Source organism: Lytechinus variegatus, chromosome 4, assembly GCF_018143015.1.
Source record: "Lytechinus variegatus isolate NC3 chromosome 4, Lvar_3.0, whole genome shotgun sequence".
Lineage (NCBI taxonomy): Eukaryota > Metazoa > Echinodermata > Echinoidea > Temnopleuroida > Toxopneustidae > Lytechinus > Lytechinus variegatus.
The window spans coordinates 37,156,987-37,229,075 of NC_054743.1; the positions used below are offsets into that span (position 1 = coordinate 37,156,987).

At 37.1% G+C, this 72,089-nt stretch overlaps 1 protein-coding gene across 1 annotated transcript; it reads right to left on the reverse strand.

Moving 5' to 3' along the window:
* Window positions 1-16,918: 16,918 nt before the first annotated feature.
* Window positions 16,919-49,917, reverse strand: LOC121413970 (glutamate receptor ionotropic, kainate 2-like). The gene is given in 14 exon segments (XM_041606998.1): window positions 16,919-18,642; window positions 19,264-19,334; window positions 19,337-19,519; window positions 20,331-20,559; window positions 23,940-24,500; window positions 25,214-25,423; window positions 26,029-26,139; window positions 27,267-27,368; window positions 29,039-29,194; window positions 29,794-29,955; window positions 32,650-32,703; window positions 34,548-34,723; window positions 35,592-35,855; window positions 49,751-49,917. Coding segments are annotated over 14 exon segments (2,586 nt in total). The 5' UTR covers window positions 49,899-49,917; the 3' UTR covers window positions 16,919-18,483.
* Between the last annotated feature and the right edge of the window lie 22,172 nt (window positions 49,918-72,089).

The following is a 72,089-nucleotide window of genomic DNA, read 5'->3' on the forward strand; positions in this document are numbered from 1 at the left end:
GACTCAGAAAATATTTTGTATTCTTTTCGCCCTTTTCTAGCTATTTTATCCTAGCTCGTACGCTTGCTCTTTTACAATCTCCTTTATACAGTCTGTCTAAATCACTTTTAATACAGAGATGCTCTTTTCTAATCACATCATCAATGTTACCTCGCTCATCAATTTTCCTAGTTATCTTAGCAAATCTTTCTTCTAAGCTTGTCTTTGATTCTGTTGATTTATGCTTCTTTCCAATACAGTATGTTTGTGTAAATTCACGACCTCTAATCTTTGTAGGTTTCCATCTTTAAGAGAACCCAAGATTCATATTTTCAATGTTTTCTATTTTTTTTCTTACTTTACTTTTATACACATCATCTTTCAGAATATGCGTATTTAATTTCCAGAATCCTGGACCTTTCTCCAGTTTACATGTACCTATCAGCACCTTTAAAAAGATAGCGTTGTGGTAACAACGTACAGATGAACGTATATCACTCATCATTATTTTTGCTTTCAGATTCTTATTTACCAGTCAATAATCAAGGCGTGATGCCAAATCTAAAGATACATTTCTCCAAGAAAACTGTCGTTTGTTTGGATTAAAACGTCTCCATATATCACATGAATCAAAATGTTTGATAATAGCTTTAGGATTTTGTGGTGTCTTATAAGTATTCGGATTCCTTCCACGTCTTCAGTTGGGGGAGAGGATGGAATTAGAGTCTCCACCTATTACTAACTCGCTATCTCGAGGTCTGTTCGACTCGATCCACCTGTAAACCTTTTTGAAGAATCGGTCTCTGTATTTCTTTTCTGTGAGTGCATAAATATTTACTATACATAGATTACAATTACAATCATACTATTTAACATAATCATCCGTCCCTCTTGACCATAAATTATGTTATAGAAAGTTATTGGTAAATCTTTTGAAATTAGAATGGTGACTCCTCTGACATGATAAGATCACTTTGAACAGAAAACTTGCCCTTTCCATTCATTTAGAATGATTTTCAAACTATTATCTGTCCAATAAGTTTCTTGATAACAATATGTCTGTTTTCTGATGCTTGCTCCAAGGATTGCGTCTCGTTTTTCTTTACTTCTGATACCTCTAACATTCAAACTATTCAAGCAAGTTGCAGTATTTAATTTCTATTCCTGGCATAGGTGATTTATTTACACTATTTACACTCTGCTATGGTCAGAAATCGGCAGCGGCAGCTTCCTATTTCTCTTTAGCTGGTTTACTCCTGCTTTTTTTTTTATTTCCGCTTACCCTTGGCGAACTTTTTCCCATTCTCCGGTAGTTTGGGGGAACCTGCTGACATATCGGGAGTACTCTTACTCCACGCGTATCAGCATCTTCAAACTCTTCGTCACTCTCTGAATCTCCTTGTGAATCATTTGTGCTTTGAATCCACCCATATTCATGGCTCGCGACAGAGGCGTCGTCGGGGGTGCGATGAACAGCATTCGATCACCTGTGTAGCAGTCAATCAGAAGACCATTTTACTCTTAATTTCATCCAGTTTGCACTCTACTTAGCACTTTGCATTTCTGTTTTTCGATTTAGTTAGCAATTACTTCGTCTTTCGCAGACAAAGGGATATCCTTTACGATGACTTTCAAAGATGAAGTAGGGTCATGGCGATTCAGGAAGGGGTTTGTGTCGTAGATGGGGCACACTCCTCTTATGTTGAGTTCCTGAATATGTCAGGGCAATTCTATCGACTTTATCTACAAAGTAGATCCTCCAGAGTCCTCCAATTTTCTGCAACTCTTTCAGGTTTTTGTTGAGCCAAGATGTCTGTGTATGGCTAGATATATTTCTTCATGGTGAAGCGGCTTTCCTTCGGGCACGTCCCTGTTCTTTAGAAAGACAGGCTTGACCCCGTTCTCCACAACCGTTCCACTCATATCACGTGCCATTGCTTTGGTTGCATCTGTATACTTGGCATCCGACATAGCACCATACTCAACAGGCCGGGTTGAATCGTCACTTTCATACATGATATTCTTTCCACTTTTTTATCAATTTGCCTTTCACTAGTCCTGTTCGAAGCTATTGTTCTAATGTTCTCAAATTTTCGGTCTTTACCAGTCTGCAAAAGGCAAAAATGACTATAAAATTCTCCAATTCCAGGGAAGACGTGTCCATATCTTGATAATGACGAGCGCCCTCTCCATGCCGTTTATGCCGTTTTATATTTGATCATCAGAAAAAAAGTTCTTTTCTCCCCATTCTGACAAGATTTATCTGGGAAGCATTTCATCATTTGTGTTTTGACAAGTTGTCAGATGTGACAACTTGACTTGCTTTTAATGGATGAGAAGCATTGTTATACTATGTATCAACTGTCGGGAAAAAAAAGTCCGAGAAGTCTTTTCATGAAACGCTTCCCATGTGAATCCACCATACTGAGTGCAGGATAAATGTATCTGCCTCTTTACAATTTGGAAAAATTAATTGATTTCTATATATCTCGTAAAATTGCCCGCACTGCTCGGGAGGGAAAGGGAATGTTGCTGAGAGAACAAGAGAGGATCCCTCGGAAAACCTTCTTAAAATCGTTGTGTTTGAAGGCATACACGAAAGGGTTGATTGCGGAGCTGCCCACAATCAGGAAAACACTCAATACGTAGCAGATGTTATTTGAGCTGTAATAGAAAACGGGAAGGGGGATATAAGCCATTAAAAAGATGGCGGTTACAGTGGCAACGTTTTTCGTGATTTTGAGTTCACGCTGCATAACTCGGTTCGCCGCCTGCGCGTCGGGTCTCTCCTGATTCATCCTCCTTATTGGCCTTTCTTGGTTCTGGAAAGCAAGATTCGGTGGATTCACATGGTCCTGTTCCTGATTCGGCGGTCTAACTTGTGGGCCAGCATTCTCTGGGCGACCTGGTCCTACGGCAACAGCCATTCTCCTCATATGAGCTCGCACATGAAGAGTAATCTTGATATAACAGCTCAACAACACCAACATGCATGCTCCATTATAGATCAAGTCCGCGGTATATTCTACGGTTTTGACAGACCCGTTCCTGAAGGTAGGTCTGTAAAGTTTTATACGTGTGTCGTAATAAAAAAGCCTTTGAATGTGTTGTGAAGAAGCCAAGACATAAACATCATACGCAACAATGATGGCCCATTTTGTGATCACCATGGCTGTTATTTTCAGCTTTGAAAAATATCTGTTATAAATTGTTATAGATTTTGTAGTCTTCACACATCTGATAATTGCAATTAAAGTCAGGGTCATCATGCTTGCATAAAAGAAAGATATGCTAATAATTCCTAGCAATACGGGTACACTGGCTGGTATCTTAGGTTCGCTTTCGGACAGCAGAAGTACAGTGTTGAAAGTACCATACATGCAGCACGTGATGAAATCGTAGCACGCCAGGCTGACAATCAAAACATTCGTTTTTGTCTGAAGTTTAGTTGACAGGAATACGGAGACGATGGTTAAACTGTTCCCAAGTATACCGATAATTGTTATCAGGATGAGAACAGCTGCAATGATGTATCGAGACGAATAACCAAGTATCGCATCACCGAATCCTCCCCCCGATGAAGTATTATTCAGATGATCCATTCCTTAAAATTTGGTGGAACAGAGATATTGGGTGGGTTTCAAAAAAAATCAGAATTGGGTATATAGCGAGTGTCTTTTACCTTTCTCCCCTGATCTCGTTTGTCAGGGACGTATGGGAAGTGTTCTAGTGGCAAATATACGAGAAGATGTCGACCCTGCGTACGTTCCAGATTAGGAACAAGAACGTATGCCAGATATGAAAATGGTATAGATGGCAGGGACAGATGGTGTCGTCCAGAAGCTGAAACATGAAATAACAAAAGTGATTGTTGTTACAAATTTCGATTATGCAAAGTCTGATTTTTTTAAAAAGAAATGTAATAAAATTACACCGTGACGCTGAAAAACCCCGTCGAAACATAAATCGAAGTCTGTCTGAATGTAACGTGTACGTATGTACCCACAGGCTAACGAAAGGGAAATATAGTCAAAGTCTAGATTTACGAAATAGCTCTTTTCTGTGCTACGAATCTATGGAGGCTTAAATGCTTAGGCCTGAATGTAGTTGTACCAAAGTATGAATTTCCTGAATATGTGGCGTTCAGCGGGCGAAAACTTTGTAAGGAACAACGGTAGGAATGTCCCTATCTTCAGGAGCGATGCAAGTTAAGTGAAGAGAATAAAGTTATTAAGTGATCTGGAGTTTGGACCATGCTCGACCAAGATTTCCGATGATGGAGTGTTTGCAGCTTGCAGCTTGTTGGTATGACAACGGGGTGGTTACCATTATTGGAGAGTCGGGTAAACCATATCTTCCGGTCCATACGTCACTGACTCCTGGTGTTCAAGCCCACTAAAACGTGCACTAAGTCACATATTATTAATTGTCCATTTAGATTGTAGTAGTATAAGGTTCGAATAAAAAAAAATCTTAAATAATGATCAGATAATTCTCATGAAAAAAAATTCAGGGACAAATTTGTTTTCAGTCAATCAGATAAGGAATCCGAGTAGCTTGTAGCATCTGTCAGAAAAAAAAACATTGACAAACACGAGCGTTAATTATCTTAGCCTGCGTCTTGAAACCAGATATTTAGAAATACTGAGATAATCGTGTCCGGAGTTTAAAAGTAATTATCGTTAAAAAAGGGGAAAATTGCCCTCTTGATATACGTAGACCTGGTGTACTCATGGACAATGGAAAGGGATGGAAATAAAAAATAACGAAGGAAATTAAATCCCTCTTATAGTCCAGCAGACATCCCTCACACTATTCTGTACTATTCTGTAAAGGTAAAGGTCGTAATAATCAATTTATTTTTTCTTTTGATTTTGGATTGAATTCGATGGCGTATGTGGGTGTTTTTATCCAGGGGCGGATCCAGCCTCCGTTAATAGGGGGGGAGTTTTATGATGATTGTTTTATTCTTTGAAGAGGTAGTCCCAATAGTCATTTCTAAGCTTTATTTTAATAAATCAACATAATTATATACTAATCTCATAAGAATTATGTAAATAGTGCGAGCGCGAGCTATTGCCATTATAAGTTAACAATTGCGGGAAAAAAATCAAGATTTACATCCAACAATGGGACACTATATTTGTGTTTCGTAAATCACGAAAAGGATCAGTAACAAGAAATCTTCCTACATTAATAATGCGAGCGCATTTTTTTTTTACCGTGTTTAAAGGTAAATGCTAGTTTTGGTAACGATATCAAAATGAGTTCGTACAGAATCCAATAAAATGACCACTAAAGTGTCTGTTTGTATAAATAAAACGCATGTGCCAAAGGATTCTGGAAGAAATCGTGTAATTGCTGAGAAATCAGCAAATAAGCACGGGATTCGGGTAGGGCGTCGGGCCCGACGCCCTAAGCAATAATTATACATTATCCCACGTGCGCTTATCTGTGTTGGGATTTTCGGTGTGAACATTTTTCAGCGTAGATTTCAAGATTTCACAAAGTCCAGTTAATGTAACTGTACCAGATCTAGATCCTCGATGATATACTGGCAATTAACAAACTTTCTCATGAAATCAGTGTTAACTGCAACTACTGGAATTTCTCTTTAAACGCTGCATCGACTCGCCATTGAGAACCGCGAGCTGATGCAGAATCGTTTTTTTTTGTGTGTGTGTGTAAGCATGATTAATTTGTATCGGCTCTCGGTGCAGAATCGGCAATTTGCACCACGAAAGTAGTTGGTTTAGAACTGCGAGCCGATGCAGAATCGGCTTTTTTCGATGTGTAAACAAAAAGCCGATTCTGCATCGGCAATAATTGGCGCGCATTTCATTTACTTTACCATTGTGACGTACTTCAAAGCGCACGGATCCAGCGTTATCTTTATTATATCGTATACTAGTATTGTCGATGCGTGGATCATTTTTGCCACTCGAGTCGATTCTGCACCGCGAGCTGTGACAGCGTGTAAACGCGGTGCAAGATATACCAAAAGCCGATACACGTACAAACACAGTGAAACTGGATAATTATTTAATGGAGAAGAGGCTGCATATCTAAACAAACATGAGCGCGTGTGTTCCAGATTTCGACCTAGAATCTGGGCATTCTAAATACCTTTCTTTATCATGAAAATCATATAATAAGCTAAAAAAAAATGAATGACAATGGCAGTTCGTATTACGCAATTTTATTGAGAATCAGTATTTACAAATCAAAATGAGAAAGAAAAGAGGAACCATTTGCAAACCCCCGTGCAAACCTCGTGATCCATTTGAAAAGTAGGCCTACACAATGCGCACCCATCCATCCACCCTATCACCCAACACACATTCACCCACAATCACAATCAATCACAATCAGTCAACCCCACCCAGATCAATTCATAAACTATCAAGCAATCACGGTAGACAGATCACCTTGCAACGACACATGAATAAAAACAATCCACACACGACTCGTTCTCGTATGTACAAGGATAACTATTGTAAAATGGAAACGAAGCTTGCAACGTCCAGGCCCCCACTCAATACAAATGATTGCACAAAAGGTTTAAAAGAGACTAAAAATAAATGCAGCTGGACGTCTGCATTAGTAAAAATACATATAAGGCAACACTTAGTTTAAAAAATGCTTTCTTATACAAATGCTTAAAAGATAGTACAGATGTTGAATTTTTTGTAGCGTATGGCAAGGTGTTCCAAATCTTACCTCCCGCATACATAAAACCATGTTTGAAACATTCTAGATTAGGTGTTGGCAAGATTACATTAAGATAATCGGCAGATCTTGTATTAAAACCATGTCTATCAAAGGTCATTCCAATATTATTGCACATTCTTGTGGGAGCAAATCCATGAATACATTTATACATCAGCAATGCTAAGAGATAATCCCTTCTTTGTTAAAAGTTTGCCATTTCAATGACTAAATTAAATCTAGGCCATTTGTATTTTCATAATCATTTTTTTATACGATCCTTGCAGCTTTTTTTTGTATTAAACCGACTAAGTATCTGTTTATTTTTTGCTGAGCAATTACCCCATACCGAGCATGAATATTCAAAATTGGGTTGAATAATTGTTTTATATATTAGATTCAAGGCATTTAAATCCAGATAAAAGCTCATTTTTCGCAGAGCAAAAAGTTTTTTGACAAGTTACTTGGCAAGATTTTGAACATGAAAATTCCAATTTAAACTACTATTGATCGTTACTCCAAGATATCGAATATTATTCGCCTGTTCTTTTTTCTAATTATCTATGAATATATTAGTATGAAAAGAAGATCTTGGACTTAACGACATTACTTTGGTCTTATCAATATTTATACATAATTTGTTATTATGGTACCAAGAGGTAAGTGAGATTAAATCATTTTGTAGTGTATCTATGGCTTTGTCAACACTATTGTGAGAGAAGTATGTCCATCGTCAGCAAAAATATTACATGAACAATATTTCAAACAATCTGTAATATCATTAATAAATAATAAAAATAAAATGGGGCCAAGGACACTACCTTGGGGCACACCTGTAATTACATCCCCTGGTTCAGAGAACTGATCATGACAATAAACGATTTGCGTTCGTTGGTATAAGTAACTTTTAAACCATTATATTTCTGACCCATTAATCCCATAGCATTTCAGTTTTTTAATAATAATTCATGATTAATAGAATCAAAGCACTTTGAAATATCAAGAAAGCAAGCTGTGACAACTTCATTATTATTAAAAGATTCCAAACAGGAATCAACTACTTTATGTAGGCAAGAAGTTTTTGAGTGATTGGGTAAAAAGAGCATTGTAGAATAAAATGCCCTGCTCACGGGCGTAGCTGCCGGGACGGGATCGAACCTCGGACTTTTTTCAGGTATAGCTAGGCGCCTTAGACCACTCGGCCACGGCACCTCCACTTGCTTTTCACTGAAGTGTGTTGCTGCTTTCCACATTTGTTGATTCAGAGCACTTTTAAAAAATCAATTTGTAAATTAAGTTCGATTTCCGAGCTAAAATATTTGTATATTGACTCCAAAAATTGAGCATATTGGCTCCATATAATTATGTAAATCACCTAACAGGCAATGCGAGCGCGTAGTGCGAGCAAAAATTTTATATAGTGACATGAGAGATTTTTCAATAATTATTTTCAAACTCTTCCCCTCATCTTTTTTTATTCACGCGTCTTACTCCTCTCATGTTTCCCCTTCCTATTTCTTTTATCTTTTCCCTTCTTTCTTTCCCCCTTTTTTTGCTCCACCAATAGGGGGGGGGGGCGGCCCCCTGCATCCTCCTATGTTTATATAGTCTTGCTAAATTTCATGCACTATCGGCTTCCATCAGGATACAGAATTTCTGTGAGAACTTCGGGAGGATCTGGAAGTACCACCAATACCCCCTTAAGGAGCATTGCATGTGTACATGTACATATCCAAGGTTTAGACATGCGCCTTTTAATGGTATATGCCTCATCTTCGTAATAAAGCTTTTTGCTAGCACGAGTTACCTTCAGTTGGCAATCCTGTTAAAGTTTACTGTGGCTAATTTCCAAAGCTACTGGGTATTCTGTCCAGTCTCCCGTGTATTAGGAGCCCTTCATCTGTAACTTTCAAACAGCTCTATTACCGGGCCCTATATGGACCCTTCGTGCAATTAACTTTACGTTCAAGCACTGGCGTACAGGAGTTGGCTTTTTTTCCTGAGCCAAGAAGAAAATGAAAATTAAAGACCCAGACCGAAACCTGTAATAAAAAGCTCAAATTATCAGGCTTCGAAAATAGGCTTTCTTGTGCTTTTCATCGGCCTCAAAACTGTGACATGTTGTGTCAGAAGTGACATGATTCCACATTAGGTTTGTCCACCTCTGCCATTTTGGCCTCCGCATTTTTTTTGTGCCTATGCCACTTTTACCCCTGCCATTTTTATGGGTTTATCTCACTACATAGAATATTTTTCTCATTTTTCTCATTAGTTGTCACATGTATGCTTTGCCGAATGGGTCACTTGTCTAACTCACTCTTCCTCTATCTGTTCCCCAATTACTTATGATAAGAAAAATAAATGTTGCTTCTCCATTAATCTTTACATCCACGTATCGATGTATAATTTCCTTTTTTATATTTACAAAAATATAAACACTTTCTCCCGCGTTTTATCTCCTGTCTACTTTTTACAGAGAGCGACAATGCGAAGCAGCTTACTTCGCGATCGGAGCCTCTTCAACGTGACTCAAGCGGTAATCTAGTCACGCCTCGTCCCGTCTCCCTGAGGGGCGAAGCTATAGCGGCGTCCAACCCAGTGCCACGCAAGTAGTTAGATCATGACTAAGATGGGATAAATGACAGGTCAGATAGATCTCGATATAATGCCTATGCAGCAGTCACACCAGCAACACCAATCACAAACCGACCTAGTGTATGCCATTCGAAATACTTGATAAATTTCATTGGTCTGGAGTCGGTTTCGTTGTTGTGACTGGGGAAAAGACGATTGAAGACGCACCTCCCAGTCTCGGGGCAAGGCGTTTATCTATTACCCGCGCAGATAAGTCTCTAGAGAGATAGACTGCCCTCATTAGTATCTACCACGTATTGTCGAAGAAATGGGTGGGGGGGGGTCCCTGCGCAGCATTGCCAATCTCCATGAACAAGAAAGGCAAAATAATCTGTATAAATGAAATGGGGTGTTGTGGCTCGTTTGATGAGTCTCCGGACTTTGAACCACAAGGTCTGGGGTTCGAACCCAACTGCAGCACTCGTTTCATTTGGCAAGGCGTTATCAACATTTGCTATTCTCCACTCAGGTGCAGTGATGGGTACCCGGTAGGAAGAAATTCATTGAATTAGCCCTAAAAAGACTGGGGGGCTCATTCATCCCCCTCGACATTTTTCGCGATAAATCCGCCGCTTGATTTTTTTTACCGCGTCGCTCGCTGACTTTTTACTTTCAAGTCTCACACTACTTTTGAGACCAAAATTGTAACCCCGAGTACGTTGTTTTGAAATTATGCAACATTTCGTAAGTGTATGCAAACCCAAAATAACTAAAAAACGTGAATTTGTGTACAAATCCAAAGCATATTGTGTTTTTAGTCAAAATTCATAAATGTCTCATTATTTTTCCTTTTACTGCTTAAAATCAATCATTTTTATCTTTTATAGTCAAAATTAAGTCCCCGACAATTTCCATTCAAAAAAACAATAAAAAACAAAAAGTCGAAAAACAAGGAAATACATAAGAATATAAATGTGATGTTGAAATTTTTTTAAAATAAATTTGATCAGATGCCTATCTAGAGTATGTAAAACAAAAATTAGCATTCTGGGGCATTGTTTTATTAATTAGAGCAAAATTATGATTTTACGCATAAATTAGCATAATTAATAAGCAAGGAGAATTTTCGCAGAATTTTATATTATAGTTTTGTAGATAATGTCATGGGTAACGTGTGTGCCAATTTTCGTCGCGATCGCGCGATCGACGGCCGAGATCATAAGGGGACTGAATCAGCCCCCCCCCCGTCTTTTTAGGCGTCGAAATAGCCCAGTCTAGCCAAGCTAAAGCTGGGGTAATATTATTCAGCGCTTATAGAAACATTGTATTAGGCCCCATTTTAAATGTTGCGTATTATTTCATTATTATTATTACTATAGTTATTATCATTATTGTTATTGATAAATGAAATATAGAAAGTTTACACGAGAGTATTATATATATAATGAGCTCTGCATGCGTTCCCGACCACTCCTCCTTACCTAATGAACCAGCCCCCCCCCCCCCCCACCGTCCCCTTGATAATTTCCGATCATGTCTTTATGCAACTTCATGGATGACTTCCTGTATCATAGTTCAAAAATTAAACAGTTAAAGGAGGTATAGAGCTATGAATAATAATAATAATATGCAAGAGGTGGTTTTTGTAATCATACTTCATCTATACCGCCATCATTCCCAAGGTAAAACAGGAAATGGTTCTATAGATCCCTAAAGTTCATACGAACCAGCAGCATAAATGGCTCTCCCTGAAGTCTTGAACTATTCATATCTGGCCAGGTTTATCACCCACAATGCAATGTGCGAGCAGTGGAGTCTTATACAGACCCACCTGAATGACAACACACTAATTCAATATTCAATACGTTCGTATCGCAACTATGTTACCAAGTAGCAAAACAGTTACCTTTAAAAACAGTTTTTATACACAAATAAAATTATGGCTAATTTTTATCGTCAACATGAAGATCACTTAGTTATCTAAAAATAAAAAAGCCTCGAAAGGTATAGGCTGTTCTGAGGCAAGCCAATTATAATGCACAGTTAATGAGAAACACAGCTTTCGTCAGTTCGCCCCCCCCCCCTTTAACTGACTGGGTGTCTATCAAGAGGTAGGACCCCCCCCCCCTTCGTGGGTTTGACGCCATCTTTTTAGCATACTGTGTCATAATGTAGGCGGGGGCGGACTCGGAGTGACGCCACACCCGCTTAACGACGACAGTACTGACCTAAAGTGTAAGAATCACAATTAAATGATGTCAGAAACAGCAGTGAACATTTCAAATGGATTCATAAATTCATAACGAAATGGGTAAACTCGATAATCACGACGTTCAGCACAAAGTGTGAATTCGACGTTTATTTATTATACATTGTAGGCATGCCAAAATGCCGCACTGTTGTTACGGGTCGCTAGTGCATTGTTTTCATCGGCAGGTCAGTTGCTAGGGCTCGAGATTAGAAGTGCCCGGATGTTCACCCCGGCATCTTAGTCTCCTTTCCAGTCATCTTTCACAAAATAATGAAGAGACCTCCCGAGTTTTCAATTTCCAAATTTCACCATCCCCGATTCCATACCCCCTTCTAAATATTCCGTGATTTAAAACCGCTACGTAAATTCGAAGTCCTCCGGTTATTGGCAGTAAAAAGATAAATAATTATGGAAAGAACACAGTATGCCACAGTGGGTGACACAGTGTGGAATACACTGAGCATGCATTTTAACAGTGTGGATCACAGTCGTTTCACATAGTCGACCAGGTGAACACGCTGTGAACAGTCACACAGTGTGAACATGGTGTTCACAGTGTGGAAATATCTTCACACTGCTGAATTTCAGCATTTTAACAGTGTGGATAATATTTTGTAAACACAATGTGATCGCGCTGTGTGACATCGTGTTCTTTCCAGAAGGAATGTGATCACACAGAAGTGTGGCAATCAGACATTATTTTATACGTCTGAGACCGTCCGGGTGATCGCGACCGTTCAAGACCAGTTACGTTCCCAAAACTCACGAGCAGAGCATACAACGCACCCATCAAAATCAGAAGCAAGATAAGAAATCTAAGAAAAAAAAAGATTAAAAAAAGTTTGCTTATTTTCACGACACAGTTTTATGCATAATGTTCCCAATGAAATGATGTTTCCCACCATTTTTCTTTTAATATTTAATTATATGAATTACCTTCAAGGATTTGATGAATAAGAGATTCTCCAGTGCATAACAGTTAACCATAATAATGATATCTTGACTGTTGCGTGAGAAATCAAAACTATATTTTGCCTTATTCGAGAAAACATATAATATATAAATGAATTGTATTTAAACCGAGGCAATATCTACAACTACTCGAAATTCATTTGAATATTACTAACAGAATAAAGAAAATGAGAAGTTCATATTTTATACAAATTAGCAATTTTATTGAATGAGAATAATATTTGTTTTGAAAGAAAAAATACGGAAATACAATAAAAATATTCATGATAACTATAAATACCCATAAGCTACGTTAGAGAAATTATCTAGCCATAACTAAATTTTAAAGAGAAAAAAAAACATGGACTGAAGATAATGTTTCTACTTAATCTAACAACCAATGAGTAAGGTGGTTTGTCAATATGTTTGAATTTCAATAACAGCTGTCTATTTACAAAGTACGTCACGGGTCATGACCCGGACACGATTTTGTTGCCAAAGATGAATGCGCCCATTTGTGTTACTGGCACAACCACTGATAACAATATTGCTATCCAGATAAAGGAAACTGTTGCAATCATCAATATCGTGAAAACCATATCCCCATTGAAGAATGATAATACCGAATACAAAATAAATGTTTGCAAGTCTTTTTTTTCAGCAACATAAATGTTATGCACTAGAACATTATACAAAATGTAACATCTAAAAGCTATCTAAAAATGTGGTTATCATCGTCTGGACCCAGTTACACGAACCTTAGCGAGTTGTGCTGATTTTTTTTACGATTGATCATGCACAACCATTGCAATCAATCGTAGAAACCAGTCCCATGATCAATCCACGTGGCAGCTGGAAGTATACTGAACCTGTCAGTATAATCATGTGCCCATTGCAAAAAAAGTTGGAAATCAAAAGCAGCTAAAAAAAAAATCGATCCAAAACCCAAAGGCGTCTCTGCTTGAATTTGATACATTGAAACGTACCATGTTTACTGAAAAAAGAAAACAAAAGATTCTCGACAATAGAACACTAATGTGAAAAGTGCTACAAATGTATATAATGCACAAGTCATTTTAGGATTATATTTCAAATCAATTTTGTTTTACTCTGAAGGAGTTCAGAGATAAATGTATTGGAAAAAAATCGGTCTCTAAAAAGAACAAGGTGAACGATGCACTATTAAACCTGCTACTGAGATACAATATTCAATATTTTCAATACTGAGTTATTCAATATTTTCATCGTGTAAATTTAATAACATATATAGCTCTTCCCTTTAATCATAGAATTTCATATGCCTAACCTGCCCCGACAATTATCAATAAACCATTTTTTAGGCTAAATGCAAATAAGGTTAATAAAAATTGTAACACGTTATACAAACCATTTAAAAGAACTTGAACCAAAACAAAGAAAACAAATGTTCTGAAGAAGATGATATAACCTGTATATAATACCGCACACAACCAAAGTGCTTTTACAAAACGTTACACTTACCATTTACATATATTTATTTTGGGAGGTAAATGACAAAACGCATACAACAATATTTGCTCCCGCACAGCAAAAACTGTGGTGTTAACCGGTATAAATAGAGGATCGCAGTTATTTTACACCGGTGTTAAAGTGACTGTGTTAGTTTAACGCTTATATGTGTTATTACAACACCTTTTGTTGTTACATTAAATTTTGTACTCTTTGGTGTTATGTTTAATCTGTAGGGTGTACTTTTAACACCTCAGGGTGTGGTCCTCTGTTAACACCAACTGGTGTCAGTTTTAACACCACAGTTTTTACAGTGTAATTTGCAATTAACCAAACAATTTGAGAGTGGCAGTATCGAAATGTCACTGTATATTGCTTATCGAACATAATTATTGCTTACACACTCTTAAAAGAAATCAGTCAAATTGACTACACCAGTAGTCAGCTTGGTGCAACTGATATGCCTTGTCACATTTCTGACAGAAACTATATATGTTCTAGTAAAATACGACCAGAAAATAGTCAAATATGACTAGAGTAACAGTTGCACCCAGCTGACCCTATTATCTAGTCATTTTTACTGATTAGTTTTTAGAGTGCAGTGCCAACTTCTGAAAACCTCTTTAGAAAAATTAACAAGAATTTTGTGCAGGCATTCTTAATAAAAAAAAAGCATGCGTCTTTCTTACATAAATGACGTTATTTTGAGAATAATTATTTAGTTTAACTATAACACATATTTACTCATCAAGTCCCATATCAAAGGGATTACTGTCAAAATTTGTGTTGTGATAGGATTCGGAAACCATTACAATATCATGTTAAACATTCACATAGTTATCATTGAAAAAATAAATAAATCGCAGTCATAATCAGATACATGTGATAAATGTTTATTTGTAATAAAGCATTTCAGAGCATTCAAATGTAAATATTGTTCCAAATGTACGGATTGCTTAATCTAAAAAAAAAGAACAACTAAGGGTCAATAAAAAAGATTTTGACAAAATAGCTTATTCAATTAAAATAGATTAATAGATTCATCTAAACTTTTACTTTAACAGCTGCATGTAAAACTAATAACATTAATTTAACAATCTCCCTCAAGATACATTTCTGTGCACGATTTCTTTTTTGTTCGTGTCTGTTCACTGTCAGAATTTTGTGAAATCTACCCAAATGCTCGTTCCAAAAATTCTCAATTAGTTTTAGATAATACCATTAGTACTTATAACCTTTGTACTTCAACCAATTTATAGGTTGGTTAAACAAAAACTGAGGATGAAACTGCGTGACGTGTAGATTATGCTATCAGTTCACTATATTAAATCGACAAAAAACAATTCACATGATATAGTACGCATATGACTTAAATAAATCAGAGATTTAGTAAGACAATGTAATGTCAATAAACTGCTATGGATCAGATGTTAAATAATAGTCCGTACATTATTATCTGTGTAAATGAGTGTCAAATTGGAAGTATCAAGTAACTATTGATCTGGAATGAATATAATGTACTACCACAATATCAAGTTAAATAGAATCATGTGTATTATTCGTATATCGTTCGTTGTAAATTCAAAGGTACGTCCATTTAGACCAGCGTGATTTTTTTATATATAAGGTTAAAAATCAAAGCATTTTATAACATTTTTCATTTTTGCAGTCTCCCTTTCCTTCGTTCATTTTAATTTAGATATTTTCAACACTTCAGAACAGATATCCAGCACGAGATGTCTATTATGCAGTAAAGGGTATAAATTTCATGTGAATTCAAACGGAATTTGCGTTACAGTTCATTTGAATTATTTTTTTTAAACACGTTACCTTGGTTGGAGAATATAAGTGAATGTGATTGACAAGAGACTGTGTACACGTATTGCAAGAACTTAACGCCAAAATAGACCTTTTAGATATATATAAAAGAAAGTACATCATCTCATGAAACATTGAGGACCTATTCATTTGTTAAAAAAAAATCAGCAATACTTACACTTAGGACTTACGTCAATCTTTTAAACAACTGATGTCTTTCCCATACAATGATTTTACCAGTAAAAACCGCGATATCTGAATTGGTCGCCAGTTACAGAGATAACAAGTTCGCATCAAGCTATATTTAAAACATCCTAGATGCAAGATAGATTTTGAACAATGGAGCGCAATCCATAAAATTACATTAAATCAGCAGTCACTCGCTATTGGTACATGAAAACTGGGCCTACATTATTGATATTTCTTTTTGTTGCAAACACTTCGCGATATCTCATGATGTAATACCTTAAATTTTTCCCTTTGAAATGCTACACATATTAACCTTGGGCGTTTGAAAAAAAATAAGAGGTTAGGTGCTTTATAAAGCAGGGTAATAACTCTCATACCAAGAAAAGAAACAAGTTTTCCGTAATTTGACGAGGTTACTAGCTTTATTTTTGGTTTGACTTTGTTTAATCATGAAGAAAAAAATAAATGTGATATGAGATGATAGGAGATTTAATTATTTTTGAAATGATACCATTTTTTTTAGAATAAAACAAATAATACAGGTATCATAAAATAATGGTATCTAAGGGCGAACTATGATTAGCTGCACGGGTCGAATTGACGAATTCTATTTGACGTAAATAATACATCAACATGATAAAGTTTGTGTCTTGTTTGTTTATTTCTTTCTTTGAAGCCACCTTCAAAGTGCATTGCACATATTTTGCGAAATTACGAGTCAAAATTATTGATTTTAAAACATAAACATTTACCCGTTACGAGGAAGTATTATTCAAGAAACAATTTACAAACTCACTTGATGAAATACACGATATGTACAAGACTTAATAACCAAGCAAACAATGAATAGGAAACAAATAACACTGCATTTTGACCCTGAATGACACACACCTATCAGTCAGTCTAAAGTTTCTAGCAGGCGTTATTCAACTACGTATCAAATATTGTGATTTCAAGATCCATAGACCTTACACACTGGCGTCACCGCACCGCCATCCTAGAGGCTACAGCCATTGCCTTGCATCCAATGGTGATCTGCGGCGGGCGCATCTCTGCCAACTCCGTTTACGCATGTTCCTATATCCTCTGAGGGAAGGCGCTATGATAGTATGACGTCATAATTATGCATAACATCAATTAGGTATGTATCACGATATTTGACAAATAGATAAAACATGCCTGAAAGAGTAGGGACCCTACGAATTAGGACGGTACCTTTGGTGACAGAAGCATATATAGATCACTGCAATTCCTTTTGAAAAATCATTTCCGCACGCGGTGATGTCAAAAGTACACTGCCAGTGGTTATAGGGCCATAGGCCATTGCAAAATTCGGGACGTTCAACAATATTGGTGATGATATACCAAATTTTGTTGTCATTATACACACTAAAAAGGACGTGTTAATTCAGCACTGTAATGCATAGATTGTATAGTGACTGCACTTCGGAGTTATTGTTTTCTATTTCAAATTCGAAATCGAAATCGGCATTCCGAAGTGAGGTTACTATACAAGTGCTGAATTAGCACTTTATTTTCTACAGTGTAACAATATTTGGTGTATGCTCAAACCACGATATGCATTATGTATTTTTAACACCTGAGAGTGCGGCATTCACATAAACTGTTATTGCCCTTGAAACGACACTGTACTCTTTACCGTGCACGGGCTTATACGTTACGAGTGTTGACTGGCTTGTAAAATCTATTTAGGTGTTAACTCTGCTCTGACGTACCGTCATCAAACCTCCCGTCGTGAATCGTAAGCTTCCTACTCGCGTAGTCACATCAGTACAGTTGATTCATTATTACGTCACATCACCAGGATGCTATTAGAATTTAAACTGTTGCATAGCATGGCCACTACTATGATGTCATAATGGAAGACCTAAAACAAAGGACCATTTGTCCACAATGAATAGTCACAAAAACCCACATATTCATACCAATACACAATTTTCTATGTAATACAACATCGTTTTATTGTTTTATAAATAAATGAATTTGGCTTTGTTTCATGATTATTATAATAGTGATGAATATACAAGGTTCCTTGAGCTTAAGAATAAAATGTGCTGTGACTCCACCAAAACATCTTATAACACATGAAGATATGTTTTCATCTTCTCGTTTGAAGCATGTATAAATATAAAACTTATCTCCCTTCTTTATTAGATCTTTAGATCGCAATGAGATGTATTCAGCGGCGAAGATAGTTTAGGGCGCCAATTCTACACTCCTTCAACTATGTTCATAGATGACATGTTTCTTTTACGCCGAGATGCCACGAACCACGCCCTCTGTTGCTAAGCAACGAATAAAAAAAGATCACGGATAGAGATACCACAGATGGCAGATGTATTCCCATACCATCTATTGACGTTTCCTTCGCTTTTCCTCCCTCTCGTCAGTTCAGAAAGAATTATTTTGACAAACAGCCTAAAAAGAAGGAATACCGTGACATTCGCCGACATCAATCGACGTCGTGTTGGTTCAAAACCCATATGTTTCATAAAATTACTCAGTTACGCAACTGTCTCAGTCATTGGTATCATTTGTCCATTTATGCCAGTAGGATACGGCGAAGGGATGTATTTATGTTCCATTGACGGTGGTGCTTTCTTTTTACCATTACATCTAAAAGCGAAGCGGATTCCAGCCATCATTTCTGCACATAGCGATTTCTATGGGAGAGAAAATAAAAGAATCCATAATTTTGTTATTTTTACATTTTGTTTATTTATTTATTTATATATTTATTCGTTCATTCATTTGTAATTATAATTTTTTTGGGTAATCATATCAGCATATCAATATGAAAAGCTAAAGGCTAAAAATATATCCAAGATTTTTTAAATGTAGGAAGGTATTATACTCGACAAACATCCATGCCATTTTGGTTCAAATTATCCTCTAACGTAATTATGTATAACAATTCCATGTGCAATAAGATAAGTTCAGTTCAGCTCAGTATATGTGGACACAAGCCCCGTATTCTGAAGTCGGGTTTAACTCAAACTCAGGTTTAAAGTTGTAGTTTAAGTATGGATAGCCAGTTGTTACATAAATCACTTACAGTACAGATATCATATAGTCATTCATACTTCAGCTCATTCGGCTATCAAATCTTTCACAATAAATTGTCTAGGAAGTATAAATCGATGATTGTCTTCACTATCGATGAATCAAGAAAGAACACAGTAAACACAAAAAATATACAACTTTATAAAAAAATTGATACTTTTGGCTTCCCATACTTAAGCCCAAACTTTAAACCCGACTTCAGAATACGGGCCAAAAACTACCTTGTCAATTTCTGCATTTTGCTTTGACTTCCAGATGAACTCTGCGATGACGGTGATGATTCCGAGGATGACCCAGCGACGAGCACGAGGAAGATGCCCCCTATGTTCTTGAGACCCAGCTCGCTGGCGTCGTCTTTACTGTTATCATCCCTCACACACTGGCCCGATTTCCACCACTTATTCTTGAGCTCCAAGAGGACATCCTCTTCCTGGAGTTTGAGGATAGCCTTGGTGATCTCGTCTCGATATCTCGAACCTAATTTTAGATGGAGGTAAGAGAACATTACAATCCAGGGGGCCGTTTCATAAAGCTGTTCGTAAGTTAAGAGCGACTTTAAGAACGACTTGTGATCCTTTCTCACGCGATAAACCTTCGCCTATGGTGTATACCATTTACCAAAAGAAAGGATCGCCAGTCGTTCTTTTTGAGTCGTTCTTATCTTACGAACAGCTTTATGAAAAACACACCGGCTCCGATAAACAATTGACAAAGCTGGGTACGAATCACAGCAAGCCTTTCGCTCTAGACATTTATCTTTGTATATGATTGTTATTCAATTTATTACTAAAAGTACGTTATTGAAGCTGGTTTTGTATTCTTCAAAGTCCCTAGTAAGATGTTTAAAGAAATAACTTAATGTTAAAAATATTAATGATATCAATGACTATATCGCATGTAATATAAAAAGACAAGTCATCTTACGAGGTCATCCCAGGGTATGCCACGAAAAAAAATCACTCAAACACAAAGTTGCGGAAAATATTTGTCATAACATTATTTTGGCAGGTCACTTATTTATAATACTGATTGACCCCAAAATCGGATTTGTTTTATTGAAAAATTCGGAATTCGGAATCGAGGTAAAAAAATCCGAATTATTCCGCCAAAATCGGAATGGTTCGAAGTGAATAAAACCCTCACATTTCGAACTTCCATGACACTTGCGATTGAAACTGATAATTTCTTGATATCAAGTCGAGCGATGGGTAAAAGAGACTGCTCCCTGAGTAACTGTTGGTCAATATCTGAACTTAAAATCTGGAGGGATTCCCCAGGTGTCACCTACCTAACGGTGTACCCACACCGTATCCCCTCGAGTTCATGAGCCCACCGATCATGGTGAGGTTTTTACAGTGCTGTGACACCTCGTACTCGGCCATGGTGGATTCCATGAGGAAAGCGTAGTTCTTGTTGTTCAGGACCCTGTCGATGCCTTCCCTGTACGTCTGCACAAACACGTGTTGCCTCGAACTCATGAACTCCCACATCGTCTTATATGTGTGGATTTTAGATCGCTGGAAAAGCAAAGAAAGGATGAAGGAATCATCCATAAATGAAGGTATCACACGATCTACATTATAATCAGGATGAAACAAATAATCCGGTTCCCCGGGGAAAATCGTTGGTGGAAACAGATAGGAATATCTGAATCATTTTATCTGTCTTTTTATTTCGAATTATAGCCATTAATGTTATAATCTTGTACTTCTGATGCTTATTTCATATCATAAAAAGATTGAATTGCTATTATTTTTTATGATTTGAATACATATAAGTGTAAGTCCAATTCATTGTTATTAGCCGAGTATGATAAGCAAGCGGTGATCAGGCCCAACAACTGGTCTATTGCATGTGGTTTTTCTTCATTATCTTTCATATAGACTACACATCATGCTGTTAAGAAAATGACATTTCATGCTGGTTAAACAAACAGTAGCTTCACGCCAGAATGACATTAACATTCAAAACACATTGCCCGATGTGATCCTCTTTAACATGTCTTTATCGTAGGTATTGTCATGGCGGGATGTCTGCCATTAGCAATGTTTAGCAGCGTAACCATGATCTGCGAATGCGTGATGGTGGATATAAGAGCCTGGCGGGATGGCGTTGGAAGTCGACACCTAGAGTATGTAGTGTGGTGCTGGGTTTGAAGCAGCAACTGTTGCGACATGGAGGGGTGTCTATTACCCCAATACCTTTAGCGCCATGCTTCATGCTGAGTGTGGTGAAATGAGATAACGGCTGGACTTCTCAAAGCATCACCGATGTAAGACACCAGCACAGGTATGTTTGCATGATTGAATCTGATTGTACAGAGTATTTGTCCCTCATAAAGTCTGTTATGACCCAGATTTCTGAGACATTTTTTTATGAATGGTCAGTCTATTTAAAAAAAAATGCATATTCCTGATGAAAATTGAAAGGCTGCCAGTAGAGTTAAAGGGGAAGTTCACCCTGAAGAAAACTTTGTTGCAAAAATAGCAGAAAAAATAGTAAAAATATTGGTGAAGGTTTGAGGAAAATCCGTTAAAGAGTAAGAAAGTTATTAGAGTTCAAAGTTTTGCATTTGTGACGTCATAAACGAGCAGCTGCCCCATGTGTTATGTAATATAAAATGCATGAATTTCAAATTTTGCATGGTTCCTGATGACTTAATTTTATTTTCTATCCATGATCGGGTGTGAAATAATTTGTCTTTTGATGTACAAAAGGTACAGCGAAAACCATTATCAATTTTCTGAGAAAATGACATTTCATTGATTTTTTACCATTTGCTATGTAGGAATGCTGCTCGCATATGACGTCACAAATCAAATAATTGAAATTCTAATAACTTTTTAATTATTTGATGATTTTTTCTCAAACCTTCGACAATATTTTTTATTACTTTTTCTGCTATTTTTACAATAAATTTTTTTTCAGGGTGAACTTCCCCTTTAAGGAGACGAGTTTATATCTCAACGATTGTTAATTATTCTAAAATGGATTTAGGAGAAGCCCAATATTCCCCAAATCAACGAGTGTTTTATCCGTAAAACACTTTTGAGAGTGCAAGTACCAACGTTTGCGTAATGGAAATATTGAATTGAACATATTCACTTGGCTATGTTAAATTGCAGTCTTTTCACATAAATTATAGTGAATATGTGTTGATACTGTCATATTGTGTTCTACCCATTAGATATTTCATATCATGCCTATATTGGAATCATTCTTATAAAATAGCCTTAAAACGGACATACTGAAGCTTTTCGACGTGCACTCGTCGGAGTAAAATCGCATGAAATCGCCTTGCATTATTTTAGTTGCTTCGCTTCAATATACGGCTGGTACCAAGCCTAAATTGTGTATTTGACAGCCAATCATAGCTCGCCATTTAGCGTCCATTGTGTAGTTTCTGTTCTATTATACATGTATATATCTTCTTTTTTTGCTCTAGCGTTTAAGTCATTCATGAGATTTTACTCCGACGAGTGCCTGTCGAAAATCTTCAGTATGTCAGTTTTTAAGGCTATTTTACGATTTTGCGGTAACAAACACTTACTTATTAATCATTCTTATCATTCATTAAGACAAAAATAGATCTTTTGATCCCCTTCTAACTTGTAGGCTCTGAAGTGGTATGACAATTGTATATCTGCACTAACAATGAACTTACATATCAATTTCGAATACTACAGTGAATAACACACTTTTAATTAACGTGCGATCCCATGCCACATTTTAAATTTTGGTACATAAGAATCAGAATACATTGTGGAAGAGGAGCAGGAGAAAGGTTAATTGTAGTACATGTACATGCAGAAGTAGTAATAGGAGGACAGGAGTAGTAGTAGTAGTAGTAGTAGAAGAAAAGTAGTAGTAGTAGTAGTAGTAGAAGAGGTAGAAGTAGGAGTAGCAGTAGTAGTGGTAGTAGTAGTAGTAGTAGTAGTAGTAGTAGTAAGAGTAGTACATAGAAGTGAGAGTAGTAGTAGTAAGAGTAGTAGTAGTAGAAGAAGAATAAGATGATGAAGTAGTAGTAGTAGTAGTAGTAGTAGTAGTAGTAGAAGAGGTAGAAGTAGGAGTAGTAGTAGTAGTAGTGGTGGTAGTAGTAGTAGTAGTAGTAGTAGTAGTAGTAGTAGTAGTAGTAAGAGTAGTACATAGAAGTGAGAGTAGAAGTAGTAGTAGTAGTAGTAGTAATAGTAGTAGTAGATGAAGACGAAGAAGAAGATGTAGTAGTAGAAGAGGTAGAAGTAGGAGGAGTAGTAGTGGTGGTAGTAGTAGTAGTAGTAGTAGTAGTAAGAGTAGTACATGGAAGTGAGAGTAGTAGAAGTAGAAGTAGTAGCAGTAGTAGTAAGAGCATAGGCGGCGGAAGCGGGGGGACGTGTCCCCCCCCCTAAATTTTAGGTGGGGGGACGGTCCCCCCCTAAATTTAATTTTGTTTTGATAACCTTTTTTTTTTTTTTTTTGCTTGTCAATTTTTTTTCCTGCGTCCCCCCCTAAATTCACGTGGACCCCCTTGACACGTGTTTTGTCCCCCCCTAAAATTTAGGCTTCTCAAAAATTTTTGGGGCGCTTGTCCTATTTTTTACATGTGTCCATCCCAAAATTTCAGGTGGACACCCCCTAAATTTATTGGCTTCCGCCGCCAATGAGTAAGAGTAGTAGTAGTTAACCTTATTTGTAGATCATGAATAGGTAGAATATGCTAAGTGGTCCAACAAACATAAAAAAACTGCATTACAGTGTTATACATGTTCTTACAAGAATGAAAATATATAATACCGTCGTTACAGACTAACGCTTTGCGCTACCCTTAATTACTCGAAAATGTAGTCCATTGAAAGTAAATTTCACATCAAAATGATATATTGGACTGAAAAATATCAATTCTGATGAAAAGTAAACTTACACTGAAAAATGTATTCGTGGCTCCACTCGTCCTCGTGCCGTATTCTATAGTCGTCTGTTTGGCAAGGTCGTCTGCGTTGGTGATAGGTGAGACCATCCTTTCGACTGTCAGGAAAGCAGCTAGATTAGCAGTGTAAGACGAGACCAAGATGAGCGAGAAGAACCACCAGAAGCCACTGAGAACCCTGGTGGAGAAGGCCTTGGGGTTCAGCTCGGATCCCTGCTGCATGAGACCACCAAAGGAGAACCAGAGACAGCTGAGCAGGGTGAACTGGTTCTCGACCGCGTCGTATTCTGGGTTGATCGGATGGGAGTTGTACCACTCGTACGGACTGAACCGGGCCAGCATGAAGAAGGAGAGACTGACGGTTAGATAGGCCATGATGATGTACATCCATATATCAAAGGACAGTGGGTTGAGGAAGGAGAAGACACCGGGGTTCTGAGGTTCAGGAACGCGGTACAAGATGGTCACTCCTAGATACATGAAGGGCTTGGAGAAGTCGATGACTTGCTCTCGTACGTAGGAGATGGTGAGTGGCGCCACGGCTAGATCAGCTTTCTAAGATGTAATGAAATGTCCGTTTATTAAGCGATTAGTGATAATTACAATATTTTGAGAAAAAAGTGAACACCATAAAGTATGAAAAATAACCTGCCTGAATTAAGTCATATAAGTTACAGACTGGAATCCAAATTGCTAATAATAATTGTTTATATGCTATGTTGACTGTTATTGTATAGGCTTTTTTCACAGAAGTCCAGTGAAAGTGTGCCGCAAATCTATCTTTTAATCATAAATGAAAATAAAAATCCTTCTAAATATGTTCTCAAACACCTTTTTGTGAGATCCCCTCCCCCTTTCATGGGATTTTTTTTAGTACAGCCTTATGATAAGTTAAGACTTATACAACACGGACATGGGGCGTGGTCCTATCGGCACAGACCGAGGTTGATAACATGAATGAGACCCAAGTGCATTATCTCCTCGGTCATTTCGCTATCATCGAGTTTCATAGTTTGTTGTTTTCCTTCTTTTGGTCTTTTGTTTTTTCCATAAAGTTATGTTGCTCCGCTATGCGAGGTATGAATAAAATGATGCAAATTCCACGAGCAAATTGATGAAAAATCCTAAACTTTTCCTTAAACATTTTTCCATCACTTTAAAGCTTGTTATATTAGATTTTTAAAAACGTATTATGTTGTTGCCAACAAAACCAGTTATTCATTTGTTGTTGAAGGATTAATGATTTAGGACAACTGGGCATGACGTACCCTTTCCATAAGCTCGGCCACCATTCCATCAAAAGATCCATTTTCCAGTTGACCTCCGTAGTTACCGTCTTCTACTAGTTTGATCCTGTAATCAAAGCCAACCTTCTCTGAAATGAACTGTAGTAGGTCGATGCAGAACCCTTCAAACCTTGCATTACCTTCTAGAGTACGACCATCCTCTGTCTGCTTGAACATCACAAACGGCTTCTCCTGTTCGGGGACAAAGAGAGCATGCTTGTCATAAAGCGAATGATCTATTTTCAACGTGTTTTACACTGCTACAATCAGTTTTACTCCCCCACCTCCTCTTCTTGCATTCACACACCCTACACACAAAAATAAACAATAATGCGGTCAACTTATATCATTTTAAATTTACACCGCTATCAGAAGTTCAAACACTGGATAGTTGATTCAATAGCTTATATTTTAGGGGGGAATTGAAAGTAAACTATTAATAATAAGCAGGGTGTCATAATTATCAAATATTACAGCTACTCTCCATACCTCTGGCCAGGGGAATAATATTGATATCGGTAACAGCCAAGTAAATAAAATAAAAGTGCACAGAGGTTACTACTTTGGCAACTTTGTCATCTATTGGTGACTATCCAGAAATCCTTGATTTTTTAATGGATGTTGTACATTGTTACATTGGTTGTTACCATGGTAGTTACCAATGGATACCAGGGTCGTTGCTGGAATCAATGGTCAGACACATCCCACTGGACTGATAGATGCATTAAAGTACAACGTATTCATCTTTTCAATAATAACAACAACATCACAAAAAGGATAGAACCTTAACTTCATACCAGTACAGTTGTCACCACCAGTGTCCTATTGATTCCAGATCTAGAACCTGCTGAAGATTGGTACTGGATAGGATACATCTCGATTCCATCTTGTTCAGACCAGTTTCCTATCTGAAAACACATGATATTTTGTTTAAAGAGAAATACCAGTAGTTGCAGTAAACACTGATTTCATGTGAAAGTCTGTAAAACCAGGCTTATCTGTCACTATATCATCGAGGATCTAGATCTGGTACAGTTACATAAACTGAACTTTGTGAAATCTTGAAATTTACGCTGAAAAACGTTCACACTGAAGATCACCAACACAGATAGGCACACGTGGGAAAGTGTATAATTTTTGCTGAAATAAAGACCCGACGGAAGTGACCGAATCCGTGCTTATTTTGCTTATTTCTCAGCAATTACACAATTTCTTCCAGAATCCTTTGGCATATATTTTTTATTCATACAAACAAACACTTGGGTGGTAATTATATTAGATTCTGTGAAAAGTCATTTTGAGATCGTTACCAAAACTGGAATTTATCTTTAAAGAATAGTCTCCAAAGCGAATTCGTCGTCATATCTAGCAACCCACTTCTGCAAGTAATAGACAGAAGACATTCTATGGATTTGTACCGGTGTTAATTATTGGATGTTTTTCCCATTTACTGGGGAAGGTGGTCCTTGATAAATTACTTATATTAGTATTAAGACATAGGAATCTGATCTCTCTTGACCATTTCAAATGGCGTTGGACTTCTTTCAAATGGAGATGAACAGGTGTTCAGTAAATTTGAAACACGGAGAATGATCCGTGGGACGGGTGGATAAGCCCCCATTAAAACTTCTTAACTTTGTAAAACAACGAATACCGACCAAGTCGTGCTCAAACTTGAAATAATTCGGCCTTCTTTCAGGCGTTCGTCTGATTTAAAAAACGAAAAAGGTTAATTGTCGAGGGCCCAGTGAAATTATAGCTGGTGATTAATCTGGTCGAAAAAGGGTTAACGTTACTATCCCACTTTTGCTATTTAATTATGACTTTTACAATCCTTTTTCGTATCCTTTTTAATTCGTGTTCGTGATCTTGAGTTTACCTTCTTTTTGTATTATGTTTGTCATTCAATGCTAACTTTATCATCATGTTCGATCTTCTTATCATATTAGATGATTTTCTAGAAGCCTACATGTAGGTAGGATCTCTGCCCCCAAACTGCCGAGTGTTAGCATTGTGAAACCAAACCCTTTCTTACCTGTATCATACCATCTTCGTGTAGGGATGTAATGTGTAAGACGGTATTTGATCTCTCTCCCTCCTGGAATTCAACCTCCCCCGTTAGTCCTGACACCATCGTCTAAATTAAGAATAAAACAAAAATCAAGATTAATCCTAAAGTATCAAAATCCAAGGTCAATATTCAAATATTATGCTCCAATATAAGCTACACCGATGCCTTTTTAATTTTCAATATCTCAAGTTCAATTTTGAAAATAAAATTGAATTTCAAATTTCAATTGTTTCAAGTTTCGAACTTTAAATGTCAAGTGTCAAACGTAAATTTCATATTTCAAAATAATTTTTTTTCATTTTCAAATTTCAAATTCATATTTCCGAATTCCAATTATAAATCTACATTTGGCTGTCACTGGCATAAATTCGGCCTACATCTATATGATACGATCATACATGTACTTTCAGCACACGAGTATTGACCCCTTAACCTTCCATTTTCATCACTGCTTCTCTGCTCTTAGAAGACACCATTAACTTGACAGACTAAACACCGCAGAATGCTTTGACATACTTCTATCAGTAACACCATGGACCTATAATACACGAGGGGTCGAAACCAAAGAAGGTCATGTTCGACGCCTCAGTTTTTTGGAATACAGTTTATTGGAGTAGCGTCACACCCCGCTTCGCAAGGTCAGTTGTCCGGGACGCTGTTCTCGTTGAGGGGAGGCGCCTCGGTGAGGCCGACACAGTAGGAATGTACATAACTCGTATTTGTGATGCTACAGTCCCAACTACGAAATAGATTCCATTCCGGTCAAAGTCATTACTTATTTCGAATGGGATAACATCGGCCGGTTTGGAGTCGGGTTGTTGGTGTGACCGAACCAAGTGCCTGCTGACGCATCCTTATCTTTTTTAAACGTATTGTGACTAGTGATTACATCATGAGTTATCTTGTTATGGTCATGTGTAGTATATAGACGCTGACATAACATGGGTGTCTTCTTTCAGCTTCTACTCGACATTGGTATAGGCTTATCAGTGGGTAGGTTCGGGTGCATTTCTTGGGTGTGTGGGCTAGGATCCCACATAGAAAATTGCTTTATCGATAGATCTTCCTGAGATTCAGAGGCCTACAGTTTCATCTGACTAGGTCATATCATTCGATTAAATGATAATCATGGCTAGGCCAATCTGATTGTTGTTTTTCCAAGATGAAAAAGGGAATGTATGCCTAAATATAAAATGTATCGGCCTGGAAAGGAAGTGTTTTATAAAAACAGGCGAAGACCAATGTGATATATTTTGTTTTTGCTTGTAAATTTTCTGCCAAACATAAAAGATCAAAAATCAAACAGGCTTGTTTGAAATGGCCCGGGGTACTTATTTTACTATAAATGTTAAAAAGAATGAGTTCGCTTTCACGGGACTATTAATGATTAACCATAAAATGTGTATTTTTTTCTTTCTTAGTTGTATGTTTGCGTACGCACAAAATTTGTTAATATTAGTAAGATTGGCATAAAGCAATCCGGGGCCCGTCTTACAAACTGTTGCGACCGATCACCTCTACGGAAATCCAACAAAACCAACTCCTAACATGCATGTGTCTGGTCTAAAAACGTGCACCAATGTCTTGAAAATTCAGCGTACTCCATCTAATCTATTTCCAAAGGGACATTGTGCAAATTTCCTGTCTAAAAATATGACATTGATGGATTTCCATGGATGAGTTTGACCGAATTCATCACAACTCTTTGTGATATAGGATCCTAATTTCCTCCTTACCGATTCGATATCGTTGTACAGTGTAAGACCCGTTTCCCACGCTTGACTGGTTTCACACGAGAGCGCCTTGACTGCTAAATCGGTCGTCTGACGGTTAGCACGGTGCAAAGCCTTGGATACTAGGTTCACGCCGTCGTATGTTAACACACCCTCAGCCTGTACAACCAAATCAAGAAATGAACATGGAAGAAAAGATTATAATATCAGATACTGGTATCCAGGGACGATTCACAAATTATTTTGAAAGTACTGAAAAAAGAGTAAGAAACAAATTGAAAGGAAAGTACATACTGTAAATAGAAATGCCCTTATTCGTATATATCTCTATTTTGTCCTGTTACTCAATTGGAAGAAGAAATGACTTCACTGTTATGGCATCTAGCCCACCCCCCCCCCCCCACACACACACACACACAACACACCCTTAAAAGAAACAAATTGGTCTTCCTTTGTCGACCGAAACAGCAGGAACGAAGAAAGATGAATATTTTTAAAGATGCCCGAATCGTGATGCTGTAAGCCCCTATAATCCGATTTAAAAAATGGCGTTACGTTTCAGTTTTCACGCCCCCCCCCTCATGTTCAAATGTCATCTAGATCTGTTGTGATATACTGACCAGTAAGAGACTGGATCTAACCGTAAAATATATGAATTCTAATAAGTCAAAATTTAAAGAAAAATCTTAAGGATTTATATTGATTCCAGATTTTAGCTGAGCTAAATGTATTATTCAAATTCAGAGTCACCATCTTACCGTCATGCCTGCATCTTCCGGTCCTACTCCATTCTGCAACGCATAATCCTTATACTCCTGCAAGATCTGTTTATTCTCGGGACTTTGGTTGTCTACCAGCTGTAGTGCTGTAATATTGACCATGTCGCCGATGTACCGGGTTAAGTCCAACGAGAACGTATCCTAAATGAAAATATAATGGAAATTCTTATCATAATGATGATGATGATATTGATGATGAAAAGACAGATAGCTGCATAAATTCGTAAATGATAATCATCATAATGTCAGTATAAGTAATATAATAATTTTATCAAATTTGACATAGATAAAAGTATGTCTGGCTTATAATTAAACTGATGTGAAGATGATACAGACTGATACGTGGAGTTTATTATGCAAACACATGAACTTGGGGATTTCTTATGATATATACATTATTGAAATTATGATGTTTGCTTTTTAATCCGAATAATGTAAGGAAATTGACGTTCTTTATGTAGAGCACATCGATTTACTGGGCCCTACTTCTAGAACTTAGAATTTATAGCACAGATCACGCTAACCACGTGGAATAGCGCCATCTTGTGCTAAATCTGGAAAAGAGGGAGCCATGACCTGTACCCATAATTCATCAATTCTTCAGTGAGAATTTCCGATGCATCTCCTTAAATATCTCTTTGGAAAGGGCAAAGATAAACAACGAGTGCACAATTAGTATGCTCAATCAGAATTAAGCACTGATCTCCACGCCATTCACTTTAAAGAAGAGTGATATTGAAGCGAACTCTTAAGCGAATTAGTCGTCTCAAATTGGCGCTATTCAATGTAGGCCAACTTTCCGTTTGCCAGGTTGTAGAGTCTTTAAATGCGTTTGCGTGATCATTCACAAAGAAGAAAGAGACAGACTTTTTAATTTTCATCCGTTGGCGTCTTTAACACACCGTTTAGATGCAGTTTGTACCCCATAATTCAACAGAATACAAAACATCGATAGTAATTTTTGATAATGTCGGGAGAATGTGAAATTGCATTGATTATAGCATAGATAATTATTTAGTGGTTCAACATGCAAATGACGATGGCGATATGGAATGTGATGCATATGAATAGTCATGACGTATAATAACATGATGAGAAGTGACAATACTATACGAGAAAGATAATACGAAAGAGGATGCGGAGAATGATGACGGTGGTAAAAAGGAGTTTCTTCTTTATCTAAAGAAAATTATTCAATCATGAAAATGGTAATATTCATTTTTTTCTTTTTTCGTTTGAAGGTTTTTCTGTAAGCCTATCCTGCGCAATAAAGAATTGAATGTATCTCAAATTTTATGGAACATTAAAGCAGACCATTCCCTGCATTTGTATTATGTAGAGAGTTGGATTACCCCCTTTGAAATACTAGTTTTATCATTGAGAAGAAAAAAAAGACTTTCTTACAAGCGTTACTAATTTCCCGCCTTATCATATACATTATATTTGAAAGTGAACATTCATTGAACAAAAAGTATGAATTCCACATGCCGCCCCCCCCCCACACACACTTCTCATTAAGGCATGAGAAATAGACCTATTGATAGTTAAACTGCTGTAATTGATACTTGCAACACATGCTGTAATAAAAAGTGAGCAATTATGGTTATGATGAACAGGCAGTGTCTCTATTTCTAGAGATAGTCGTCATAATCATCTAGCAATGATATGAAAATATCCATGCACAAATCAGATAGAGTAGAATATCAATAAACCGAAAAAAAATAAATGAGTGCTTCTCTTAATTCATTAAACGATACCCGTTATTAAATTTTACACGAACTGAGACACTTTTCAGCGAAGCAGACCTAACAAAGAGCGTAATTAGTAACCTTTTGAGTGCAAAGTGCGTATACGCCATTTTAAGAAATACCCTGTCTTAGGTTTGGCTAAAGATTTCATAATTTTTTAAGCACATAGCTATCATTCAAAAATTAACATTTCACAAAAGTTGTAATGACGGTAGGCCTACATTATTTTGTGGTGACTGATTCTATATTAAATTTGAATTTGCCCATTTATAAAAAAATTGCAATAATTATCTCCGTATTTATTTTTTGTCCCCTATTGCCTACTAAAATAGGATGGTTCTTGTGAAAGCCTGTAATGAATGGCAGAATGCAGCTCTCATGTGGTTAACAAATGCCCTTGAAGTATAATCTTCTAAATTAAGTATTTTTGATACATCAGTCCACACCAGCGAAATCGACCCAGACCGACCAAACTCTCTTGTATTATGTCCAACATACTGTCGGTCGATTTGGAATTGATTTCGCCGATATTACTGTGACATAAATAACAACGCTTAATTTACAAAGAATTGTTATGGGTCTTAAGAGAGTCGTCCAGGCCAGGTAGTTTGGATTTGTTTTCATCGCGACGGCAAATGGATTCAAGAACACAGCAAATGTATTTCAAAAATTCCTCAAATCACAAACCACTGCTGGAGGTCTTTGTCGCAAATTCATGAACCGAAACAGCAGTTTCCTCCTAAGTTTGAGAGCTGACGAGAAAATTGCAGATAATGTCGCTTGTCCAGAGTCCGGGACGAAACTGCTGTTTTTGATTCACCAATTTCCGACAGATACCTCTTTGATGTATTTTGTCATGACGGGCGTTGACAATACATTTCCTCTGTTCTTGAGTCCTCCGTATGTCCCGGATAAAATATTTCCTACCGAGACTATTTAATACGTCATAGGCGGGACGGGGAAATGAACTAGCTAGCAGGCACTAAGAGCTTTGGTACAGATTGAGAAAGACATTCGGAAAAATGGTTGAGAAGCGTGAGATAAGTATCAGCATAGGTAACTATGATCGTCATCACAATATACTAACCAATGCCGTGAGGATGTAGCTATAACCTTGTAATAACATCTGAGCTTCCAGCATCTATGTATGACAAATGATACACATGAATGAATGAATAGATTCTTGATGGGGAGATGGGAACATGATACTCACCAATGGTGTAATAATGTAGTGGTAATAATCAATCAGCATTTGAAGCTGTAACATCTGTTATCCGGGAGAAGAAGAAATAAGATACACATGATGGATAGTTGCGATGCCAAAGATAAGCAAACAAAGATCGTTATTGTAAAAAAAAAAGAAAAGGAAACCCACATACTTTAATGAGAGATTAAGTTGTTAACAAGCTCCAAATATGGAGTATGACCATTAATCCTTAGCGTCCCCATATCAACTAAAATCAATTACAACCACAATTTGGAGCTATGTTAGGCAAATCATTTCATTATCACAATTAATAAAATAGCGTAAATTTTTTTCAAGGGTGAATATTTCACATTATACATGTACAGCATATATATTTACATTATATTTCATTAAATAAATCCTGTGTTTCAAATCGAGAAAATTTATCAAATTAATAGGAAAAACACTTGTCAGAACAACCTTCTTATTCTTAACGAATTTCTTTGAAGGTGGACCTTGGTCCGCGACACGAAGATTAGCGACCAATCGCTAAATGAACTGATCAATCAATATGAATTTTACACGCGCATTAGGTTTAAAATACTGGCCAGGGACCAATCAGTGCGGTTCTTTCATATTTGCAATTCATCGCAAACCTTCGTGTTACGGAGCCCCGGTTTCACTTCATCATGCTTCAAACAAGTTGGCAAGTACAAACTAAGCTTCTGAATGAGTTATACGTGTGCTCGCAATGCTTTCTTGAAACCGCGTCCAGGTTATTTCGTATTCCGTGATGGATTTGCTGTCTACTAAAAAAACAGGCTGATGAAAGCTTATCACCTATATTCCTCACAGGGGATTACCGCAGATGAATGAACTAAGGAATACCATCACAGCTCTACTACCTAAGCTAATGCAGTGACATAGTCAGGCGATATAGGTAATATAGTAGGGAAGCATAACCTTTCTTACTAAAATTTCAATTAGATTTCAAAATCAATCCTGAAGATTTTATGTCAAGAGAAAGAGAGATAAAGGGAAAGCAATTATGGCTTAGACAGAGAGGACGGAGAACGAATGACATAGGTAAAGTAAACAAGAGAGAGAGAGAATGAAACACAAATAAGTCATTCCAAACTTGTACGAAGAACCATCCTATATATGAAAATCTGTTTACTAATTGCATAAATTCTAATATAGATCATCACTGAGCATTACGATACCATTGTCCCTCTATCTCTTTTATACGCTGATTCAATTTCTAATATATAGTGTTTGCGACGAAACTGAGTTGAGAGTGACAATATTTATGTATATAGCATGGCTGTGTTTTTAAGAATCTGCAATTTTGTAACAACGGTTATATTCGTATCCATCTCTGTTATTTCGTCATGTCTTTATTTTATACGCCTCGTTGACTAAATGACCTCACTCATATTTCCCCAACGGATTGAACTTCAGCAGGTGAAAACAAAATAGAACATGCACATTTTCCAGGTTCTTTTTAATTAAAAAAAATGATAGTCAACAGTCACACAACTACCACTGCAGTTCTTGTATAGTGCATAATCACATTAATGTCCCTACGCGCTTCTAGAGGACGTGGATATGTCATTATGACATAACTTTGTATCTGCCATATCGACCCAGGTGAAGTAAATGGATGCCAGTCGTGAAGGCAATCATATGGTCAAAATGGCAGTAGGTTTAATTATGGGTCGTCTGGCCTCAGGAACATGGAGACCTAATAGTAAAAAGTAAACTCCAATTCGAAACTATGAAAGCCAATTTCTTCAAACCTTCTCAAGCATGATGAGCAGTGACCTTCTGGAACAGTCGATGATGATATGGTTGGCTCCAGAACTCTTGATCCTCTTCATCATGGTTCCGAATGGCATGGACTTGGTGTAATAGACGGTTATCTCGGTGTCCTTGTACATGGACAGTTGTAAGACATCTTTTAACCTGGCTAGACCTGGAAAAAAAGCAGGGAACTGAAGTTAATGCATTGAACTGAGAGCTAACACCGTGTTGGTTTTTCTTTCTTTTTTCAAACTTCTGGACTTTCCTTTTTCAATGATACTAGACACAAATAACACATTTCACGCAGATAATGCCGATTTTTTTTTATTTAATCTGCCAGATCCATATAGGCCTAAAAGTAAAAGTGCAAGCTTGTTCGCATGTGAATGTGTATAGATTGTGGATTTGTGGTCTTAAGTATTAAAAGGTGGGAGTACTCAATAAGAAATATCCTTTTTAACAATAGTTGTACAAGGAGTCACACCCCTGAGTGAAGTTAAGTTCTTTTAGTCTCGACAAAAGCTATTACCTTATCATCAAATACGTACCGATGGTCTGTTTGAAAGAGCCGTGGTGTAGTGTTTGTGACTCTCGCCTTGTAAACAAAGGGTCGTGTGTTCGAATCCCACCACGGTCTAGCGTCCTTTGGGAAGGCACTCTCGACCCAGGTAGGATGCGAAATGTTATTGTATGTTTGAATTTGCCAGCACCATTATGAGGCTGTGATGAATGCAGGGAATGCTCCCCTGGGAGTGGAAATTGTGCACTTTTTGTGCAGGATTGATATGAATCCAATGACTGGGGTAATAATAAAACGCTGTAAAGCGCTTTGAGTCGTTATGAAAAAAGCGCTTTATAAAAACTAACTAGCATTATCATTATTATTGGAGTTAGTTGCGTTGGTGTGACAGTATCATAAGAAATATATCCATGTTTATAAAAAAAAAAGATGTGCGTGAATGCATGTGAGTAACTTGGTGTGTAACGAGGTGGGGACGCAAAATGCCCTCAGTCACATTAGAATGCAACAATTAATTTACCACTAAAATCCTCGTAGATGATGGATATCCTCTTCCAGCGGAAAGCTGTAACGAGGTCGCTGATGGCTTTGCTGATGACATCATTGGAGGGATACATGTTGATAGTGACCGTGGTAGATTCACCAGGTAGGTGGGACTTGGGCACCCAGTGTGTCTGGATGTGAGGGATGTCCATGACGTCACAAACAGATTGAACAGCTAGAGAGTCGTGGGGAGAGGTGGGACCAAACACGGCAGCCACGCCCACACCAAGCTGTTGACAAACTGAAAAAAAGGGGAGTATATTTGCATTATGTTATGTTATATAATTTGAGCGCTCGAAGCTCCTCATCTGCTTTATCATATTCGAACTCCGTGACCTGGTAAAAAAAACAAAACCACTTTATTCATTTGTCGTAAGATATAATCACCGTTATAATTCATATCAGCTGTAACTTCTAAGATTGTAAAACAAATGGCCTTGCCAGTTTATTGTAACAGTTTGAAACACACACAAAAAGTGTTTTTTGCCATGTTGGATAGCAACTTTAGCAATCACAGTAGACCGTATATAGTTTATTACATCACTGTTCGGAATATTAAACATGCACAGCAAAAACCCTGGCGTTGATAGGTTACATAAAGGACCATACACTGCAAAAAATACCGCTGTTCATTTAACACCAGCTCGGTATCTATTATAGAAAGATACCAGAGAGGCATTCAAACAACACTAATCAGTGTCTAACCAATATTAACTGGAGCTGCTTACAACACCGGAGTTTTTGCAGTGAAGATACCGAGCTGGTGCTAAATCAACCCCGGTGTTTTTACAGTACTTTTTGCAGGGCACCAGTCACTTTACTTCAACGTTTATTTTCTGCCGTTAGGCCAACACCTCATCGGTGTTATCAAAACTTTGTTATTACTTCTACACTCATTGCTTAATATCTAGGGTGTAACTTTAACACCGTATGATGTGGTCTTCTCGCGACACCAACAGGTGTGAGTTTTAACGCCCTATTACTATCTAAGTTAGATATGAACTTACTCTACACGGTGACACACATGAACGAAATTTACAGACATGAACTGAGATGGTATCGGAGTTCAGAACTATACATGTTCATCCATCACCACACAAGCGAGGCAAATTAACTATCTTGTGGGATCTGGTTGGAGATTTCGAAAATAGTGGGGAAGGGGCAAACTTGTTCCCCTCTTCTTTCGTAAACTCATCTTTTGTAAACATGTATTAAAGAAGTAATGGCCCGCCAATGCAAGTGAATGGAAGGGGTGTTCGAAACTGGGATTAATACAACTTCATGAGAAGCCTTTTACAAACCAACAGCTTCAATAAAAACAGATAGCAGAACATTGACAGAGAAATTACATACTCGCTCTCCCTCCCCCCTCGATATATATTAAAATATATTCTTTATAATGGTGTTGGTGTTAAAATGTTCAAGCCTCATGGAATTTCATAGACCAAATATTAACAGGATAACTTATTCACCCCAATACAATATTTAATGTTAGCTCTCTAATTCGTTGAGATTCCTAAAAAAAAAAACACAGAGAGCATGTGGATTGATAGTTGGCTGGCTATACTATTATTTGATGATGCAAAAGTAAAGGAGAGAACGTTAAGGTAATAGTAGATAAGCAATTGTGCAAGTGCAATTAGCTCTCCCGGAAGTCGCTCATCAATTTAATGTAAAGATGCGCGCAAACCGCCGCGAAGCGGCGCGGCGCGCCGATGTGAATTTATAAGAGTCTCAATTAGTCAAACCAATCCTGGAAATGAGAAAGGGAAACCGTAATCCATTCTTGTGACAGAACCACGTTATTTCTACAAAGGTTATGTTTTTAAGAAAAGCCAAGCAAAATACTACATGGTCCTTTATTAACCAAATAAACATATATCAATCTCAATAAGACTTGATGTGAACAGTATATTGCACAGATAAAATGCCATCAACAGGGGCAGTACCAGAATATTTTAATGTTTCATGGGGGAGGATGAACTAGATGACAAAAATGTGATGTCGCCAATGAACTATAATATATCAGAGAAAATATCATAGGACATTGGCACTCTCACAACGTTCGCTTTGGGTTTATGGCTTGTCTACATGCGCGCTAGATGGCATTTCAGATGTCTTTATCTATACAGGCAGGTGACCAATCAATCCTTCCAAAATACGAATCAATATATACACTTCTTAGGTTGACTATTACAATGATAACAAATCTCCCTTCTTGGTCACCATATAATATTTATGAGAACAAAGATAGAATCTATCAAGATCCTGTATCCTCAAATCACCTCGGGCCCTGCACGTCTACAGCCATGACATCAGACCTTTGACTTTGATGATGGATATCCTCTTCCAGATTGTAAAATGTTTAGAGAGTGAAAACTTAAACGCTGATATAATTGTTAACGGACAGTACTGAGGCTTTGTCTTGGATCAAAGTGTGGGAGAGAACAACCGATATAAAAGCATTTTACCCCTGCAAAACTGGTCATGCCTATGCATTAGTATTTCTCATTGTTGCTTCACCTACGCACGTTATAAATTCAGGGTGAAAATTATATTTCAAACGATTACAATTGCCATTTTTGTACCTTGGTTACAAGGCCTTGAGAGAACCGTGTATCTCTATAATTCTACATTTATTGATAAAACTAAACATCCGAGAAAAGCGAAATGAATGATTAAAATCCTTTGCCACCTTGTCATCCCGGTCGAGTTCGACCTACATGATGCCAACTGGAGTAGTAAAGCTATTGCAATGTAACGGACAGACCGAACAAATGTAACTAGAAAATAATAATCAATGTGGAAACATTTCGACCATAATGAATTGAAAAAGAGGATTCCATTACGATAAGGACATAGAAGGATAGCTACATAATTGAAATCTTAGATTATAGAATTTAGTATGCTTTTGATGGAGACCAGAAAGGGGGGGTGAGTCTGAAATCATTCTTAAGTACCTAACAATCTAAACTTTGACACTCTTCATAGGATCCCTATCTCGATGTTAATCATTATCTATCCTATTCTCAGGCTACGGACAACACGGTGCACATCATACATGTCATACATGTCATAAGAAACTAAAAGATGGTCTATACATCATCTTATACACAAGGCCAAAATCATACTCATTGATGTTGGCCCGAGTCTATTTAGCAATCATAACATGACACTTTAATGATTGTCCTGTGTAGAGTATTCTCAAGCACGACTTTAGACAGTCAATGAATTCCCTGACATGCCTTCCTATCGATAGCGTCTCCCTGTTAATCGATAGCCGAAGAGGGCTCGTTCTTGAGGCGTCTGATCTGGTGTAAGGTGCATATGACCTTTACAGATATGGGTGAAACTTGTAAAATATTCCCTGGGAGAGTGGCAATCTAGATCATTGGTATCACAGGGAGTCGATCTGTGAAACGTCCGAGAAATGAAATTTGGGTGACGGTTTTCCGCAAACTTAACGTCACATTTCGATTTTATGGCTAAATAATGTGACGTCATGAAATGTCGAGGCGAAAGAAGTTGTTGCCTTTGGGAGACATGTGGCTTGGGCCCTTTATGGACTTTGAAATTGTGATACAACGAATGACGCATCTTATTATCTAGCGTTTGGAGATGTTTCCCTTTCGATTTCTCCTTCTAAACCTCCATCAACCACAACAGAAAAACAGAATATCACACCCTCTCACACACTTTCTCTCTCCATCAGACGTCTTGCTTTGGAGTCTCTCCATGAGAGTCACTGTCCCTCAGAACTGTATACATACAATCATAATCATCGTCTCACCCGCTTTAATTATGTTAATCCTTTCGTTCATTTTTTCTGTTTTGTTATTTTAACTTATGTTGTCTCCTTTTGTGCTAAAACCATGACAACTACTTTCACTTCTCATTTTCTCAACCTCATTTCTACAGGATGAATACCCATTCCATTCCTGGGATTCCTTTTTGATTATTCATTCTTTTACCAATGAGGCCTTTCATTCTTGCCTTTGGGAACTGTAATGTCGGATGAGAAGTCACGGAAACCCTTATCATCGATTCATTGATTTCATGAGGAAGGATGTTTTCATCTACCTGCACATGTTTTCCTAAGCACTCATGACTTTTTGGTATTTCTGAAGTTGTTGTTTTTAAAGATATTGAAAAATAAAAAGCAAATTGTGAGCATTGCTTTATGACACAATTTATTCGAATTTATAAATGTTTATTTCCTTTTAAAAAAGAAAACCCTCCTGCTTTATACCAGTTTGCGTTTGAAGAGATCAAGATCGCAACTTTTATTAGATGACTGGTGAATTCTTTCTTGATGGGAAAATTATATTCAGGATTTTGTATCCTTCTTGTCTATAGGGGTAGCCATTGTCATTTTTTTTCTAGGGGAGGGGTATGTAATGTGAGCATGAATTTTCATATGCGGGGAACGAAACCACAGAGCTGATTAAAAAAATGCTTTATTTACTCTATTATTTTTATTACGGAGGATCTAGTTTACACTATCTGTCATATTTCCTGAAAAGTTGCGTTACAAAAAGTACTTTTACACAATTTTTGATGGACAGTGGAAGAGATTGCTTGGCCGTTCGAGTGCGAGTGTTTTATGTGCGTGATCGGTGGGAGTGCGAGTGTGGGTGTCAAGTGTGTGTATGTATAAAATTAGCCGTTTTTTACATGGGCGCGCCTGTTCAGTGTCATTATGGATTCACATCGTGTCAGGTGGTGGGATTATAAACTAATTACGAACCGACGGGGCAGTGTGAAAGAGGTCAGAAAAGGCTTATTGTGAGAGAAAACACAGAGAAAGAAGGTGGAATGTCTAATTTACAGAAGGCATCGAAGACGAAGAAAAGGCAGGACGTAAACATAGATGACAGATTGAAAAAAAATACACGTACGCCCATCATAGTCATGATAACAAATCAATACACAAGAAGGAAATGAAATGAGAGAGAGAGATAGAGAGAGAGGGGGTGGAAAGAATGGATTAGATCCATGAAATAAAACCTATGGACATCATAATGAAATAAAATATTTTTTACAAGTAAATGAAATAAAGTATCACGCATGAAATAAACCTTACCCCTCTACCCTTGGTTGTTGTTTGTGCGTGTGTTTATTAGGCGGATGCTTTTAGACGTCTGGTCGAATTTAACGAATTGTTGAATTTTCATAATGTGTCTCCGGAATAGACGTTTGAATTATATATCTGCAGTCCAAATATAAATTGATTTAGGATTGACTGTCATATTACTTCAATCACTTTATACACCGGTAACTTTCCTCCCCCAATGGGCATTGAAATATAAATTGGCTGCCAAACAATTTTTCTCGCCAAAATAATGGTCTTGGTCATTAATGTAGAAGGTAATTTGTGCACAAAATTTAAGCTGACGCATGAAGTAGAGGTTTCTTTATATTATTTCATCTAGAACAATATTACAAATATATGCTCTATATATATTTGTTTTGAGTGTCTGTTTATGACTTTCAGCACTCCTGAAAATCAAAAATTTCCCTTGAGACTTCTCGCTGGATTGCGAAAAATGGGCATTATATGAGGCGAAAACCAAGATGCAGTGATATCATGAAACATAATCGGACCATGCTTATCTTTATACCATTTAAAAATTCTGCAAGCACTAAATGAGGCTAATGCCATACCATTTCTAGCCACAACCTCACGTGCAACTGCATCGATATTTGATGCAATTGATTACTTAAATATTTGTAAGTCTGCATGCCCCCCCAAAAAAAAAAACAACAACATTGTTTCCAATATTTCAAATGAATTCTTTTAACAATTTCACTCTTTAAAAATAAATATATTGAATGAAATCAATGTTAACTCTGATTAATCATAATGCCCCTTTTATAATCAATAATACAATTACATGGTCTTTATTTCATAACTTTTAATGTTTCGGGGGCACTAAGAAGTAAACATCCATCAAATTGAATGCCAGTAAAATATCGCATGGTTTCTTATAATATTGATTGAATTTTGTCTTTCTCTATGTTAAGGCGCTGTCACACCTTGGCGTTTTAGACAGCGTATGCCCGACGTATCAAAATTTCTCTAAAACGTCGGCATACGCTGAACTTTGTTGTTGTTTTTTTTCAACTCTGGGCGTATACTTAGCGTATTCATAACGAGTTGGACGTACACATAACGTATTAGTAACTTATATCGAACGCTTCGTTAACTTATAAGTAACGTATTCCAACGAATGCTTAGCGTATTGCTGGCGTACACAACTTATGCCCTACGATAGCCTAACGTAAGGCGCTGTCACACCTTGGCGTTTTAGACAGCGTATGCCCGACGTATGAGGAATTTGGCGAATACGCTGGCGTACGTCGAATACGTTACGGGTAAGTTTTGCATACGTTGAGAGTACGCTAAAACACGCTGGTATACGTCGTCATACGGCGAGGTCGTCGAAAAATTTTGTGCAAGCACAAAATTTTTCGACGTATGCCAGCGTATGGCTCATACGTCCCGCATACGCCATGTACGCGGGCCATAAGTTGTAGGCAAGTTACGCGATCGTTGATACACGTTGACACACGTTACTCGTAAGTTACTCATAAGTCGATGTACGTCGAGATAATGTCCAGCGTACCCTAAAACTTACTTCTAACCTATGAGTAACGTGCTTTGAACGTATGTGTAACTTAACTCCAACGTATATTGACGTATGAAGACGTGCTCCGGATGACAACAAAACTTACTGAACGTGTTTATAACTTACATCTACCGTATAATGGCGTATTGACAACGTTTATAGGAATTGGTATACAAAGGTGGGGTTCACAGGAGTTTTCTTCGGCATGGCGGTGGTGTTGATACGGTGATGTATCGTGCGGTTATGATTTGAATAGTCGAGGGCAGCCTTTTTATAGGCTATGACACGTGTTCGTCAGCGATACGCTGCCGCGCGCGGTACCTGTAAGTTATAAACACGTTCAGTATTGTTTTGTGGTCGTCCGAGCACGTCTTCATGCGTCAATATACGTTGGAGTTAAGTTACACATACGTTCAAAGCACGTTATAGGTTAGAATTAAGTTTTAGGGTACGCTGGACATTATCTCGACGTACATCGACTTATGAGTAACTTACGAGTAACGCGTGTCAACGTGTATCAACGATCGCGTAACTTGCCTACAACTTATGACCCGCGTATGCGGGACGTATGAGCCATACGTTGGCATACGTCGAAAAATTTTGTGCTTGCACAAAATTTTTCGACGACCTCGCCGCATGACGGCGTATACCAGCGTGTTTTAGCGTACTCTCAACGTATGCAAAACTTACCCGTAACGTATTCGACGTACGCCAGCGTATTCGCCAAATTCCTCATACGTCGGACATACGCTGTCTAAAACGCCAAGGTGTGACAGCGCCTTTAGACTATCCTTCAGAGCGTCATGTCGAGCCTCTCTCAACATTTCTCGAAATACGGAAAGGGCAAAGCGAGAATAGGGATGGTAATATCTAACCAAACCTTGTCCGATTGCGTCAATTTATTTTAAGGCTGTGTGCCCGCCTTAACGTGATTGCTCTTTGTTTGCCTTTTCATGTGCCAAAACGGCGAGGGGTGTTTTACAAATAAAGCGACCGACACCAGCTACTGACGTCTGCTCAAATCATGAGTCGGTCCAAAAACAAGCACATGCCGTGTATACAGTACGGCCAACAAAAATTGAAAACCGTTTTCAGAGATAGATATCACAAATATCAAATATGTTTGTACTATAAATTTGATACTCATGGCAAGAGTTATAATCTCATTTCTAATATAAAACCAAAAGCTCAGCAAATCGTTCACGCATGGCAGATTACAAACAATACTGAGGCATATCGAAAACGATTTGCGCAGAAACTCACGCGTGAATCTGAATCATTTCTCATGTTAGGGATCAGTGAGAGAATCTTCGTGAAAAACCACGTTCATCGTATCAAGAACTAATTTGTCCTATATTTATGCGCAACCTGGTTTTAACGTTGAAATTGAATTAATGCGTGAAGTGTTTGTTACATATATCTATCAGGGATATAAAAGAAGAATTGAATTATATGATTATGTACATTAAATACCGTAATTCATTCGCCTTAGAAGAAGAAAAAACATGGAATTCTCGGTTTCCTCTTTTCTGTGAATAAGTTTGTTACTATAAGTACCATTTGTCGCGCACCGACACTGCAATCTACGCCCTGTTTTATATCGCAAGTTCCTGGTAAAAATCGAAAAATATTTCAGTGTTTGCGGAATACTATGTAGGTGTGCCTCAAGTGATATGTGAACGTTCTTTAAAGCCAAACGAGGCCTTTTTGGCTGCCGTTTCATTTACTCCTGGTAGACCAAGATAGGGTTAAAACATGAATTGAGACTTGGAGTTTGTTCAGCATTGAAAACGAGAAAGAGAAAGAGAAGAAAAGAGTAGATGAAAATAATGTAAAAGAGTATTTCGTTTATATCCATAGTCTGCCCTTTTTTCATATTCTTTCCAGCTCATCTGAAATATGTCCAGGGACCCATCATGCACTGTTTATCGTTAGAAATGGAAATTGAATTCGATGATTCGGAAGGCGGAATGCCTGCCTGTTTTAATAAAAAGTGGGTCACTATGAGAGACAGTCCCCTAAAAATATTTCTTACATGTACAATCATTTCGGATGAAACCAAGATAAGCTACTTGGACCTTCAAGTAAATATAGGTATGCACATTTTAAATTCTAGTTTTACATGATTTTGCTTTTAGTTTTTTTTTGTCCGGTGTACATGAAAGATATGCCCCACGAACTGTTGGTTGTTAACACTGAATGATAGCGTTGTTTATGGACCTTGTAGAGTTGGTGTTAGCATTGTCACATGCGTGCCTTTCGAAGGATATACTGATAACTAATGATACACCGAATTATTCTTTGTAAAGGATTTTCAAACGAAGTATCTACAAAGAATATAACAACATAATCAATACAAAATTGCAAATGAATCAAGAGAATACTACCATACACGTTACTACATTATATTTTACGGCGCCTTTTTCTGAGGAGTGGTATATTTCCACTTTATCTGTTCGGCTTTTTTGTCTTCTTTGCGGCTAATAATCAGTTTTCTATAAAAAAAACAATAAATGTTATGTTTTGTTTGGTTTGCTTGGCGACATGCAGGGTTTTCAGTGACGTACACGTATGTAGCAAACCCTTCCCAAAATTTATTTCTCTTTCTTGAATTTATTTAATTTCTTTTTAAAGGGCTTGCCATACGCCCGCGTCGCTGAAAACCACATGCGTCTCGACAACCAACTCATTCAATAGCTTATTTTGACAAACCTAAATCATTTTTTAAATCATTTTTTGGTGTCATGGACGAAGTAATTCCAGTCATTTCATAATGCATTGATTGTGTCCTCCCACAAGAACTTATTATTAGATTTGGCAGTTGTAGGTGAAAATATGTCAGTATTGAAATTGTGTCATTCTTGGTAGTAAATGACGTCCCTTCCCTATCGCGTTCCCATACCTTTCAATTATTTGACGATGGGTGAATCTCATATCTGTCAGGGTGATCGAGGAAGTAAGGGTGTAATCTGGACGCAATCTAGGTTAAAATGAGAGTTGGAAACTTAAGCCAATGCCAATCACGCCTTCTCTCTCTATCCCCTCTTCCCCTCTTTCTCTCATTTATCTATCTCCCTGCCTCCCTTTATACCCCCATCTCCCCCTCTCTCTGTCTCTTTCTCTTCCCCTGTCATTCTTTCATCTTGCCCTCTCCTCTTGTTCTCCTCTCTTCATGCTCTTTATCAATCTAAGTTGCACTTATTAGTCTCTCTTTTGATAACCTCGTCATCATTTTTTCTGTTCTATCAAGATTCTCATTTATTTCATCTTTCCTGTAAATGCTAGTTTTGGTAACGATATCAAAATGAGTTCGTACAGAATCCAATGAAATGACCACCAAAGTGTCTGTTTGTATAAATAAAACGCATGTGCCAAAGAAATCTGGAAGAAATTGTGTAATTGCTGAGAAATCAGCAAATAAGCACAGGAATCGGGTAGGGCGTCGGGCCCGACGCCCTAAGCAATGATTATACATTGTCCCACGTGCGCTTATCTGTGTTGGGGATCTTCGGTGTGAACATTTTTCAGCGTAGATTTCAAGATTTCACAAAGTTCAGTTAATGTAACTGTACCAGATCTAGATCCTCGATGATATACTGACAATTAAGCCTTGTTTTACAGACTTTCTCATGAAATCAGTGTTTACTGCAACTACTGGAATTTCTCTTTAAGGTTTGCCACACGAATTATGTAAATGACACTGTACGCTTTAAACTATAGGTTACATGCTTAATACTTTTTTTCTCTCTTGTTAAAATCCGGTAATGAATAGCGAACGGTAGCACTTTTTTTAAGAATCTGATGAATCGTAACACATCCCCTGATAAAAAAGCGCTCTTTTCAGCTTTGATTCCAAACCTTTTCTCTCTCTCTCTCTCTCTCCCTCTCTCTCTCTCTCTCTCTCCCTCCCTCACTTGTAGTATTCGCTGTCGTGTCGCGATAGAGGGATGATGGATGGGCATACTGCTAATCCCCGTGTTATGGAAGCTATCTTCAGTGAACAGATCCCTTTGATGCTCCGCCGTGCCCCCATCCATCATGGTCGTCGGCATCTATCCTGCACCTGTATCTATAGTATACCAGTCATACAGGTGCAGCTCACTCGTACCCCAGACACCGAACCTATTTCCTGATCCCCATTAATGGCGGTAAAACTTCATCCCTGCTCTCACTCTACCCCATATACCCAAATTGAGCGTGATGGTTATTATAGTACAGCAATGCAATTACCCTCTTAGCTCAGATATAGCTATACAATCGATGTTTCGAAGCTGAATTTTTCAGGTTCAGACAATATATAAGACTAAGATGGCATAATAGTCGTGATAACCTTAATGCGGCAAAAATGAAACAATGGTGCATTTTTAAGGTCCAGTCTCATCTTTGACTGGAGTATAATTCGTGGGGCTATTAAGAATATTGCTATCAGACTGATGTGTTTCTTTTTTTTTTTTTGGGGGGGGGGAAAGAATCAAGATGAGAAGTGAGATGAGGTAATGTATAACTTTGTGGGGATAAGGAACAGTAAGTCAATATACTGCATTCAGCTCATGACTTCAGGCGGTTACGTTCATGAGTACACTGAATATTAGAAAATTATTCAATTAATAAAAACTGGAAAAATCTGCTGTCCCAGTCCACCAACTTTCGACAAAGACCTCTCGGCTGTCCATAGTAATTTGACTTGCATTTTCAAAGGGATTTGTGCGTTGTACAAAGCGTCTGCGATGTGATTGCAATACTCTTTATAGGTCAAGTCCACCTCAGAAATATGTTGATTTGAATCAATAGAGAAAAATCAGACAAGCACAATGCTGAAAATTTCATCAAAATCGGATGTAAAATAAGAAAGTTATGACATTTCAAAGTTTCGCTTATTTTCAACAAAATAGTTATATGAACGAGCCAGTTACATCCAAATGAGAGAGTCGATGATGTCACACACTCACTATTTCTTTTGTTTTTTATTGTTTGAATTATACAATATTTCAATTTTTACGAATTTGACGATTAGGACCTCCTTGCCTGAAGCACAAAATGTTAAAATAATGGAATTCCACGTGTTCAGGGAGGAATGAAACTTCATTTCACATGACAATGACGAGAAAATGACAATATTTCATATTTCATATAATGAAATACAAAAGAAATAGTGAGTGAGTGATGTCATCAACTCTCTCTTTTGGATGTAACTGGCTCGTTCATATAACTATTTTGTTGAAAATAAGCGAAACTTTAAAATGCCATAACTTTCTTATTTTACATCCGATTTTGATGAAATTTTCAGTGTTATGCTTGTTGAATTTTTCTCTTTTTATTCAAATCAGTTTTTGTTGGGGTGGTCTTGTCCTTTAAGAGAAATTAGAGTCGGTACGGTGAAGAAAAAAATGCACTTGACATGCTTGATACACTACATCTACATGTCTTGCTCTACTGAATAAGGTAGTAGGCCCTACTTATTTATAGCGGGTGCTTTCCCGTACCGTAATGCAAAGTCCCTATTAATGCAATCTAAATGATTGCTTTAATGGCTTGATTTTGTTTGCTTCATATTGAACAAGTACGTTATAGGGACCATGGCTGGAATTAATAGTTGCATGATTGCATTGGAATGCCAGCCAACGCTTAAAGTTTCATGAAACTGCATTGCCAAATATTCAAAGGACACAGAGACTCATGTTGATTGAGTATTCTTTATAATATGCATTCTGAAGCAAAGGTATTCCAAGTACGGTATTTTCTGCATTGTGACGTCATTTTCCACCTGTTCACATCGATCAAAACGCTTCATTTTTCTATAATTTTACATTCAGCGTATCTAGTAGATCGTATGCGTCATTTCGACGGATAAGGCAATCTGGAGTAAATTAAGGACATATTAAAGAAATCACTTTTTTTTCTTGAACTTAACCTTAAAGGTATTGCTTAACTTTGTGAGCAGCCGATTTAAAAAAATTATCAAGCCAAGATGAAACATGTGTACAAGTGCATGTATTCTAACTAATAACCCCTGAAAACAACTATTATTGAGAATGAAAAGCTAAAACTACAATACAAACCCCGATTTTCAAATAGGTGTCTTATAGACGCCTAAATAGTACACCTAAGTGTATTGGATGAAAGTAAGATGGTGTTTCCGGTCACTTTATATTTCAATTTTTGAAGCACTAAATAATTATTTTTGAACGCAATTTTTCCTGGGCTTAATTTTTGTAACATATCACAGACACAGGTGACAAGTGTGACCTTCTAGCTCAGATTTTTAAAGTAACACCAAAGTTAACCAATCACTTTAACCATTACTTTGTGCTGATATTGGAGCCCACATGTCCCCTTAAATCTGAAAGCAATTTTAAGACAATTTCAATTGCTTTGTGCGTCTCAATATCAACGTAGTTAAAGGACAGGTATGTGGGGGTATTGCTCAACTGAATTGAAAAATGCGAAATGATAACACATGGATATCAAAGTATAATTATCATTTTTAGATACGGAGTAGCCTGGGTTGCCAATTACAAAATGGCTTTCACAAGGGTTTTGTCTATAAATTTTCTCGTCTCGATTAATCCATCAATCCCCTACCCCCCCTGTCAAAATCATTTTGTGTCGACTGGTTAAAATCTCTAATGCATAATGAATACACGTGTATTAATGATTAATTCGAGGTAATGATCTGCTAAGAGAATAGTTGGAATTTAAATACAACTGTAAACTTAGTAAGTATTCAATTTTGGGGCGTCAACGTCGTTTCAGATAAATTAGTTTATAGATTCTGCATATATTAAAGTATTATTGATATGATCTATATTATTATCCACTATAATTCACATTTCATAAATCCAGATTAGGATGAGCTCTACCTACAATTCATACTAAACATAAAATTTCATGAATATAATTATGTAGCAACAGCGATGTAATCAAAATTATTGCTGTCGGCATAATTCTGGATTCGTACATTTATATAAACATATTCTAAATAAGCACACAACGATCTTACGAAAACCATCCCTTAATCAATTTGATCGTTGATAAAAATTTGTAATTGCAATGGTATCAACAAATTTGTGCATCTGGAGCTTTTATTCTTTTATATTTCAAGGCATAATTTGAAAGCATCTATATTCCTATTTGTTGTGGTCTTTCTTTGGTGAATTATGGTCTGCCATGAATGATAGAAAGGGTTCGAGAGAGGAAGGGCATTCACCCACGGGAAACCAAGATGAATAGGGATTTGAGTGGGTGATGATGACGGTAACTATATTACGATGGCGATGATGATGATGAAATGGGCTAATCTTACTTTCTATTATAGGCCAATATTTATGATTTTAATATATTTTTTCTTAAACCATTATAGGTGCAGCCATTGAACATGGGGTCAGTAGACAAACATTTTTTTAAAGCAGCTCTGAGAATAGCAACTTTATTTTGCCCAAACAGTGTTGTCCATTGGGAATTAATGCGAATGGCATCAAACATTTAAAAGTAAAAAGTCCCAACTCACCTTTATTCGTCGCCTCAAATGTATCATTGCCTTTTACATGCTGTATATCGTAGGTGAGCATACTCATATTTAGCGAAGGGTCGCTTCGAATTTTTGCATTCACCTTCTCTATCGCGAACCGGAAAGCCAGGTCCTCCTTGCTACTCATGCCATCTCTATTAAATATGCCACCTGTTTAAGAAAACAAAAGAACAAAAGTGAGGGATGTATAGCTGTAGCTTTTACCGAAAGTAACATTACGAAAGGGCCCAGTAACTTTCAATGCATATCATATGCATCACCCGAAAACATTGAATACATTTTTTCTTGTGGAATGTTTCATTAGATGTCTCCCAAATGACCACAACACAAGAGAAGAAATGTTGAATAAACATACTAGCTATTAAAAAAACATTCTCGAACTTTAAATGCGTCATAAGAATTTGCTTTGGTCTGTTGAAAGTTTGAACTTTTAATATTGTGACGTAATATCAAGACTTTATCTCTTTTGCAAAGCACAAGTATTTCATCAAATGGCGACAGCTAGCCCACATAGTTCCCCAACGGGTTTCACAGACTGAGAAGGGTGGTCGATAATTTAAGGCCAACTTATTATAGAACTGGTGACATAGTAGAAGAAACAGTGACCTAAATTTTAGTCAAATCATTTCAAAAATTCATATCTGATGGTTTCCAATAGGCATTATAGGGCCCAAGAGTGGTGGGACTCCTAGGAATCAATAGTCAATGATGGTCAACCGGACATTACAAATGTCGATCTATAGGCAAATAAATGATATATTTGAAGAAAAAGCAAGCCCTTGACTTGTTTTGACATAGGTCTCGTTTCCTCATTCCTTATCCTATTTTCCTACACCATTTTGTTTGTGTAATATCTTAATTTGTAAGGTGTTAGGAGCAAATATGAAATTTATATTTCTACATCATATAAACAAACTGAGAAAAATGTCTTTAAATTCGAGCACACCGTTTTAAAGAGGGTCTCATTCTGGGGTCTCATTGCAGGAAGAATTAAAATTAAACGCATCTAAATAAAAGAAAATCAAGCAAAAATTCCAAAGGGCACGATTTTGATAGATTGAAAGTCAATTTGCGTAGGATGCACAGTCGCGTTTGATTGCAGCGTTCTATGTAACGGCCCAAAGAGAGAGGGAGGGGGTAACAAAATGCACACAGACTGGAATCCAGACTAAGTTATTCTGTTTCTTAACACATTTTATCATTCTAAGCCTACAGGAGAGAAACATTCATTAATTTGATGTGCATGATATATTGTATGAAGGGGGACGATGGATTCTGTCTGATGCAACCATTATTCATTTATTCACCAATGACACATTATCTGTTACACGGATGTTAGTCAAGCGCACAGATGAGTATTCATAAGACTGTAACATGGAATGGGACGTCTCCATGTCAGAGTTAAGTCCCCATTTCACAGAAATCAAGACCTCTGAAAGACTGCTGTAACCGTTTCAAAAAAAATTGGAGATCATGCATGGAGACCATGAAGACCACTGAAAGATCCATTAGGAATCGTGAAATACCTCGGAGATCTTTGAAAGTTCGTCGATAGACCCTTGAAAGATCAAGCAAGACCTTTGAAAGTTTATATATATATATACATACATATATATATATATATATATATATATATATATGTGTGAAGCTATACATGTACAACAGCTTTGGCAACTCTTTTATTTAAATATTGTAAAGAAATGGATGAAGAGAACAATGGTAGACGTAGCTTAAATCAAGGTTCCCCAGAGCTATCTACCCTTTGGAAAAATTGGTTATGCCGAAAAAATGTCTCTGCCGGGAATCGAACCCGGGCCCCCAGCTTTGAACGCCGGTGCCTTAACCACTAGACCACAGAGACGGGCTAGTGGCTAGGCCGACCGAGATCCGATTGACCGTCAGAAAGACAGATTTTCGACACTATACCAATTACCTTTGTCGGGTGAAGGTGGGTTTTGAACAATGACGGCTTGTCATTGTTCAAAACCCACCTTCACCCGACAAAGGTAATTGGTATAGTGTCGAAAATCTGTCTTTCTGACGGTCAATCGGATCTCGGTCGGCCTAGCCACTAGCCCGTCTCTGTGGTCTAGTGGTTAAGGCACCGGCGTTCAAAGCTGGAGGCCCGGGTTCGATTCCCGGCAGAGACATTTTTTCGGCATAACCAATTTTTCCAAAGGGTAGATAGCTCTGGGGAACCTTGATTTAAGCTACGTCTACCATTGTTCTCTTCATCCATTTCTTTACAATATATATATATATATATATATATATATATATATACAGTGCGTCCCAGAAAAAAAACGAAACCGAGATTTAGCGATCATTTAGCATTACAAGCCTTATTTCAAATGACCAGAACGGTTTTATTTCTTGACCATTTTCTGTAATTTCGGTACCAAATTAGAGAGCAGATATTTAACTTTTCAGAAATGTAGTTTTCTTATTGAAACCCAGATACCCCCCGCCAAATGAGTTTTTGGTATCCTTTCTTCAAATTGTTTTTTCTCACTCATGCGTGAATAAGAAATAACCTAAGTAATATCAGATAAAACAGGAGATTCTAAGCTTTAAATTGGTAGGTCATTTGTCTATTCTATTTATGATTAAGTTATGATAAATGATCGCTAAATCTCGGTTTCGTTTATTCTGGGACGCACTCTCTCTATATATAAATGTGTGTGAAGCTATACATGTACAACAGCCTTGGCAACTCTTTTATTTTAAATATTGTGTAAAGAAATGGATGAAGAGAACAATGGTAGGCGTAGCTTAAATCAAGGTTCCCCAGAGCTATCTACCCTTTGGAAAAATTGGTGATGCCGAAAAAATGTCTCTGCCGGGAATCAAACCCGGGCCCCCGCTTTGAACGCCGGTGCCTTAACCACTAGACCACAATTGTTCTCTTCATCCATTTCTTTACACAATATTTACAATAAAAGAGTTGCCAAGGCTGTTGTACATGTATAGCTTCACACACATTTGTATACTTTCTCCCATACGTGTACTGTATCAAAGCACTAGCTTTGTATCAAAGCAATAGCTTTGATCCAGCTGAGGCATGGCGGCTTGTCATTGTTCACAACCCAACTTCACCCGACAAAGGAAATCATAATTGGTATGGTGTCGAAAATCTGACGGTCAATTGGATCAGGGTCGCCATATCCACTAACCCGTCTCTGTGGTCTAGTGGTTAAGGCACCGGCGTTCAAAGCGGGGGCCCGGGTTCGATTCCCGGCAGAGACATTTTTTCGGCATCACCAATTTTTCCAAAGGGTAGATAGCTCTGGGGAACCTTCATTTAAGCTACGCCTACCATTGTTCTCTTCATCCATTTCTTTACACTATATATCTATCTATCTATATATATATATATATATATATATATATAAAAATAGCATTGGTTCGATTCCAAACTGTTGTTGTTCAACACTTCTCTGGTGTGGATATATACATGTAGATTCCGGGTTGGTGTTAAATCAACATCGGAGTTTTTGCAGTGTGCCGTTCATTATATGAAAATTACACTGAAGTTGCTCAACAGTTAAAACAACAATTCCAAACAAGCCTTTGTTGAAATGTCTTTAATCAAAACACAGTTTCCTCCCGGACTTTGGACAAATGAAATAGTTGCAATTTTTCGTCACCTCCGAAACTTAGAGATGAATCTCGACAAAGGCTTCCCAGTTGTTCATTATCATTTGACGGGCATTTCAAATATATAGGGCCTGTACAGTATACAGAGTTCTTAAATCTTTTTTTTTTTGTTGCTGTGCGAAAACTTTCTATTACATCGATCTTCACTTGATTCCTTCGTACGTCGCTGAGTGAAACTCTCTTTTACCTCCCGTAATAATGGGACTTTCATCATGTTGATCACCGCTCAAGATATGTCTCGACTACATGTAAGTCACATTCATGTACGAACCCGAAACCTTAATTTTGATCGTTACGGTAATGTTTCAAGTACCATATATTGTATTCTGTGTGTTTGGTAATGTATCACGAGCAGAAACTTCCGGTATCGACAAACGTCTTTCCTTTCTGAAATTCCACCTGCAACTGCAGTCCCTCTATACACTGTCTTGTGGAACCAGAATTTTTAAGTCGAAAGGGACGTCCAGAGCAACAATTACGATGAATTATACATGTTAAAAGAAGAAAAAGCCGATGAAGCCTAAGAATTAAGTATTGTTGACTGTTATAATATGCGTGATTTAGGTGTAAATTAAAAAAACAAACATGTAAACGAAGCATTTAGATATCTGCAAGTAAGAGGGGAAGGAATGCACTGATTGTCCTTTTCCCTATTGGTGAGTTTACACCTGTGAAGTGTTACTAAACCTCTGCAGCATACTTTAACTAAAAGCACTTCATGTTGGTTTAAGTTTCCTTCTCTAAACATTTCAAGAGTGTGCGATACGGCTTGGGTGTGGGTTAGATTTCGACTCCCGTTTTATCTTCTCTCTGAAGCCCACTTAGCAACAGCATGTCTACACCTCTCAGCTTGAAAAGGTATTCATTTGATCATTATGATTGTCTGTACGTTTATTTCTTTTTTTCACCAATAGCGATCAAATGTGTCTTGATTGTTAACCAATGCGCGTATAGGGACTTGTCTTTTTTTTCGTCATGCAACGGGCCCAGGCCCTTTTACCTATTGCAAATATTAAATGCTGTCTGATAGATACTTACTGGGCAACCTTATATTTGATAGGGTCGCGAATCTTAAGCTGAATATTTGTATTTTGTAAGATGCTCTTCAGCTGACTTCCACTAACATTGGTTTTCTACCTCATGAAATGAAGAATGGCAAATATGAGTACTCAGTATTTAAGATCGGCCAACTAAAAATAATTCCCATTCTAGCATCCCATCATTTGAAGGATCCCGCCAACATAAACGGGGATTTTTACCTTCTCTGCAGTTTCGAAATAAGGTAATTCATTAGAAGTATATTATGACCTTTAAAAATAAATGAACGGTAGAAACGTCATGAGTTACATCAACATTTTAAGGGTTCCATTGACAGCTATTGAAGGGAAACATTTGTTGGAGATCCACTACTTATTGCCGATTTGGCTGAATTTAAAAAAAAAAAGGCCAAGAAGCTCTCTGCTCTCTCTCCACCTCAACGTATCCCCTATTACAGTTCGTCGTTTTTGTTTCGTATGGACTAAGAAATTATCCCGCGCTGTTAAACAGACTGCTATAATATGTTGACAGAGCACTTGAAACAATCTGCTTTATCATCTATGGAAAGCTTAGGGTTCAGAGTCCGACACCTTTATTACTTTTGGTGATTTATTCGGGACACTACGGCATCAGCATTCGAAGACCCTGATTATGTGTACTCAAGATGTGTGTTCTGGTAAGAAGACACTTCGATTAGGACCATGTGATCACTTCATTCTGAAAGTGAGCCGAGTGAAGGTCATAGGTCAACAACACTCCTGAGTTTTAAAGAAGTCGTGATAGAGGTGATAGCTCGGATGAGAGGGGCTGCAAACTGACTTAAAGATTAACACTGAAAGTAGAAAGTTATTCATAAGAGTGATGATGGGGTGAAAGAGAGGGCGGAGAGGTGGAGAGAGAGGGGGGGAGAAAGTATTAGTGTATGGCAGTACGAGCGCGAAAGACAAAGGGAAGGAAAATGAGAGGAAGAGAGAGAGAGTAAGAGAAGGAGAAATTTGGAGCAAGAGGATTCAAGGAAAGGATATTAGGATAGAAATAGATAACTCAAGATATAAAACGCCAAGAAGACAGAGGCAAACGAGCGTTTAAATTGTTTTATCTTGAATATTTATTTCAATGTTCATTATCATCATATTGCATAACACTATCAATATTATCAAGATAAGGAAATATTATTTCGTCATTTTCCTAGCAATGTATTTGTTAAAGATTTATAGACTCTCGCGCTTGGGTTGATTCTAGAGAAGATAGCTTCTGTTATTAACGAGTTCAACGGCACACAACGACGAAATCGCTGTAAATTATCCATAAATTGCAAATGAGATAAATAGAGAGGGATGGAGGGGTTGAGAAATAGAGGGAGAATAAAACAGTAGTGTGTGTGCAGATGATGGAGAAAAGAGGAGTGACAGTTTTATTTCCAATATTTATCAACAACTTACATACATCAAGCTTAAAATATAGGGGCAGGATTTCGTAAAAAAATATAAGAGTTCCCTAGCAATGAAATAATTTAGATGTATAAACTCTTGCGTTGATTCTATCTGAACGCTTTATTACTTCAGATCTACTGAAGATAACTATTGTCGACAAATTTAGACAGTAGAGCAAGGAGATTGCTGCAAACAATATATTAGGGAAAAGATTAACATATTGGGAGAGAAGGAGGGGGTGCAGAGAAATAGAAGTATGACAAGATGGTGAATGCGAACGACAGATGATTAGAAAAATGGAGAAAAGGAGGAAAAACGGATTCGACTATGTTTATTATCAACATCTCACATAAATCAAGCTTAGGAAATCGGGGCAGGACATTGTAATACATAAAATGTTTCCTAGCAATGAACTTATTTCAGATTTATAAGCTCTTGTGATTGGGTTGAGTACATTAAAAAGATTTGATGACTTCATATCTACTGAAGATAGCCAAAGCCGACGAATCCAATTAGAACGGCGAAAAGATTGTTGGAAACAATTATTGTTGTGTATGTTACTGTGCGTAAAATTTACCTCTTACATCCATCATTATGAATCCCCCTCTCCTTGAAATAGTACTTCTCCCGGAAGGATATTAAAAGCACTACACCGCAGACATACGACGCAACTATCACACTATAATTCTCTTTAAATATTTCAAGTGTTTTATACCTGACGTGGTTTTATTTCCCCCCTCATTTGTGTCTAATAGTTGAGGCCGAATTTGTTTTTCTCTTTATGTAAAACACAAAAAAAAGTTCATGCGGGTAAATTGCCTGCCATTTCTTAATAATCTTTGATCCAATGTTATTTCCTTGGTAAGACACGGTCCTTAACTTGTCCATAAAATACAGTCTTTAAATCTTAACAGTTTTTTTTTCTTCGTTATATCAAGAATTTAAAAACTCAGCAGAAAGTGAGTAGAAATACTAGCCGGCGGACTCTAGGGATTTCCCCCCTCAAAGGCGCTGATAGATTAAGCCCCTCATAGTCTTTATAATAGTGGTACATGTAGGTGGAGGGAGAAGTAGCTCTGAATGAGGGTGAGTTACGGCTCAACTCGCTAGGGACAGCCGTTATTTGATTAGAGCTCGGGAAGACTATAATCATACAATCAGGGCTTGTCCATAGACACCTAGGGTTGATTTAAGATGTGCATACAAGTGAAAGCGATGGTCCGTCTAGATGAGATTGGATTACATGCGAGAGAGAGTCAAAGAGAGAGAGAGAGACACACAGGATGCGAGAGATCAGGAAGTCAAAAAGTAAAGCTATGTAGGAATGACGCGCAATTCCAAAATGGGTGGGAACATTACGAAGATTTGCACACTCATTACTTAAATGAAAATTGTAAGCGACGCGTCCCTCTTATAAATCACCAACCCATTTAATCTCATCTTTGGAATAATCAATATATATAATTTCTAATTCGGAAGGTATTTCAATATATCAGAACACATTGGAGGAAAATTTTGTAACCATCTGTATGTATGTTTGTAGGTAATTTTCTTAATAGCTGTGATTTTTTCAAGAACAGAAAAAGTTACATTACTTTTAAACGAATGTGGAATAAGAACATCTAATATTGCCAAAAAGTTATTTTGGGTTTTATAATATGAGGATTCAGATTAAAGAAGACTTGCATCTGGGTCACGGACAATATACTTACATACAGATTAAATGCAATACAAACCTAATAATCAATGATACCAGCGCTCAAGAAACAAATTTTTAATTATTTTTATTTCTTTTGAGGACATTTCAGAGAATATTTTGGGACGCGTTTAGCCAGGTGTGGGACTGATAATATAATGCAAGTACGTATGTAAGTGACCATGATGATGACTTATTTCAAATATTAAAAAAGGGCATGATTGACAGGGTTGCCCTACTGCGTAATCGACCACAATCGTGTCACCGCCTAAAATACAGGTAAAGTATCATGATAGTCAAAGCGAAACAGCAACCACCAAACAGCTACAGTCGCCCCAACGAAACCAACTCCTTACCAGTGATGGTATGTCGTTGGAAATACACTTAAGAGCGTTGGTCCGTCTTGAGTCGGTTTTGCTGAAGAGGCATGTGCATCAACCTTGTAAGTCCGACATGCAAAGGTATTAACATACCAAACACCCTACCTTCACTTGGGGTTAAGGTCACGTGTGATGAGGTTAACAACACGAAGAGTAAAGGAAGAATCTGACTGACCGCTGCTGTGGTCTGAGCTAACCAACTGTCACCATCGGTCAGTGTATTCATTGATCCATTCTTTAATTCGAGAATGAAGTGATGAAGTAAGCTTAATATGACCGGAACATATCGATAATTAACAAATCCTATGGTTTCAGTTTTTTTCGCTCTTCTTTCAAAGGTGTAGAAGTGTGTGTGGGTGTGTTCTTGTGCATTAAGATTTGCTATTTCTTGTATGCATATTCGCGATAGGCCATTTACCATGTTTATTAATACAAAGCAGCGTAAGGTCATGGGAATTATTTATGAGGTCTAAGATCAATGTAACTAAGGAAACGGAATAGATATTAGAACTCACGAAAAAGTATTTCACAATAAGTTCAAATCTGCATCTATTTCTCTAGGAAAACAGGAAAAATCATAAGCAATTTCTTTAGTTTATCCATTAGTATAGTAGACACGTGTCTTGGAAGTTTTGTCCTATACCGTCCTGTTCTTTGGCTTTATTGAATAATAATTTCTAGCTTGGCCTAGAAATATTGAAAAATATCACGATTCTGTATTCCTTACGGATAGAAAATAAACTCCTATTGAGTCCTTTACAAATAAAAAAGTAAAGTATTTATGACGCTGTATCATAGCTATAAAACTGCTAAGTGGCACTCAGTTCTTCACAAGCACTTATTAAATCCTACTATCGCCATGGTAGGTACTTTTTTTAAACTGGACAACTAGGTACATTCTACCGTTCTATCTAGAATAAAGATTGTCACCTAAAAATACTTTAATGCATTAAGTGAAGACCAGAATCCCTTTGAGACGATCAATTTTAGATGGTCATATGGAATGATGATGATCCTCTACGGGGCTCAATTGTTTTAAAGGTCACCCAAGTAGGATCCAAAGAGAAGATGGCTACAATACAGACCATAAGCCGCTATCCCAACACCTCAGGGTGAATCGAATGGCTAATTACTCGCGACACCGCCAAATCATCCATCAATTCTGGCGGAAAGAAAAAGACCTGATGGAACGCGAGCGTATCAGGAATTGGAATCCATGAGAACGGTAGAATGGAAAGATGCTGAAAAGCAGATAGTGGTCAAGCCCATGCCACACTGCAAAACCGAATCCACGTCCTTTCATACCGATCTATAGTTTCTTCTTCGGTGTAATGCTATCACTCTGCTCTTGGTTACTTTGATGATTCTTCTGCAGCAATAGTTCCATTTTGATCAGTAGTTCAATGATTTCAATCATTTCTATCGGCCTTACGTATGCACTTCTCGTCAACAGGTATACGAACCACGGAGTTATATTGACATGTGTTCCTCTTAAAGCAGGCGTCAACTACTTTAAATGTTGAAAAGTTTAATGGTGCTAAACGACTCGGTGGAGATTTATGAGACATGTAATGATAGCTCGTACTGTGAGGGACATTTCCTGGGATGGCTATGAGTGTCACAATGGTTAGAGAAATGAATTGAATATCATTGGAATAGTTATCATGTAGGCCTACAAACAAATTATGAAAATTACCCTGAGAAGTTCCCTTAATGAAGAAATTCCTTTAGCAAAAGTTAAACAACAGGGATACTGTTAACAAAGATTCGCCTCCCTGAAACATATTGCATTTTATAACACTAAGTATCACAATTTTTTTATTTTAAAAAATTATTAGATATTAGGTAATTAGGTAATAAGAAGCCACTGGATATCACAGTGCGATAAACCATCAGATACCACGATGTTTTAACTCGAAAACCACTAAGAATCGGGATGTTATAAACCATCAAATATTCCAATGTTATGAAATTAATCATTGTATCACAATTACATATCAACAAAAATTGTGTAAACAAATATGTGTATTACGAATGGGGAAAACACTTTTAATTCTTAATTTAAGACTAAATAATTCAAAGGCATAACATAAAACGCGCGCTACGTGTCAGAACTTGTTATAGACTGACATTAAAGACACGTGTTCGTGTGGATTGTTTTACTATTTTATTAGAAAAAAAATTATTGCTTTGTGTTATATTATTTTCTTTTCAAAAATATATTATTCTTTTAGCGCCGCTTTTACGAAAAATAAAGCAGAATATTTTTTCACAAACGTCACTCAAAGAGAATAAAAAAAATTATGGATAAATTTATTCTTCCCGAGTACCTGTGGTCAACAGGTACTGTTTTTAAATGGGTTGGTTATTTTAGACTTTAGACAGTTTCGTGGTTTAAATGTTATTTTATTTGCTTACTTAACACTAGAATTTTTTAGTAAGAATAAAGCTGAATATTATCTAACAAACGTCACTCTATGCGTATTGAAAATTTTATAGTTACGACTCTCCCGGTGTACAAGGAATTTGATGGATGAAAATTGCACTTAAAATGGCGTTTTACTTTTACGGTGTGAAAATTTTATAGCGTTTATCTGGTTTATTACGCATAGGCCTATACATTTAGTTGAAAAGTGCTGAACAAGTTTGGCATGAGAGGGGCACGTTTGACATGAAACAAAAATGGTAGGGAAGTATTTACCAGACGCTTTGTTGTAAAGTAAATTATTCTTGTCAAATTTATTCTACATTCATCACAAGCCACCCAAATGCATTTAGTGCTCTGATAACTAATTTGATTCATTCTCTACAAATATTTGGGATTTTGCATATGAAATCAAAGAGGTCAGAAGTTCCAACGACTCTGCCTAAAATCTACAAACTAGTATCGGAAAATGATCTGTCTTTTCGAATACCATTCATCGTGGAAATAAAATACGAAATCAAAATTATTTATCAAGCCGTCGAGACTCGATGTGAGATTCAAAGCATCGTGTTTAAGAAGCGATATAGTTTTAAAACATTTTTGTGTGATCAGCAATATTCATGCCAGAAGATATAGATTCATCCAGTGCTTCAAATGGTCTGGTTTACGGCAATATACAACGGGTATGGCCCATAAAAGCAACTTCGATTCTGTCGTGTTTGTTCAATAGCGTATAAACGATTGAGGCTTCTCTCCTCTCTGAGTCAGCTGGAGGGGAATTTAACTCTGAGAGTGATTACAGTATACCTAACAGCCGAGCGAGAGGGAGTGAGAGTGGTTATGATCAACATACCATGACAAACATTACCTCAAGCTTATGGACGACATATATATATACAAACCGTTGATGCCACATTTGACTTCGAAGGTAGGACAGTGGTGTTGAGAAGTAGAAATTGGATTATGGAGCCAACCAGGTGGGTGTTTCATAAAGCTGTTCGTAAGATAAGAGCGACTTTAAGAACGACTGGTGATCCTTTCTTTTGGTAAATAGTATACACCATTGACGATGGTTTAGTGCGTAAGAAAGGTTCACCAGTCGTTCTTAAAGTCGCTCTTAACTTACGAACAGCTTTATGAAACACCCACCAGAAGTCGAATGTCGCCATTCATGAATCATTCGAATTTAAAGTAGGCCTGTTACGCCATTGATGGAGGTCAGCATTATTAGGGTTATAGGAATTCAAGACATAAATAATCAGAAGGCAACAATTAATTCAAGACCTAATGGGTTTTGGGGGCAATTAAGTCAAATTTGACGCGAAAGATATTATCTAGGTTGCTTAAAAAGCTCTTATTTCATCGGAAGTCTCTAAAGTAATCCAACCAATGCAGCATGTAACCATGTATCTGAGTAATAAAGATTAAATAATTCTGGTTCCTACATGTCTATGGGTTTTTTTTATTCACATGAGCGATGGATCATATTGATCAATCCGCAATAACTGTATTTTGAAATATGCCAGACTCATTTCCTAATTCCTGAAATATAAAAGATTACAAAACGTCGAGTACATTATGTTTTATTCAAATGTAACTTTAGTATCATAATGAGGACGCTGGACTAGGGCGTTTAGAATGCAGCATACAGCGTGTAACTTGGACGATGTTTCGTGACTTGGCACTTATTTTCTCTTGATAGGGAATTCGGAGGGGGCAGACATCACTCATTGTTATCACCTGTTTGTTAAATCACGTCGGTGGATGTAACAAACAAGAGGATCTCTCCCGATGTTCGAGTTCTGATATCACAGCTCCGCATTGGCTCAGGTTCTCCTCCGAAAAACTGGAACAGCTGACCGGATAATCCAACCTTACAATGCGATGTTTATCACTATACATACCATCATGAAGCAGGAAAGAAAGATGTTGGGTTGGTTTGGGAATCGAATGACATTTGTTTCATTAATTCTAGATACTTCACACTGCCATAGCCTGTATAGACAGTTGAATTTGATCGACATTTTAACATTTACCCGTGTTGGCGCAGTTGGTAGAGCCTCCGTCTCACAACCGGGAGGTCGGGTCAGATTAAAAAAAACGTTAAAAGATGGGAGTTGTTGCTACCCTGTTTGGCGTTCAACGATTAAATGGATAAAGCCTCGTCAATCTGGAGCTGCACAGCGGCTGCCCGGCCCACGATCAATTGGTCAAAAGACAAAGCAAATTTTCGGAGTATTTAATTTCATGTCTATTTCGAACAATAAAATATGGATTTTCATGTTTCATGTTTGAGAAAAAAAAATGAATCATCCATGTTAATTCATTGGAATTAACTTATTGTAATTGAGAGTACACGGTCGGTTTGATTTAGCATGAAGTTTTCATAATCATTCTTCCAAATCTCTGTTTATCATTCCCCTTCTCTATCGTTCTTTCTCTCCATTGATTTTCTCCCTATTCTTTACATCTCCCACTATGTATTTTGATCTTTCCTTTTCTGCCCTTTTTTTCCTTTTTAAAATTGTTATTGTTCTTTTGTATCTTCCTCTCACCTCTTAAACTCTACTAGCTTACATAGTAGGCTCTCTTCCACCCGTTGAAATACATCTTAATACACGAACCTCCCCCCCACACACACACACAATGGAGATACTACGAAAGTGAAAGATCCAGAAACCAAGATACATGTACCTCTGTATAAGCTTCGTCCTTTATTTCTAATTCCTATTGATTCAAGATATTGACCTCTTAACTGTTCTACTCTTCCAACCGAATCCCGTCTCCTGTCCTACATCGCTCTCCTTTAAAACATTACTTCCACTTCCCTAACCCATTTAATCACATCCACACCGTCTATCCGACCTTTCCTTCGTCCGACGCGCCTCTTCTTCCCCCTTGCTACCGGTATCAATCTCAAGACGTTACCACCATTTCCCAGATTGCTTCGATGCTTTACATCAGTGATTAGAAACGTGTTTGGGCGGGAGGATATTGGAACAAATTCATTCAGCAGTATTGACTCACATGCTTGGCTGAGGTGATGTTTTAATGAATTGGAATTTGGAGTGAAGTTAGGATTATACCCCTCTTTCTGATTTCCCTCCTATTCTAGAACTCATAGTTTGAGATTCTCTTGATCAATATAGCTCCTTTATATATATATATATATATATATATACATATATATATATACATATATATATATACATATATATATATATATATATGCATCTCCGTCTCATTCTCTATATCTCTTTCAAGAATATGGTATATGGAGGTGATTTTTGCCTGATTGCTGAGAAAGCATGAATAGAGGACCGACGTCTTAAGCTCCTCTCCGAGGGACCTGGTAATGGAGATTAATGACTTAACAAAGGGCAATAACGTATCAAGTGGTGTTCAAACCCGGGTCACCGGAATACGAAACGGTTTATTTTCAATTGGTCTAATTCCAATTCGTCCAATTACCAACTCGTCTACTATCATCTGGTCTACCATCAGTTCGTCCACTATTCACATGGTATAGCTGCCATTTCGTTCACTCACTATTTCGTCCAGTAACCAGTTAGTCTAATAACCATTTAGTCCATATACCATTTGGTCTACAATGTATATAAGTGGACTAAGTGTTAATTGCGCCAAATGCTTGAAATGAAATGAATATTTGACCAACTGGGTATGAGACGAAATGGTCATTGCCAACCTGGTGAATAGACGAACTACTGATTGGACAAAATAGTAATTAGACTTAATGGTTGTTAGACGAAATGTTGATGGATGGAATGGCATTAGACTAAATGAAGGTACAGTGTAGACCATGAGTGGACGAGTTGGCAGTAGACGATTTGGCATTTTACCACGAAAAACCGGTCTACCGACTGAGTTATCGCACCTCCTTCTACAAACGCGCACAGGCTCTCTCACCCACACACTCACACAACAGAATGCGCAAGCTTTTTCTCTCTCTTCATATTTATCTTACCATAAACACGAACATGCTCCCAAACTCGCTTGCACGCATGTATTTTCCCATGCACACTAACATACACACACACCGACACACGCGCACACATTCGCGAATACACATACGCCAACAAACTCAAACTATATCTCTCTCTTTCTCAATCTCTCTCTCTCTATCACTCCTCTCATTTACTTTGCAACAATCTGAAATATGTATATTATTCATTTTTTATGGCTAGAAATTCTAACAGATCCTGTTGTTTTTAAACAAGACCAGACGTTTTAAAATATATAGAACTATCTAGTCTCTTCAATAATTTCTTTACAATCATTTCTTATCTATGGTAGATCTGAGCAGAATACCAATCAGTGGTGTCATTCAGCATGAATCATCGAACAATGCTAAACTATGATTATAATATTACGATTTTTTCAGAATATATGTATTTGTGGGGAGAGGGGTCAACACGAGTGTACACATGTAATAAAATGGCCATTTTGCTACAAAATGTCTCCTCTTCGCCTCAGGCGGAGCTGAAGTAATATTCATGCCTCACTGTTTCACCCGACCCAGAGCTCTAATGTGTGATGGTATTTTACAACGCTTCGAGGCGTGAATATTGTGAAAGCTAATGACTTAATGCGTCTTGTTGATTTAAAAAGGAAATCCTCTCAAAGTGGGTGAGATTTCAAGTTATTAAACACCCAGGACTCATTGTGATTCGGGTCTTTTATTGATCATTTCACCCATTTTGAATAACGCGTTTTGATGAAAGTATTCAGAATTAAAATGAAATTTAAAAGGCAATTCTAAGCTTTGCGATGAAATTGTGCATTCATGGTGCATTAAATCACGTTTAAAGGAAGACTATGTTTAAATGACAGTATGAAAATGTAATTGACATCATCGTCATTTGGTAGAAAAATACACATTTCCGTTGAAATCAGAATTGATTATTACCATTAAGACTGCAATGTATTGGGAAATTTTGTGAATAAATAATATAACCCAATCTCTCTCTGTCACACACACACAAACGCACACGCACCCCCCCCCCCTCTCTCTCTCTCTCTTTCAGAGGTGGTGCTACAGGGAAAAGTAGTGAACAACTGACCGCTGATATTTCAATAATAATAATAATAATTATAATAATACAATATCGGTTATTTATATTGCGCACATATCTACCTTGTTAGGTGCTCAAGGCGCTCCTATATTACCCGGCTAAGCTCGGCGTTCACAGCGCACACAGCTTCTTGAGGAATTACTTCCTACCGGTACCCATTTACCTCACCTGGGTTGAGTGCAGCACATTGTGGATCAGTTTCTTGCTGAAGGAAATTACGCCATGGCTGGGATTCGAACCCAACCCACGACCCTCTGTTTCAAAGTCCGAAGACGAATCCACTTGGCCACAACGCTCCACAAGAAGCGAAAAGGAGGAAATTAAAAAATAGGAATAAATGGCAGAAAGAAGATAAAAAAAATAAAGTCTGCGTCATGAAACTCTGTTACCCATGTTTTTCAATTGAGAGAGAGATTTAAAAAGTCACCCTTAGACCTTCCCCCTCCCCCTCTCCTTAAAAATACACTTGGGATGCCCCTGCTCTTCCCTTCTCTTACACGAACACTCACACACGCACACACTTCCCCTTGGTGTATGATGGTTTCTCTTCTCACACGATGTAATATTCCTTAGCTACGATTTAATAGCATTTTCCATCTATCCCTTCAATCAAAGGCTTTTACGCGGGAGTTTTCACGGGTCTTTTAATGCTATCCCACATACTCATAGCGCTTTATCCCCCCACGTTAAAGACAGAAAGGCTCGTTTCGATTCAACTGCTATAAAGCTGCGCAAGCTCTTTTATCGAGCGAGGGAAATTAATTGGAAATTTTTGCCTATTTTTCACAAGATGAGCCGATAATGATTTAATGCATCGTCGGCTCTGACTGCAAAGTTAACTTCCAATTTCCCGGGTATTAACTCAAATCCCTTACTTGGATACTCTTGCTAAAGTACCTCTGCGTAGGAACGGTTTAAGGAATTCCATAGTCTTCTAAAGTCTCCATCAACTGATCAATGTTCTGTCTTTGTGATTTTAATTATTCGTTAAAAGGTTTGTTTTACCATACGTCTCAAAATGAGTTTAACCTTCTGATCTAATTAAACATATACTCGTAAAATGTGTGACAGATGCATAACTTTCAATAAAAACGATAAACATAAAAGGATCAAACGGTGAAATACATTACAGATTGAAATAATCCGTGGAATGCATAATGAATTATCTTTTAAATTTTGTTTTCTCAAGCGTTTTTTTTTATTATATTTGTTTGAAATAAAAATTATATGTATATAGTATTTAGACCAAAAGAAAATAGCGCGTTCAACTCATATTTTAGATGAATGAGATTTGGAGGGGGAAATAACCCACATATTTCAAGGATAGATTAGCGTAATTAGTGTGATATACGACATTGTTTTGTTAAATGATAACAATCCAGTCATGGAGATTACATCATAGGTAAGTGAGTGCTAATTTTCATCAATATTTTAAATGAAATTGCCCATTGTAAATAAAACAAATTGTAGATAACATTGCACATTGGGGCAAAATATGGAATTTAAAAATAAATCACCAATATTTTGTAGTTATTGCCTGAAATAGGGAGCGGTTGATAACTCTCCCTCTCCTCCCCACATCTATTATTTTTATGGAGAAATAATAACAAATACTTTTTACTGCCGTATAGGGGTTTGTCGAGTTCGATCAAGGACCATGAAAATACCCATTCTGTGTGTAAAAAATTCTTACATTGAGATCATGGTTTCAAAGGTAATAACTACACGATTCTGATTAAAAAAAATGGGACTACATACTTTCATTTTTTTTATATATAGAAGGCGAATTTCGGTAAGGTGGAAATAAGACATTAAATGTCCCCTAAGCGATCCTTCCCAAATCAGTATCTTGACAATCATAATAATGGCTTAATGTACCCTCAGTATATTCCCATTCCCGTGTCATTACTCTCTTATCAATTTCCTCATTTCCTTTTCTTCAAGGATTACATCACTTCCAAGACGCTTTCTACCCCAAGGATTACTTTCTGGTTTTACTCACTATTATTGCTTATCCTCCCATTTTTGACCTCCTCATATTCATGACCATTACTTACTTGAATTGGAAATAAAAGAGGGCCCAATATTGCAGTCTATATCGACCGCGTTGACGTCTTTCTCTTATAAATATTCTACAAAAATAAAATGTATGCCTCCACAATAATGTCTTGAAGGTTAAATGGTGAAGGCTTGATGTTATTTACTCCAACTGGTATCCTTGTTTTTCGATATGATAAACATGTTAAAGGTTACAAGAAAAAATATAATGTTATACCAACATTTTTTCTTCAAGATTAGAAGTAGAAATGCTGCTCAACATCCGGAAGTTATTTTCGTTACTTAAGAAGAAGGCCCTCTCAATAAAAAAATGTGAGGCAGTGTTGAAGCTTGGTTTATCCGATTTCTTTAGAATTTTAGTACGAAGAAAAAAAATGCAATTCCCCACAACAGAATTACAAGAAAAATGGCACACTGCACATAAATAAAATCTTCATCTTAAAAGTCACTAGAGCAGCAACTTTTTAGGGTGTTAATTATTATGCATCCCAGATGAAAAGGGTAAAACAAAAAAAATATGCCGCTTTTTTGTACTAGTCGTGTTGGCATCCTCGAAGGTGCAGGTTTGCACTTTGAAGGATGAAGACATTTAATTTTAAAACAGTGGAAAATTATATCTATATCTCTACAACGCAAGTCTATATACTATGGATTGGGATAAAGATTGTAGCTAACTACACCCCTAGTGATGCAAAAAAAAAGACATCCAAGAGTGCACATGTGCACCTAAAAGAACCATCAATGTGGTAATTGAAGAGTGCAAAATTAACTTTTCGTCTTAGTAAACTGAGGTCTCTGTGCACATGATTATATTTTAAGGGAGGGGCATGGTAAGAGGTTGTACTGTATATTATGTTGTTCTTGAAAAGGTTGTGTACATATTGTATTACTGTGCGCTCCATAGCCTAATTACTTTCAATAAATTCAAAGATAATTATTTGTTTTCACCTATTTTTACAGAAAGGGAATAGAATTACGACAACTGAAAAGAGTGTAAGGGTAAATGATGAATTTGACGATGAATTATCTAATCAAATGCCCTTTTTGCTTGTGTGAATCATTTACTAAGTAGCTCATATTAATTTCCGTTATTAGCCTCCCATCAAAAGCATATACATGAATGTACTTTGACTTTGCTGTATACGCCGATGTGAAAACAACTGGCCCGATACAAAAGCCACACCGAAATGTACGTCTGGGACCAAGGGAATTATTGATTAACTTGACACAGAAAGTGATCCGATGTTTGACCAAGATGATCGAATATAGCAATAATGTCTCCTTGAGATCAGAAATAAACTAGATCAAGGCACCCCCATGAGGTGATGCTCCTTCATGCCACCCCACCCTATTATGGGATTACCAATATACCCCTATCTAATAGAATACTTGAATGGATAGTCTTAGTATTTACAATTTTGGGGTGCCTTTTTCTGTTAAGGTCAGGGGCAGAAATCTCTCCCAAAAGGTAGGGGGTGACAAGGGGCTGGAAAAATTGACAAGCGAAAAAAAAAATGCTATCACCTAAAACTTACGGTCATTTCGACGAAAATAAATTTGACAAGCAAAAAAAAGGAAGGTCATCTCGTCCTAAAATACATGTTTTATTTGATCTGGAATGATGTATTTCTTACCATCATAAAAGACCACAAGTAGTAGGGGGACATTTGATATTGTGTCCCCCTACTATTTTGAGAAGGGGGGACACGTCCCTCTGTCCCCCCTGGGATTTCCGCCCATGGTTAAGGTTTAACGTATGCATGGCAAACGGAAGTCATATGTTAAAAAAATATACTTCAGGAACCCTATAGAGATATTTGGAACAACAAAAAAATTAATTTTCAAAACAGGAACTAAATTTTTTATAACACATTCCGTAACACCGTGAATAATCTCCGGTCTCTTGTATTCGTTATTTTGTGTCTTTTTACAGCCGTTTTGCAAAGCGTTTTGGGATTTCATAATCTCGAAATAGAAAACTACACAGTAAAAGAAATAGCACATTGTTTTAGCCTGTCAATCTAACAAGTATTTGAAACTTTCTAAACAACTTGTTTTAAAAGTTTAAACAGTTGCTTAAAAAGTTTAAAGAATGGTTTTTAAGAGTGACGGGCTTAACAACGTGTTCAATATTTCAAACAGCGTTTTTACAGTGTAGAAAATATTTTCCCTCGATTTCTGTCCATCGTTTTCTTTTTGGCAAAACGTCCACACTCTTAACAATGAAAAAAATACCTAATCTGTACATAACGATACATGAATTCAAAGTGAAACAACAACCCTTGACTAAAGCCCTTTGCTCCCTTCTTCTGAGGCCCAGTGATCGAATGCAAGATTTAATAGCAGGCCTCACTTCTAGTAATCAGATTTAAAGGATTGAGAATTCGATAAATGATATAGATGCATTTAGAGAAAGACAGGAGGGAGTGAAAAGAATTGTAGCTCTTTTTTGCAGAGTACATGGGGGTAGAAAGGAAGGCATTAACATGATATAAGGCATATGGAAGGGAAGCGTTTTGGGGCCGATCGAAAAAAGAGAGGGGGAAGTAAGAGTTAGAGAATGGCGAGAATGGAATAACCTTAGTAAAATAAGGCGTTACAAAATTGTATCATTATATTTACAACATTCAAATTGATTAAGTTAACTGTAATTTGTTTAAGAATAGTATGTTAAGGGAAGAGAGTGCAACAGAATAACGAATAGGATTCGTTTATTTGCAACCAAATCGTAAAGTAAGAAAAACAAGAAGAAAATAGTAATAGTATAGCCAAAAACAGGAGGGAAAATAAGTGACAGGATAATGAAACGAGTATCCTTTGTTAAGAAGGGAGGTACGAGATGTAGAGGTTTGTATGGAATAAACATAGAGAATGGATGGATATGATAACCTCAACATGGTGGAGAAAACAAATAATCATAAAATGAAAACAATAAATTCTTTAGAGAACAGATAGAAATAGAATTGGGGAGTAGAAAGCACGGATGAATGGATGAGTAGGGAAGGGAGAGATAGTATCAAGCGGGGGTTTCAAGCCTAGTATGACGCCACCCAGACCGATTCAACTAAAAGCATGACCTTACTTCATCACTTATGAGCTCAACTCCATGCACGAAGAAGTGCAGTGATCATCAAATTAATGTCATCTGAGCCAGAAAAAAAAAATTATGATGTGTGAAGTTGTACATGTACTACAGCTTTGGCAATTCTTTTTATTTAAATATTGTGTGAAAGAAATGGATGAAGAGAACAATGGTAGGCGTAGCTTAAATCAAGGTTCCCCAGAGCTATCTACCCTTTGGAAAAATTGGTGATGCCGAAAATATGTCTCTGCCGGGAATCGAACCCGGGCCCCCAGCTTTGAACGCCGGTGCCCTAACTACTAGACCACAGAGACGGGTTAGTGGATAGGGCGTCTTGTTCTCTTCATCCATTTCTTTCACACAATATATATTATATATATATATATATATATATATATATATATATATATATATCCCTTTTTCAGGATGGAACAATTCGAACTTATATAATTCCATTCGCTAATAAAAAAAGTACTTCGTACGCAATCTTTCCACTTAAATACCTTAATAATTTTTATTTGAATTGATAGAGTATTAGTTTAAATACGAAGTACTCATGAACTTCTATTTTTTTCCTTTATTGATAAAACTAGTACTTCGTATAAAATCATTTCATTGAAAGCCGTTATATCTCTTATTTAAAATAATGTGGTTTCAATGTAGCGGAACTATACAGTATACAGTAAGATTTTCATTTCCCATATATAATATTCCAATATTTTATGAATCCGTGCCCCGCTTTCCAGGAAAAGAGTATATTTAGGGTATTTGCAGTCCGAAATGTAATACATGTATAAAGACTACACGTGGGCAGACCGACCTCTGGAAATGAAGAGGTTAGTTGCAAAAGGGAATAGGTTCTCTTTTGACTATTCCCAGAAAAAACATGTTTTTATTCTCACTTATTGCAATATTCTTATGAGAAACTAAGTTGTCATGATGTACTACCCTACCATGTGAACATAAAATTGGATATAAAAGACATCTACCTTTCTTCAATTTGCTTATATATATTTTGTTTTAATTATCATTATGGACCTATCCCCCTTTTGCAAGCAAACTGAAATGAATCCAATCTCTTTTGATTAAAAAGGTGATTTATCTTTACCACTTTCATTCTGGTTTTCATTTAAATTTCAAATTTTCTTTGGTATCATCAGAGCGACTAAAAATATAGAGGTTTAGAGACAGAAAACTATAAAATCTATGAAAAATGGACCTAACCCCTTTTGACAAATGATTTCTTCAGAAGAGTTACCTACCATGAGAACATATTGGGTTTACAAGAAATCTACCCGTCTTTATATTTTTTAAGATATTCATTCCAAAGACATTCTGTGTGGACCTAGGACCCTTTTATGGACCTAACCCCTTTTAAAAAAAGGTGATTTTTCTTTGCCATTTTAGTCCACTTTTTAAACTTTTAAACGTTTTTCAACTTTTCTTTTGTATCATC